At 38.4% G+C, this 72,089-nt stretch overlaps 2 protein-coding genes across 2 annotated transcripts in view; both read right to left on the minus strand.

The window, feature by feature from the left end:
- Nucleotides 1-18,612: 18,612 nt before the first annotated feature.
- GHRHR (growth hormone releasing hormone receptor) lies at nt 18,613-41,273 on the minus strand. The gene is made up of 13 exons (XM_010122242.2): nt 41,217-41,273; nt 34,811-34,916; nt 34,080-34,187; nt 32,762-32,862; nt 29,591-29,688; nt 27,710-27,842; nt 26,666-26,819; nt 25,441-25,501; nt 24,628-24,697; nt 22,886-22,977; nt 22,005-22,134; nt 20,377-20,418; nt 18,613-18,735 (listed from the first exon to the last, which is right to left on the minus strand). Exons 1-13 carry the CDS (start codon nt 41,271-41,273, stop codon nt 18,613-18,615), a joined length of 1,275 nt encoding a protein of 424 aa, XP_010120544.1.
- A 28,352-nt stretch (nt 41,274-69,625) lies between these two features.
- The window catches only part of AQP1 (aquaporin 1 (Colton blood group)), a 20,223-nt gene continuing 17,759 nt past the window's right edge, over nt 69,626-72,089 (minus strand). Inside the window, exon 4 of the mRNA XM_086741732.1 lies at nt 69,626-71,495. Coding sequence (XP_086597858.1) covers nt 71,316-71,495 — 180 coding nt within the window. The 3' untranslated portion in view covers nt 69,626-71,315. The remainder of the gene's footprint in view (nt 71,496-72,089) is intronic.

The raw sequence follows: 72,089 nt of genomic DNA on the forward strand, positions 1-72,089 counted from the left end.
GATTTATTTATGTAAGGTAGCCAGGTTACCTGTCAAAGTCTGAACTAGTCACCCTTATATTCACTGGAGAGAACTAAAAACTGCAATAAGACAATTTATTTAATTCTAAGATATCAGGTAAAAATACTTTATGTTGTTTAGTTAAGTGGCCTGAGTGGAGAGCTCTCATGATAAAATTAATTGTGATCAACCTAAATCAATTTGTAAAGCTTGAAGAAGGATAATAAATTGTGGTTTGTTTGCATTTAGCAGCAAAACAGAGAATTGGAAAAAAAGTACAAATGTGAAACTCCTAGTTTTTGTCAATTTTATTTCCCATCATTTATATGATCAATTAAAAAAGAACAGCCTAAAACATAAGTCCTTTTTTTTATGTCTCAGCTGTGTTTCTGTCTCTGGAATTTGGTATCGTAATCTATGGGATTTTCCGAATCTATTTGTTGCCTTCTGAGTAGGAAGCCAGTAAAAAGCAAAAGAAAGAATACTTACTCCCTTGTAATTACAATCCCAACATAACAGTTTTTTAAAGATGCAAAATGTATCTGTTAAAAGGAAAGTTGTACATTCATGTTTGCATGTACTACAGCTAAAACAAAATGAAAGAGACTTACATCTCAGCAAGAGGTGTTTCAGGTAATTATGAAGGTATTAGTTGTAAAGCATTCTAGCAAGAAGTATCTCCAGACAGATTGAAATATTTTCATTTCTGGATTTCATTAGAAGCAGATTGTATAAATATCTAAAATAATTCTTTAGGTAAGCAGGGCTTCCCTTGGAGAAGGACATAGGGTAGGCAACCTCTTGAGGCCTTTCCAGCTGTATTTTCAATGACCTTTTCGTTTTCTGCTTAGCTGCAATAAAAAAAATTGGAGGGCATGTTTATCAGGACATGGATTTCATTGAGAGAAAATTGAAGAAAATCAGGACACAGGCTGCAAAGAGAGCTTCAAAACAGAATCAGCTGAATTACTTCTTATTGGTACATGACTGAAAATGGACAATAATGATTTTGGAGGATCATTACAGCTTGAAATTTCATGCTTATCTGAGCTACCAAACTCATGTTATTGTTCATCTGTTAGGCTCTTCAATTACTCAACAGCACAGAAGAAATAAATTGGCTCTTTTTAGACTATTTGGAAGATGCTTGATGGAGAAATGCTTTACAGGAGCAATACATACTATAGATAAACACGTGTAAATGCTCCCTTTCTCTCTTGAATTAATAGCACAGGCAAAAGCTTTACTGGCATTCTAGAATGTGAACAATCATCGAGTTTTTCTCTCTGCTCTTTGGCCACCCTTACACTGAGAACTGTCTTATTCCACAAAAGTGGAATAAGAACAGCAGGTCTAACAGGAGAGGCAGAAGAAAGGTAGTAGGAAGGGTGCCTTCGAGGCGGAACTCCAGTTGATTAATGGGTAGAGAGGTGATTCATGCAACATATTAACAGGAACAGCTGTTGGCAATGATATTTAATAGTGACTGCATGTGTAACTAAGTTCTGAACGAAAAATAAAATGCTTATATTTAATACGTAAAATCTTCTGGAGATAGAGAGAGACCACCTCTCCTACACTGCATTTCTGTTGTGTTTCTTTAACTGTCCTTGATTCAGCTCATCTGAAGGCGAACTCATTTAGTTTTCATCCAACTTTCACTCTACAGAGAGGAAAGTATAGTGGGCTGATCCATTAGGGAGTGGAAACTGCTGATGCTCAACTGGTTTGAACAGCTCTACATTGCTACCAGCTGAGAATGTGTCTTACAAAATAATGGCTATTAGATAGATAGATAGATAGATATTGCTGTCTAGAAGATATGAATAGGTAGAAAAATAGACAGACGGGCAGGTAGATGAATAGATCTTCTGCTCCTTGATTGTTTCAGATGCCAAGATTGCAAGTCTGACTGACTGACTGATTGATTATCTTCTTCCTAGATACTTAATGGTTATAATAATAGCTGGGGTCAATCTGCCAGCAGTTGCTCATGAAAAGTAATTAATCTGGTTCATACTTTTACCCAGGGGAAAATAAATTATGTATATATCTTCCTTTGGTTGTCCTTTGCAGGCAGAATTTCCCAGCTTCTAAAGTACTCTCAATAAAGAGAAGGTTTTCTTTTTTAAGTGAAATAGAAATTTAAGGTCTGGGAAATCTCAGAAGCAAAATGTCAATCAGCTGAAGGTGAAAGCAATTTATAAACTTGAAGTCTTCTGTCCATCTCTGTGTTCATACTCTTTAGTAGCTAGAAGGAATCAGATTCTCTGTGTGTGCCACTCTCATGCTCTACAGACTGCACATATGGATGAACAATAATTTTTTGAAAAAAACACCTTCTTGTTTTGGACAGACAGATGAAGTTGGATTCATCTTATCTAAAAGCTAAATGTCTTTTGCCCTGAAGTAGTCAGGCAGTTGGACTAGATGATTGTTGTAGATCCCTTGTAGCTGAAAATATTCTATTCTATTCTATTCTATTCTATTCTATTCTATTCTATTCTATTCTATTCTATTCTATGCTATGCTATGCTATGCTATGCTATTCTATTTTTCAAGTTAAATTTGTAGGCAGTCAATGAAGACACATAAACACTTCCAAATGTGACTTCAGTCTCCCTTAAGCTGTGACTAACAGAGGTTATATGAACTAGAGATGGGAATTCTGGACTTCAATTCATTGGATTTCATTTTATTGACTGTAGAGATTGTCTGCACACACAAATCAGATTTGATTTCTAACTCGTGAATAGCTAATAGAAGGTAAAAGTACTTCACCTGCCCACTTGTTTTGTTTGGACTCATTTATTTTTGTCACTCACTAAGTCCTCTTTTATCTCTATAAAGGCTTCTGTACAGACTCCTCCTGCCCCCATTTCCCACAGCCTCCCCTGAGACAACATCTAAATTTTACAATGCAATATAAATTGAGGATTTTAAGTTTGCCCACAGCAATTATGCATGTAGTTTTAATTGCCATGTAGTCAGATTTTTGCATCAAAATCCGTTATGCACCTTCAAAAAACCTCTCCCTCTATCCATGCAGTAATACGTACAAAGACCATGTTCTGATTCCAGGCCTTCTATCATTTAAGAGGAATAAACACTGCTGTGATGCCCTATAGGGACATGAATTTTGATTAATTCTTCTGCAATTTGCATGTGTAATTAAAACAACTTGCCTTCATTGTCTGAGCACTGCCGTCAGTGGTTGGGATTATGTTCAGTTCCCTTTGTAAAGCTGCATTTTCTTTGCATAAATTTTAAAAGGAATATTTCATAAAAGATGTTGTTGCTTCTTCAACTTCTGCTGTTCTCATTCTTTCAGTCTTTATTTTTCCTGAGACCCTGAAATGCTTGAAGTCTTCACACTTTCATTTCCATTCTCTTGAGAAAACACTACATTGAGAGGCTAGAATGAAGTCTTGCCTATAGCTTCTAACCTCCAGATAAGTATTAAAAGCAAACTCTTTTTTCTCAGCTGCAACAACAAAAACCATGTTGTCATGGTAGCAACAAAGTCACTGGATAAATGCTGTGATCAGTCTTCACAGATCCCATTCAGCTTGGATGGGAGATCTCAGCCTTATCATATAGCATGGTTCGAGGTTAAAAACATCTACTTTCTCATACAGCAAGGGTCAGCAGTCCCAGTCAGTAATCTCAGTCTCTCTTAGGGTACTGTTTTCAAAAACAGCTGGGACACTAAGCAAAATATAATACCTAAATTAGTGAATAATAATGATAATTATACCTAAGCTTCAAGCTGAAGTCAGTATGATCCACATAGTATGTTACCACACAATTCAGCAGCTCAAGAAACTTGTGCGTTGGTCCTTCATCTTTCATCAAATTCTTACCCCACCAGGCTTCTAGCAGATGGTTTAGAAGGACACAGGTCTCCAGTAGAACCTCAGTCTTATCTAAGACCTTGAGTAATCCAAGACATCTTAAACAACACAAGAGTCCCGTATATGGATAATGGGATCAAGTGCTCAATATTAATATTCCTACTTCTAGTGGTAAGCTTTAGCTTTAAATATAGGCACTTAAAAATAAGTATCTATGGTATATGTTAGCTGTAATGTTTGAGTCAGCTGCCTGTACAAGTGAAGAATTTTTTAGACCTGTTTTAAGATGTCAATTTTCTGAACTGGATCCCATTTTTCAGTTCCACACAACTGTTCTGGAAACTTTAAACTAAATCATTGGAGGAGCATCTCACATGATGTTAATTGTAATAGAGAACCGTGACTGGGCAACTGAATAACACTGCCTAATTAGCTCCCCCTATGAGACTTGCCCTTCTTGTCTGAAGGCCATAGGTTTCATATAGCTCCTACATTATATTGTCAGCCTCACACAGGTGTATAAGATGTTTCAGGACGTTTCAAACAGCAGCAGGCATTTGTGAACAGTTGAATCTGTTTATGCATGATTTTTACAATGTTAAATTTAGCTGATACCAGTCCCATCTCTCTAAAATATCTAACACGTATACTCTTGTGAAGCTTAGATATAAGTGCTAATAACAACATGGTATTATTAATTAATTAGTAAGAAGAAAATTCTCTGCAGCTCTAGAATGTAGGCACCTTTAACATGATATTGAAAGGCTGCTGTCTCAGTTTGACATGGCTGTCCTCTTGACTGCCTTCATGGATTTAAAGAGAGAGAGGCACCACCAGAGAACAATTTATTTCACTTCAGCATACTGTGCCTAAGATCACAAGTAATGCTCTCTGAAGATCCCCACTTCTCTCCATCACATATCCAGGGAGCCTTGTTTGACCAGTGGAAATTTAGAATTCCAGTGTTGAGCTAAGTAAGTCCTACCTTAAGCATTTGAACTGCATATGGAAATTACTTGACTATGGGTAGATAAAGATTGAAGTTGAAATATAAAGGAAAGCTAGTATAAAAAAAAAGCTTGCCATGAGGTAAGTTCAGTGTAGAGAATAACAGAAGCTAGTGAGCTGCAAATCTGACACTTTTTCCTGTTTTATTTGAAACTGAACTCCTGAAGAAATAATAAAACAGATTATAAGATTTTGTTTGTTTGATTGTTCTTTTCTTTCTTATGTAAAACTTAGTTTCACGAACATTGACGAAGCACAGTTGTATAGAAAAGCAGACAGGAAAAATCAGGTTTAAGGACCATATTCCAGATCTGTTTAATATTTCTAGTTTGCTTTCTGGAAAAAAATCAGAACATGCAGCAGCAGGGTTCTCCTTTTCAAAGCCCTAACATCTGAGAAAAGAGAGGGATAAATTAAACATTTTACCTGTTGAAAGTGTCCAGGGATGTCTCCTGAGTCTCCTACAGAGGACTGTGAAGTAAACAGCATAGCAAACATGAGGAGCAGTTGAACAGGCTTTGACATTTTTCAGTGAGTTCATTTTGTTTCACTCGCTGCAGAGTGATTTCCCTGACTTTCTAATCGTGTAATATGTAGGATCTGTCCCTTTTGGTTTTCTTTGTGGGCAGGTCCATTTACCATCTTTCCAGTGGGTTTTGTCGTCTTCTGAACCTGCAATATCTCACAGAGCACCTCTGCTTTTCATTCTATTTCTTCTTTAATTCTCCTTCTCACTCTCAGAATCCTACATGCCCTATTTCTTTAGAAAGCAATGAGATATTGAAAAAGATTCAGCCTGCTTTCAGCTGAAATTCAGTTTAAAAAAAAAAGCATGCTTGCATGCAGTAGAGACACAATTCATCTTTGACTCTTGAAATGAGATTCACATGCTGTAATTTAGACACTTAAAGTTAGTTACCTAAAAATTAAACTTCTAAATTAGACACAGAACTCTTTAAAAGCAACTAGTGAATGATATCACATCTACAGTGCGTATCATCTCACTGTCTTACATGTTTTCCTTAGGAAAAAATAACCACTCCATGGTGGTGCCTGTATAGCCTGTTGTCTACATAGGAAGTCCGTGACCTACAGCTTGGTTTGGATCATAGAATCATAGAATCAGGTTGCTCAGAGCCCCGTCCAACCTGGCCTTGAATGTTTCCAGGGATGGGGCATCCACCACCTCTCTGGGCAACCTGTGCCAGTGTTCTACAACACTCAGTGTAGAAAATTTTTTCCTAATATCTAATCTGAATCTACCTCTCTGTGTTTTGAAACCATTACCCCTTATCCTGTCACAAGAGACCTTACTGAAGAGTCTCTCCCCATTTTTCCTGTAGACCCCCTTGAGGTACTGGAAGGCCACTATCAGGTCTTCCTGGAGCCTCCTTTTCTCCAGGCTGAACAGCCCCAACTCTCTCAGCCTGTCCTCATAGGAGAGGTGCTCCAGCCCTCTTATCATCTTTGTGGCCGCCTCTGGACCCTCTTCAACTGGTCCATGTCCTCCTTATGTTGGGGGCGCCGGAACTGGACACAGTACTGCGGATGGACAAAATCCAACGATATGGAACAGTGTTTCTGATCCAAGACAAGTTGTTTTTTTTTTAACAATTATTATTAAAGGATATCAAAGCTTAGGCGATTTAGTTTAGTTTTGCCAAAATACTGACAAGAGAATCAGAAAAGGGAACGCATGAGTCAGGAGGCCCTTACAAAAGGAAGAATAGCATGTCTTTTTCAGCTACCTTATCAGGCTAACTTTTGCCAGTAAGAGGTCAAGTTGCGCTCTGCTCCTTGGACTTGATCTCATTTTTATTTCATACATCATCTCAAAGCTCAAACCTGAACATTGGAGCTTAATTTGTGTGATTTCCAATGCACTTGTGTTGAAAACGTGAAGGCAGTTTTCTTCAGGCTTCTTTTTTTTATCTAGAGCCCTCGGTAACTTATATCTCAGGCAGAATTTAACCTCATATAAGCACCCCTTGCAGAAGGGAGCTCCTCAGCTGTCGTTTTTCCCTTGGGCTGAGTCTAGCCCATGTGCCTCCCCTGCCAAAAATCCCTCCTGCTCCCCTCCTTCAGGAGCTTGATACCTGCTTTCCAGCTGAGCATCTACAGCAAAGCGGTTCGTGACTACTTACTGTGTTTGGTTATTTGAGCTGCCCTGTTGCACATCCCCCTAGCAATAGGCTCTCACATTTTGTTTTTGCCTGGCACGTGTCAATTCCTGCAGCTCCTTCACTTACAGGGTAAACACAGACCAACCACAAAGGCCGTGTACTCCCCTGCTGCCTTTTCCTCTGCATGCGTTTACCCAATGTGAAATCAGCTACTTGGTGTTTGTCCAGTTTTGCTGATAAAAGCCCTGTTTTTCTCAACAAAAGAGCTTTTCAGCACTCCAAATTCCAAAAGCCTGTTAGAGGGGACATGTGTTTTATGAGAATCCTTTATCAGACTATATTCCATTCTGTATTGCAGTGTTGCCTGTATCCTCTCTTGCTGATGCCACACACTGGCACAGACTGTGGTTACAATCTCTCTATTGAGATATTTCCAGTGGTTGCACTTCCTGGAGCTATTTTGTAAGTGCTCAGGTAAACAGACATGGAGGGGAATGGTAATTTGGAAGAGGTAGAGCTGTGTGAATATACAGGAAAAATACCCATCTCTACACAGGGAAAAATAACACGGGTACTAAGCAAGGCAATTCTGGAAAAAAATATGTGTGTCTGTCTCTGCGTGTGTGTCTGTGTGCATGCCGGAATATTTTTACCTACTGCTGAAAAAAAAAAAAAAGCATAATTTTTCAATTGAGGAAAAGGAAATGAAGAGTTTAACATTTTTCCAAGAGTCTTATCCTTGAAATTAGCTGCAGATCAATGTTTTCAACTGTTTTGAATGGTTTAAGAACAGCCTCCCTTTGTGAGTTGTCATTATGTCATAAGCAAAAGAAATATTAAGCAAATCCTAATTCCGACAGTTTGTGGGAACCCTAAAGAGGATTCAAAAGCAAAATATACAAAATAATTTCATAAAATTAAATTGTACTGAAATGCTGGAAATGTTCAGGTCTGATATTTGGGTCTGCCTTTTACTTTTTCAGATAGATCAAATATTTCAGTATAAATTTGATCATCCTTCCTCAAAATTAATAATCTTTGCAAAACCTCTTGGTTTCATTGACAAATTATTTTTGGCATGCATACTGGCCTCCAAAACCATTAAAAGAATGTTCCAGCCAGCTGTAATGGAAACATTCTTCATTTTTCTTTCTGTAATTTTAATATTTCATTGCTCAGATATGTGGCTATAAAGAAAGACAAGTGCAGTACTAATAGAAATGTAGTGCATGACCAAATCCTGAGCAGTCACCTGTAAAGCAAGAGAGCAGAAAAAGTTAGAGGAATTTAGCTTCCCTTTCTCTCAATGTGTCATTATATGACTCACCAAATATTCCTCTCCATCACATATCAGAAGTCATGGTACCAATGTTCTGGCAGTTTTCTTGCTGGGTACAGAGGTAACGACTTCCTGCTAAAAGCATCTGAATTGTTTTCAAATAGCTGATGTATGCAAGTGGCAAAAGGAAAGCAAAGGAAAAAGGGAAAAAAAAAGAGAGATAGAGGAACAAAAAGAACCCAACATTTTAAATATGAGCTGTGAATTAATAAAATTAAATCATATTCTCCACTATATCTCTGAGAAGAAAGAAAATTACTGGTGTTCCAATAGTTGCTACATTATTAAAAGCTACTTTTTCTTTCCCCAAAACTTTTAAAGCGGAGGGAGACCAAAATTAAAATCCGAACGGTAGTTAAAAGCTGCTTTCATTTTGTTACTGAGCTTCTGAGAGGGCACTCAGGAAAATAGATGCATTAAAAGCTGAGGGGTGAGGATAGACAGGGCTTGCACTTGGTTGCTTCAGTCTATTTTGTCCCTTGTCCATGCAAATGCCAGAAACAGCAAAGTGAAGCAAATGCCATACGCCAGCAAAATAGGTAAGCACGTGCTTAACTTAAGTACTGAAAAAACTTTGGGATTTTCTGGGTAGTTGGCGAGAGAAATCAGCTTAGGGTGTATTTATGCTGCTAATAAGTCTGCGTTTGCACTGGGGGTCAAGATTGGGCTATTACTTCATTTTTAACATGGCCAGGAAACCTCCTCCGATACTGGGAACAGACTACAGAGAGAGATGGGCTATGGCTTTGAAAACTGGCTGCCACAAGAAGGAATTTCTGAGCAAAAATGGATCCAGCACAAGCAGGCACATTTGTTGGAAATGCTAGAGCGATTGTTAGATTAGCATATGTCCAGGGGTTTGCGTATCTGTGAAGGTCTCTGGGAGTCTCCTGGATGCAAGTCCCGACACATTCTGCAAGGTCCTGACATCCTAACGGATGGGAAATGGGTTTGTGAAGTCATGAGGTGCCCTGCGGCTGCTGAACAAGAGCTGACTGGTAAGACAACAGTAAAACTGGTCAGGCCTGATGAGAATCAGTTTTGAGGAATCTCCAGGGTGATCTTGAAATTCTGTAATGTTGTACAGTGTCTGCACAGTGAGGGCAAGCAATGCTCACAACTTTCTACCATTGTCTGTATGTAGAAGATCATTTTGAGTGGGATCATCTGGCTAGAAAGCAGTACAACTACAGCTGATCAAGGTGAGCTTCCTTTGTACACCATGGAGAGCCAGCAAGGGGAGTCTGCAGGGCATTCATCTAATCTTAAAACAGAGTATCTTAAATGGATCAGGTAAATCACATCTCAGAATTATCTATTCCTCTCATTCAACTATAAAGAAAGCCTGGGTTGCCTGGCCTGAGTTTAGGCACCTACCTCTTAGATGATAAAATAATGTCAGATGAAACCCACCTCTTTGCACCTGACCAGATGATCCCACTGGGGCTGCATCTCTAACATAAAAGCTTTCTTTCTTTGTAACGGTCTCCCATTGCAAAGACCATAAGACACGCAGTTCCTATGTCAGACAGATCTTCAGCAGGAAAAAAAAGAGATGACTAACAAAAGGGAAACCTGTGATACATGCTTATCAAACTAAGTAGACTATTTTGATTTTTAATGGTGGTAGACGTCTGCATTCCCAGCTTAAAAACACTAGAACAACTTTTACATTAACAAAGATACAACGCCCCACCATGTTTTGGATTAATATAGTAAGATTAATAAGGAAGTATTAATAAGAAATACAAGTAGATTAATAAGGAAGAGACTTAAGTAATGTGCAGCATTAACCATGTGAGTAGATCGAGTTGGTTTCCACAGCTGATGTGGACTATTTTCCAAGGATGCAACAACTCCTCAGAAATATTACAGAGACCCTAAAATTGGTAGAAAAAATGTTCATTTTTCAATAAACCATTAACATTTCTGAAATATTCCATCTAGTCCTTATGATGAAATGAATAGTAAATTAAGGCTTCCAATGCTTTCATTGTTGCAGGCATTTCTTGATCAGAAGGAAAATGAAAAAGCCATTTTCAGTCGGAACTGGAACGGTATTTTTTAATCCCCTGCGTAAAATATGACAGCTGTGTAATCTGTGATGGTGGTATGTGAAAAATAGTGCTGCTAATATTCATTTAGCCACAAAACTTACTTTTTGTTAATTCTTTCTCTTGTATGTACTCACAAACACTCAAAAACCATTTCTTTTTCTTTTTCTTTTTCTTTTTCTTTTTCTTTTTCTTTTTCTTTTTCTTTTTCTTTTTCTTTTTCTTTTTCTTTTTCTTTTTCTTTCTTTTTCCCCAATGAACTCTACAATTAAACAACTGACAACTCTTCATTTCAGGTCTAGCCATTTTACCAAAACTAAGCCTCACAGAGGTCACTACAAGCTTACAAAGTTTTTTCTCTAAATCCATTAAAATATATTAAAACACCATAAATGCAGTAGTAAAACAAAATAAAGACAGAGAACTACTGAGGTTTTGTAGCAACACTAGAAAAAGGGGGAATATGTGATTTTTAGAGCTGATTTTACAAATGCATCCACTACTGTCACAACCAAGTGACTAAGCCACCATGGGAACACTCATGAACAAATTTATTCTGACTGTGAACAGTCAGTCAGATGTGGCTCTAAGTCCAGGTCAACTGTTAATTCTTTTTTTTTTTTTTTTTCTTGGCATCTCAAGTGGACTTTAAAGCTTGAATTGAGTTCTTTACAACCACAGCAATGCTGCTGCCTGTGCCTGAGGTGCAAGCTTTTACACTGAATTCACACTTGCTGCTTGATGGGGTATAGCCTAAGAGAGTCCTGCTTCTGGCAGGAGTTGTTTTCACTCAAACACTAGCGCTGATGCACTGATTAATACATCCAAACGATTCTGCCTTTGCTTTGTCAACTTTGCCATCTGCCTGTTTCTCCATCATCTGTCCAAAGGGGAGAGGATAGCCCCACAGAAGTCCATCTCCTTCCAGATGCTCCCACCAGCAACGCAAGGAGCCTTGGCAGTTCCCAGAGGGACGGCAATCTGTTCCCTTCATGCTTGGACATGTCTATAGGCTGCCATGAAAAGTCATTATGACCCTGAGTGGTCTCCAGTGTGACTGTAAAAGTGAAGGAATATATATTCCACTTAGCTGTCAGTCAAGAGTGGCCTTGGAAACAGCTTGCAGGCTGCTCTCCAGTGGTGTTTGTTGGCCCTGGAGCCTGTAGACCATGCTCAGGGATGAGTATGAGTTTCAGCCATGCCTGAATCCACGCTTGCAGTCTCACAACCTGTACAAGGCTTGACAGGCTAGCCTCAAGGGCACCTTGTGCTTGGTCTACCGAGGGACATCAAGTGTAAACACATGGCACTACCCTGCAGAGAGGCCTCCAGCTGCCTTTGTGATCATCTCAGCAATCCCAGGCAAGTAGTAAGGAAAAAAAAAAAAAAAGTAATGTCCCTGCTGTAGGATGGATATTGAAGTCCATTGGTGCTGTACTGGATGGTGAGAGTCTCACTGGAAAGACAGTGAAATAATCCTTCCACTGAATAGAACATCTTAATTGGTACGTGTCAAGGGAATTCATCGAAAGTATCATCTGGTTTCAGGGGGATGAGATCTGCGAAGGAACCGGCTGCCATCTAGTGGAGTCCTAATGAACCTTTAGACTGAAATAAATATATAAATAGCGCATATGGGAATAACAGAGAGTTAACCTATATTCTGTAGGTTAAATAGCCCGCTGACTTGAGAAAAAGTAATTTTAAAAAAAATGGAATAGCATGGGCGCCAATAAAACTAAGGACAGAAGCACATGACAATCACAGAAAATAAAGGATAAAGGAAAGCTGAGATTGTGTAGCTCACTATTCCTGAAACTGTTTGTGTCCTCCCTCTCACCTCTATGGAAAAACACATAAGAGTTTTCATTCCCAGTTAAAGAAAAGTTGGACTGTTTTCAGAGCAATTATATGGTATTTTAATTCCCCTCACTCCAACTTGTTTTCTAGCATGTGCACTTTGCAACACATCTGTATCTTTTTGTTAAACGTGGTAGGTATTTTCATTGAAAGTTAGAACTTTCTGACCAGCACTGCTTGTTCTGGTCTCTGCAGATCAGAACATACACCAGGTCTGGCCTGTACCTCGTCACTGATGGAGGCCAAAGCTCACACCTACAGAAGAATGCAAGCGTAGGGCAGTTCCCTGGGAAGCTCCTAGACTCCAACCTGCTTGTGGCTCCGGTGTTTTCCAATTTTTCTATTCATTTCTCCAACCTTATCTTGAACCCATGTAAACTTTGCATACCTAGCAACACTTTCGGTGTTGCGTAGGGCATGAGGGAACTTCTCAAAAGAAAAACATCTCACCTCCATGCTGACACTGCTCATGTTCTTTTAACATACTTTTGTGTTCCCTTATGAAATTTTACCTTGTTTCTGTAGACCTCACTGGATACAAAAGCACAGTTAACACAATATAAATAGAGTATCGTGGTTTGTTTTACACATTATCTGTTCAGTAACGAGATGGAGAAAATTCTTAACCTGTGGATACTTCTCCAGCTTCTAAAATAACTCCAAATCATCACAAATGAGCGCTATTACCAAAAAAAGGTGTTTCTACAATTTCCTGTGTGCTGGTATCAGCCCTCTTGTAGGTAAAGTCCATAGGATCAAGGAACTTTATCTGTCTGGAAACCAAACTGAGTTATTAAAATAAAACTTGTGCTTGGGCAGAGCAGGGGAGGCACTACCTCACCCTGTCATAATTTCCTAACCTTGGCTTAACTACAACAGCTAGAGGTGATTCTCATTCCTAACTTATTGGTGAGGTTCTAGCCATTTGTCCTGATAATGGGGAATCCAGCTTAGTCACTTCTGCTTCATCCATTGTTATTGGAGAAAGGAAAAATGTTCATTTCAAGGTGCTTCTTCCCATCTCCCTAACACCTTTCTGTCAAATTTCAAGGTGAAATTTGGGTCAGTGAATATTTTCTATCTATGGCATAACATGTAGCTGTTATAAGAAATAAATAAGTTTTCTAATATTTTAAACATGCAAAAAGTGGTGAGAGATCAATCTGTCTTGAGTCAATTTGGGAAAGGGAAATGGATACCTACAGCCTTCCAATTTAGAAATGGATTGACCAGAAGAAAGGACTATACAAGCTAAGCTTGGAGCAAGGAATGTCATCATCGTCTAGACAGCGCTGTACGTGACTGACTATGGTACAGATAAAATGGTCTGTCAAGTGAAGTGATTTATTACAGACATCTATGTGTACACTGCAATATTAAGGATTTATAGTATGTGCTCCTGTTGCTTTAAGAAAAGTATTTATTGTCCGCTATGATAGAGTAGTTTTGTTCAATCATGTACAAAATGATAGGAAAATCTTATTGCTACATAAAATTACAAATAAGCTTTTCACTTTCTTTTATCATATTGTAAAATATTAATATATATCAAAAATTGATAGTGTTTGAAGCAAAATATAGTAGAAATAAACAGTATCAGTTATTTAATATTATGTCGTGAAATATGAACACGATGTATTTTTATTTGTAACTAAATAACATTGGTGCTCTGCAAGCAGAAAAATAATGAAATATTCATACAAACTGCAATTCTCTTTTTAAGCTCTTTAGTTACAAGATTCTCATGTTCTAAAATCATTTTCACTAACCAAAAACCTCACCATCATTCTGATATATTTCACAGTGGGTAAGATCTGATTAAAAGCTTTGTTTTTTATGGATAATTGCAAGACATTCACCTCAAGGAGATCATATTAATATCTTAATTTGACAGTATGAGAGCACAACTCAAACTAGACAGTGATCATGTAGATGTAATCGTCTCTCTTGCAATCAAAGCTGACGTGGATGACATGTGTCTGATCTTGGTTTCAACTTCCAGACCTCTTCCTGATCGTCACAGAACAGTACCATTATAATTAAAAGATGTTTCATGCTTGTTCCCAATCTGTTATGGATAGACAGGGACATCTCCCTTTTCCTACGGGTACGTAGAGGCAACAAAGAAAATCTGGGTTCTTAATATATGGAAAGATTTCAGGTACAAATCGGTTTAGATAACAAATTTTGCCAGTAGAGTTTTTATTAGAATAATCAATCTAAAGCTCACTAAACACTCTGGGCCACTTCTGATATTTTTATATTTTCTTTTTTCTATAGTGTCCTACAATAAGATCAATGTCATTATCACTGTAGGATATCCCTTGGTAGAGGTACCAAGTGTTTACTGTGTTGCATCTTGAATCATAACTCAAATAAAGTAAAATACTGAAAAGCCATCCTTGCTTCACCCAAATCAGAAAATATTTCATGATGAAAAAACAATAATATAACCTTGTCTTGATGTTAGATAAAGACAGAAGAACCACAAGTGTTCACTGTTAGTCGCTATGTGATGCACCATTTAATTTTCTTAATATATAACATAAAATACATACTGCTAGTAAGAGACACTTTGCCATTGCTATTGATTGCTGTTGAAGTGATCAACAGTTATAATTTTGGGGGAAACTAAGCAAGCCACTAAGCTAGACAGAAAACAAAACCGGTGTGAAAAAGTGATTGCCTAACTCAGAAAAGATAAAAAAACTGAGGACAAAGCCAATGGACAAGACCCTAACAGAAAATGCTACCTGAATGTATAATGTAGAAGAAACTACACTCGCAAAAGTAAATGGAAGACAGGGTCTTTAGTGATGCTATGCTGACAAAAATATTGCTTATTTTTAAGAAACTGGCAAGTGTCTCTGAGTGTAGAAGGAGGAAATTTAATCAATGTCGTACCCTTGGTTGTGATACAACATAAAAACCGAGTCCAAGTAACTTAAGTTGCACCTAAGCTGGCAGAAACCTGGCAGTTACATCTGAAAATGCTGATCTTTTTTTTTTTTTTTTTTCAGCCATTGTGCCTGGAAGGTCTGCTTTACGTCGCTCTTTACTCATTGCAGTGTAAAACCTGCAGCAGTTTCCACACCCTGGGAATGATTCTCTCTCTTCAGGTCAATTTTCCATTGCTCTGGCCCTTCTCCAAGAGAAAGTAAATCGTACTTAGCAAAATTTGTTCTTAAAAGGTTAAGGAGTTTCTGTTACTCACTCTTCTCATACTTGCTTTATCAAACTTTGCATGTGACAGACAAAAACTTGCCGAAACATAATCTTATGCTGTAAGTGCGTGCATGCTCCTGAGTGAGTGTTAAGCCAGGTAAAAGTTATCTAAATTTAGTGCAATTCCTGCCTGAAAAACTGAAAATTCCTAAGGGTTTAAATATCGGTTTAACACTTTATATTCAACATTGAATTTGCTAAAAATGCAATGTAACCTTAATATCAATGCCATGCCTAGTCATAACTGATATTAATATTCTAATTAAATAAAGTAATATCTTGTGGTTTTAGCCACTTCTGTTTCCAGTTTCAGCTATGACAGAATCATAGAATGGTTAGGGTTGAAAGGGACTTTTAAAAGCCATCCCGTCCAACCTCCTTGCAAGGAGCAGGGACATCTCCAACCAGATCATGTGGTTGCTCAGAGCCCCGTCCAACCTGGCCTTGAACGTTTCCAGGGATGGGACATCCACCATCTCTCTGGGCAACCTGTTCCAGTGTTTCACCACTTTCATTGTAAAACATTTCTTCCTTATACCTAGTCTACGTCCTTCTATTTTAAAACCTTTGTCCTGTCATAACAGACTCTGCTATAATTTTCTCCTATCTTTCTTATAAGCCCCCTTTAGGTACTGGAAGGCTGCTGTAAGGTCTTCCCAGAGCCTCCTCTTCTCCAGGCTGAACAGTCCCAACTCTCTCAGCCTGTCCTCACAGGAGCGGTGCTCTAGCCCTCTTGTCATCTTCATGGCCTCCTCTGGACTTGCCCTAACAGCTCCATGTCATTCTGATGTTGGGGGCTCCAGAGCTGGACACAGTGCTGCGGGTGGGGTCTCACCAGAGTGGAGTAGAGGGGCAGAATCACCTCCCTCAGCCTGCTGGCCACACTTCTTCTGATATAGCCCAGGGTGAGATTGGGTTTTTGGGCTAAAAGTGTGCATTGCCGGCTCAAGTTTAGCTTCTCATCCACCAGAACCCCCAAATTCTTCCCCTCAGGGCTGCTCTCAATCCGTTCTCTGCCCAGCCCGTATTTGTGCTTGGGATTGCCCCAATCCATGTGTAGGACCTTGCACTTGGCCTTGTTGAATTTCACGAGGTTTGCATGGGCCCACAACTCCAGCCTGTCAAGGTCCCTCTGGAAAGCACTCCCCCTATAGTGGCTATTTATTTTGGGAAGGAATTAAATGCTCTCTGAATATTCGTGCCTCTGTTCATGTCAGAAAAAGCTGAGACGACTGGAAAAGGACAAAGACTTAGTTTTTGATAGCCCTATTTAGATGAGAATACATGCCGCAGATACTTGAATGCAGACAAATTGTCCATATTATGTATGATACAAAGCCGATGGAAATTATTCAGGCAGACTGCTGGTATTCTTGATTCACAGGGGTTTGGGGCCAAGCCCTTAATGTAGGCTTCTATAAAAGCAGAGAACAAGAGTCCTGAGAGGTCCATGTATTCATGTGCCTTCGTATCTCTTACTAATGTGTCCAGTTAATGTCAAAGTCATCATGATAACACCATTTCAGTATTGTAGGACTTAATTACAAGCCAGAAAATCCAATTGATATAGTTGAGACTTACAAGTCTTAATATGACATGTTGTATCACCAGTTGAGACATGTTCTTTCAACAGATCACTAGCCATTCCATACATGCTTCCATCCAGCTCAATCTTGAATCCTTCTGGATAAAGAAAGGAAATCAGTATAAACAATATTTTGGGCCACACATTGTAATATGTGTTCCAAGGAGTCACTGTAGAAATGGAAATAAACAGCTTCTTCCCACTGCTCCCTCAGACTTTTCTCCCATTCTCAGATCTGAATTCAGCCATTGCTGTCTTTTTTACAGACAGAATTAAAAACAAGAAGAAAACCACCTTTTTTTTTTTTTTCTCCAAACAGAAGAGGAAGATACCTCCTTCGTAGTCAGCTTTTACATAAAACCTCGATGGTTTAACTTTCCATTTCAAGTTAGCTGTAACCACCTGAATACAGCAAAGGAAAAAAGAAAGCAAGTCCACTTGTCTCTACCATCATTTCTGTGGTTTAATTGGACTTGGCAGCTCAGTGGGATGTCCAGAAAAGCAGGGTGAAAATGTATTGGTCTGATAGTCCTCACTGTTCAGTACAGTTCAGCTTGTTTCACCCCTTCCAGGCCTTGATGTTCCCACCAAAGAGGTTAGTCAATCCATTCATCTACAGGTTACAACAGCCATTGGGGAAAAAAAAAACCAAAACCCACTAATCAAACAAACAAAACCTCTCAAGTAAAAACACTGAGAATGTAAGTTTATTTTCAAGCTTCTGAATATTTTACAACACTGGAGAGCAAAAATAGTCACACAAAAGAAAATACTCAGCAATGTTCCTAGCAGTCTCCTAGTCCATCTCCCATGGATCTCATTCTCTTTCTGTGAAAAAGTTTGCTTTTCTTTTTAATTTACTTGCAAACAGCCATAACCTTAATAGTTATCTTATGGAGCCTTGTCCTTCCCAACACCTCCGCTTTCTGCTACTTGGCCATTAGAAATTTTCTAACCTGTAGCTATTGCAATAGCATCAGAACATGAAAGTGTATTGGGTTTTATTCTGAACTTTGAATCATTTTGCTTCTAAAGAGACAATATGAGGTCTTTTTAGTTACTGTGTTGACAAGGCATTCAGCTTCTTATTTGCATGTCTACTAAATGAAAACAAGGAACAAAGTTTGGACAAGATGGTTAGACTCCATCTCCCATTGCATAAGGATTTAATTCCAGTTTCCAGAACTGGTCATCCATGGTGTCACTGAAGGGTACTCCAGATGTCCACTTCACAGGCACATTATGCTGTACGTTTCATAAGTGAAAGTGTACAGGAAGTGAACCAAGAAGTTATTTTTGTGTTTGCATAGGATATCGATGAAAGGGTTATTTTGTGTTTAGAAGGCCAGTCATTGTTTAACCTGCCACTGCAATGCTTTTCCTGCAAAAGATGTCCAATGGGCAGAACTGATGTAGAAGTGGATCCTCCTCCAATTTGCTCATTATAAATTGTAATCATTGAATTTGGTGGGGTTTTTTGTTTGTTTGTCATTTGTTTGTTTGGTTTTTTTTGTTTTTCTAATCAGTCTTTTATATGTGATTACTCCTCATCCAGAGGCCATCTTTAGCACACAGATGTAGTCATTTTTACTCCAGAACTAGACGGCACAGTCCATCTCGTCCTCCTCCACACTGGCATAATTCCATATGTCTTACCATACCACCTCCGGCCAATTTCCGTTTGTACCTCAAAAGGAAAGGAGAATGCTATTTTTTTTTAAATATTCATTTGAAAGTTTATTCCAGTAATTGTCTCACCAACATTGCCTACACAATTAAACACATTCTCTCCACATAACTTGCTCTTCCTCAGTTGCTAAGGGCTGCTGTCTTTTTTCCATCTGCAGCAAGTTTCTTAATCAACACTCAACAATTTGTAGCTGAGAAATAATACTACTTTACTATTTAAGACAGTGAGGGGAAAGCCATCAGCAATTAGGAGACATTTGTTTTCTTTTGCTGACAATTATGTACACCATGCATGTTCATGTACCGTGCACGGCATGTTAATAGAACGATAGAGTGGATCCAGACCAGTCACTAAAGACTACTTTCATATTTGATTCTTATTAGAAATGTGCCTTCATAAATGTCTAATAGGAAGAAAATTTCTAAATCGAAGTGCTATATATCTGGGACGTCAAGCTAAATGTAAAGTTGTGGCCTACTATCAGAAGAGATTAGGATTATTAATAGACTAGTGAACAGGAGTGTCAACTGAACACAAGCATCGTTAGAGCAGTCAAAAATTCATAGCCAATAGGCTAACAAGTGTTAATATATTTGAAGGTATTTGTTTTAATATTTCCAGATTTTCTGACAAAATTAAGTAAGTGTGGACTATGGCACACATAAACAATTAAATACTGTTTGAAGGCTTAATCAGCCGTAGACTTTAAACTCGGACATTTAGTCAGTACAGACCAGGGAGTCTAGAGTGGGTCAGCTATCTCTAGCACAGACAAATGTACTTGGTCGTTGGAATATTTCACTGACTGTGATGATTAGGGATAGGATTCACTCCCTAGACACACCTTTCACACTCTAGGGGATGCCCTATGTGGTGGTATACGTGAATCACAAGACTCTTCCTGCAAGTAGAAACCAGTAGATTGTTAGCATAGTCTGAAATCAAATCCCAGTCACACCGTAAAATAGCCATCTACCTTGTACTCAGAAAGAAGGGTGAAATTACAGGATTTCAACTCATTCTAAAATACAGAGGGTAAACTGTTATGTTGCCTATATCATTTTTCAAGATGCATTCTTATCACAACATCTAGACTATATAAATGGACCTGGATAACAAGCTAAATGGAACGATTCCTATCCCATCAATAGTAAAATTCTGACTTATATATTCTAAATGGAAATCAGATTTATCAACAGTAAGATATACCGGGAAGCTTCAGGAGCATATTAAAATACTAAAAATAATATTTCGTTGTTGGGAAATTAGCATAAATTTAATTTCTTTGCAATTTAATCATAGACCTTTAGTAAATGGAGATCTCTTTGCATCACTGCAGCAGCTTGTACCTTCAGGTCTGGACTTAGCATGGGTTTCCTGAGCCCCACTTTAGTACAAAAAAATGTGGAAAGGTTAAAAAATGCTTGATGGAATAGCAAAGCAGTAAAAGTACATTTCTCCACTAGATGGCTTCATTCCCATGAAGATAACTGAAATGAAATTCAACTTCATTGATTCCCACGTTAACAGGCAATCCTAAGAAACTAAAAGATTTGTTAATCTGCTTGTATGAAAGTGATTATTAACTCTATACATCTGCTAGTGAAAGCAACATTGTGAAGGATATAGTTTCCTTACCTCTTGGTTCAGGAAACAGTAGAGAACTGCTACAATAAACCCCTGAAAAAGTAAAATAAATAAATAAATAAATAGATAAATAAATAAATAAAGAGTTGAGTTTTAGCACAGTTTGAAAAAAATCACTTGCCCTATCTGACTTCATGATTGTACTGTGTATGTGAATTAATTACTATCACTGCAGGTTGGAGGATTTTTATAAATTGGAAAAATCTTTTTGTATCTCCAATAAAGATGATCAGTGAGATAATCAATTTGTTAGGGGCATTTCACCAAAGTCAGTAATGTGGTGTGAATTCACAAGAACAGATGAAATGGCAAGTTAAGTTCTCCCACGTTGTCCTTACAAAATTATGGTCTATTCTACAGCGAAACACACTGTGAACTAATTTTTTACACAGTCTAAATCAGTAAGGAAATATAGACTTCTTAAGGAGATCCATGCATAGAGCTCAAACAGCTTTCCAGCCAAGTTCTGTGCCCTGGCATTATATCAAATGAAATAAAATTCTGTCCAATTGAATACTTTTGTTAAGATTCTGAACTGAGATAAACTCAAGAAAATCCTAGGAAGTCAACAGACCTGCGTGACCAGATACCAGCTAAACACCTCACCCTTTTATTCAGTTTACTTATTACTCACATTGTTCATTAACTTGATGAAGGCCAGCTCTGAGCACAGAGGGTCAGGATTAAGGTGTGCAGGGTATGTTAGACAGGATTGACACAATGGATTAAGTCCTCAAGAGGACTAAACTAGGACAACTGCTAGATTTTTGGTGATGCTTACTGTCAAACAATGCCATGCAACCACTCAGAAGGAGATGTGCTGCTTTGTGAAGTTTGGTAGGATGGCCCACAGCTGCTGCTTGTAAATTCTGAGGTGCAGTGCTGGGAAAGGGAGGAAAGCATAGGGCAGCCGGGTGGTGTCTCACTCATAACTCAGGTAGCAAAGCCACCTGGAGGGTATGTTAGAGGAGCCCCAGTATCTGTTCTAGTTCACACGAAGCTCCTCAAGCTGTCCATATCCTGTGTGTCAATTTAGAGCAGTTTGGGGCATCCAAAGTACACCAAATATTTTGCCTACCCAGGAGGGAAATGTATGTAGTATTCCTCAGGTCAGCAGTCTGTATGTGACTGACAAATGCATCAGTCACAATTCTGTGTTTATATACTTGCCTATCAATTTATTCTTTGCCAAAGAATTTGAAAAGGGGATGGACCTACAGATTTGATTGCCCGTGGATAATTTGACATCAGCCCAAATCGGCTTGATCTTGCAGTGAAATGAGGGAAGGTATATGGATTACCACTGGCAGCAAAGAAGGTTTTCCATGCTTGACTTTGACCCACTATCCAACTTACACATGCATCTGAAAGATCTGGCCTTGCATTTGCAAAATCTGCAGATATATATTCTAGCCTGCAGCCAGGTAGGTCACATCTTCAGAGACCTAAACTCAGCAAAGAACCATGAACTCTGTGAGGAGACACTAGCTTCAGGATCCAATGATTTTTAGTGCAATACTATTTGTCATAAAATTAGTCATTAATTTCACCATTAAATAATTTGTCATTAAATTAGAAAATCTACTATGAAGGAACGGAAACCTCTGTGGTCGTTTTACCTGAAAAGATCCAATGCAGAGCTCTAAGTAAAACCGAACTCCCAGGCTGGTATATTCCGGAAGAAAGTTGAAGACAATATAATGGGTTCCAAACAATGGAATTAGAAGCAAAGTTGACCTTGAGAGACGTCTAGTACAGGACATGAGAAAAGGTAAGGTAATATTGTTTTCCTGAGTAAAGACTAACACATGAAATACGCAACAGTAATGAAGTTGAAAACTCTAAATACCTGCATGTGAAGATCATATCTCTTGGGACTACAGTGCTGGGCAGAAAGCATAATGAAAAACTAGCTGGAAATAGATTTCTGATGCTTATTGCCTCATTGGCAATACCATGTTCATGGCAATACCATGTTTGGTAAGCTTTTCTCATGGCATTTTGGTGCTTTGTCTTTCCGAATGAGATTGCAGTTCAGCAAAACACAAAGGAGCAGAATATATTTCGCCCCATCAGAGCCATTGAAAATTTGACATTTATTTGTAAGTAAATACAGAGGAAGTAGTATGCAGGCTCCCTTTATAGTTCACGTACAGGAAAAGGCATCTGGAGAGAGCAGTTTATCCTACCCTAAATCAGAAATCTAACGTGGATTCAATTAATGGTTTCTTAGTCTCTCGAATGGTTGTAATTGGAAGGTAGACATCTGAACTGGTCTGAATACATCCTGTTTAGATGGTCACTATTAGGTGAGATAAGCCTCATTCTTTGGCTAATTTCCTTGGGAATGGGATAAAGTTGGGAATTTCTAAAATTTAATGGCAGGCAAACTGAGTCTGTCTGTGTCACTGGATATAGGCTTCTCATTTTAGAAAAGATGACACAAGTTCTTATGATTAAAATAATTGTTTGTTTGGTTTTCTAAAATTTCATACACTACCTGTACTGAGAAGAGTTATTGAAGTTGATTTGTCGAGGGTCTAGTTTTTTCAGCAAAATTCTGATGATGTTGACAAATAGGACAAAATTGACCTGTTCATAATATTTTGGCGGAAAAAAAAAAAAAAAAAAAGGTTACTTTTGCATGTAAAACTTTGCAATGGAAATCTGTCTTTTTACTTTAGCTATTATATAATTTGTGCCTTTTCAATGAGACCACTGTAAGACTATTAACGTCATTCTTGTTGGCAACATTGAAGCATCTTAAGCATCTCAGCATTCAAGCATCTCAGGAGGTTGTATTCTTTCTTCAAGAAATAGCTGAAGATGAAAACCTGAGAATTTTACTTTGTTAAGTAAACAATTTTTTTTCAATAGCTTGTCTGATTCTTTTTATCTTTTGTAGCTCATATAATTTTGATTCTCTTTTGAGATGGCTATTGCACTACATTCTGGCTAATATCTTTAGATACTATTAGTAAAATTCATCTGACTGAATACACATATCTACAATGGCATGTCTGCATCTGAGCTGATCACCTTGTTCTCCCTTTGCAGTCAATGGAGAGCCAGACAGTGTAGTCAATAGAGCCTCAGGTGGTGTTGGGGACTAGTCATCTCCTCCAAGTGTAGGTCCCTTCCAACCCTAACCATTCTACGATTCTATGATATCTGTTATAAGTCAGATGAATCCTATAGTAAAAGTGCATATTTCTCTTTTTTGACTCTGAAGAGAACCGAAGAGTGTTAGTTCAGTTCCAAAGCTAGCTAGAGTCAATCCTAGCTTGCAAAGCAAATTTGCTACAACTGCAATTTGGCATAGCTTTACCAAAGTCTGTGAAGCTGCTCAGTTTTCCACAATAAGAGTTCCTCCCCATGCTTTTTGTGTGTGTCTGTACACACCAACTCTTCTTTGAGGCTGAATGTGAGGCTGAATGCTTAATTTTACCTAAGAATGTCCACATTTTAGCGGAAAGTCCAATCTTGTTTTATCCATCAGTGACACATTAAGTACATTCCATCAGAAAAATCACCACCGCAATCCCCCTCTTGACTTCAAATGTGGATTCCAGATAAGCACTAGTAGGTGGAAGAATAATGGAGGCAGAAGGAAATATTTAATTGAAATGTGGCAAACTATCACCAGATTTTAATTTGAGATTTTTCATTCACATCACTGGCCTACATATGCCTTATTTGCATGCATACGTCCTACAATTAAATTAAGCTTTTAATAAATGGATTTAAGGTCATCAGTTAGCTTCCTTCTCAAATATCACTTGAGTTTAATGATTTGTGGGAGTAATCGTACACAATAATCATTTGAAGCCCATCAGTTTATTCAATAAATGTAAAACTCAAAAGCTATCATCATTATAACCTACAAACAGAAACCTATTGCTCTTGAAAGTTTGTATTAAAATTTACGGATGATTCTGGAGTTTTAGGCTAAAACTTGTCTTTTCAAATGTTGTAAGGATGGCTTAACTTCTCACTTGCCACTAATTTCAACTAAACTGACGATTCTATAAAATTTTTCATTTCTTTGAAAGATGTTTTCTTAGCGGAGGGGACACTTCTCTGATTCTTTTTAGATTGCATTGAACACAGGCAAATTTACAGTAGAAGTTCTACCATTCCTCTTCCTTATTTCAAACATTTCAGCAAACAGTAACCAGATTTTAATTTAAAAGTCTTTTTTTTTTTTCTTGTAATTAATCTGGCAAACCTAGAAGTACCTACCCCAACAGAAATTATAATAGGTCCTTTGATTAACCACCAGTATGGAGAGCCTTGATTAATATCCCAGCATCTGAGGAAATAACAGTTAGTTTAGAAAAGTCGTGTATGTAATCACTACAGTCAAGACACCACCTAGCAATGTCAGTAAAAATTTGAAGAGAAATATTTCTGTGGAACTGCAGGTATAGTGCAAGTATCCCAATATTTAAATTCTGCTTTGAATAGAACATACTCTTTACTAATTATCATACTTTTTTTCAAAAAGAAATAGTGATCTTGATGTGTTAAGTGACAGCCATGGATGCAACAACTCTGACAAAAGACTTAAAACAGATGATGCCATGGCTGATAGAAAGACATAGCTTTCTTTTTTTCTTCAAAGGCACTTATTTAAGATATGAAACATTTTGTCTGTGTAAAATACTGAGCACTTCAATCTTCAGAAATATCAAAAGGTATTTTTTATAAGAAACTCCTAAAATTTTACTTCCTTACTTTCTTCATCTGATTAGAATCTTTTTTTTTCTTGCAACAAAATATTTCAGGTTCCTAGGAAGGATCTCCTGCACAATTGCAATGTCATTGCCATAATATGCTCTAACGGAGATTGTAATCCCCATTCACTCTGTCCATAGTGGAATGGAAACACAGAACTCCACCACAAGCACTAATCTACCTGGTGATGTAGAGAAAGCTGGGTAATGTACTGATGTTATTTTCCCATGTAATTTAAATTACATAAGCCTTCATCACCATCATTATTTTAAAAATATAACCCAGGAATCTAGAATAATGTAGGAAACAATGACTTACGCTGTATCTTCAAAGTAGAATTTTGCTAATATCCATATAAGAGTGAAAAGCGTTGGAAAACCTGTTAGATAGTTAAACAAAAAAAATTGTGATTGTCTAGTTTCATCAATTAATCTAAATCTTGTCCACCGAGACTCTGTTGTGATGATACAGATAACTAATTTTCAGAACACAAATTGCCCTCTGTGGCCTGTTCATGTCACAGGAATTGCTTTAGATTCACATTATAAACTTAGAACAAAATCTCCTAATACCCATGAAGGAATGAAACAAGTTATGGCATTGACTGTTTGGTGATCATGCATCATAAAGGGACACACTTTGCATATCATACTGTTCTGCCACAGAACCCTGAACTTGCAACCTCTTACCAACGTGAACACTGTTCACCTGTGTGTTCACACCTGAAGTTAGCACTTGCATGCAGATAGTACATTAAAACCCAGTTTTATGTAATTATTGCGCTTTCTGCATGACAAAATATTGGCGAATAGCATTTACAAAATCTTAAAATGACAGTAATAATAGCACTTTACAAACACAGGATATGATGCAGCCTATCTTACGCCTTCCTAAAAAGGCATTTGAAGTCTCCCTCAAACACAAAGATTGATCCAGTCTGCCTAGCTGTCAGGCTTACCTTAACCTTTGGTGCAACATGCATGGATTGTTTATCTGAACTGACCAAAAATTGCCCTGGGCAAGTGCATTCACCTGCCATATACCCTCAGGACGTAGTTCTCTGCTTTTTCCTTTACACAGAAGCTTTATGTGGGAAACCACTTAATTTCTAAGTCACCACAAAGGTCTGAAGAATTAGATGTATTGAAGATTATAAGAAAAATGAGTGGGAATGTTGCTGTCTCATGCCTGCACTGTTATTTAGTGGATAAAGCTCCTTTAATTAACACACTTGCCCAATGCAAAAGATGGGCTGCAGTAATTTTAGGACTACAAAAATCCAGATGAACGCATTCTCAGAAGAAGACTACCTAACTATATTCTTGCAAGAACTGAAGCGACTTAGGTCCCTAACTTAGGTGATTGGGATAGCTTCTTAGAGGAGTCTGTGGTTTTGATGGGAAGAAGGTGGTTAAGTTGGTGGGATCTCTCTCCATGGGTTCCCAAATACTTAATTTTCCACTTCTTTCATAAGGACTTTAAAGCCATATTTAAAAAAAACTTGGTTTCTTGTCACTGGTATGCATGTAAAAGCCTTACTTACCCCAGCCAAAGAGAACAAGCCACCAAAAATATCTTCTTCCATGAGAAAGAGATGAGAGTAGTAGACAGTTTAGGTAAAGAGCCTCTACTAGCAGCCACATGAAATTTGTCATCATGAAGTAGTGACAGAAAACAACTGAGATCTTGCATTCAGTCTAGGGAACAGGAAAGTCACAACTTTGGCATTACTTTTGCACCCATGTGTTTGATTTGCAGAGGGAGTAAGCATCTGTAACTCTGACTGAGATCTACAAACATCTCACAATTACGTGCATATTTAAAGGGAAAGCTTCAAATGCAATATAGCTATCTGAATAGTAAGGCTTTAAACATCATAATAGCTGGGAATCTCTACTGTGTTTTGGTTCATAAGTATATGCTAGAAATATAGCTTGGTCCCTAAGATTTCTCCTACAAATGCACTGCCTTGAGTGTAGCTTATACAAGTAGTCAAGTGCTCCATAGCCCTTGGACAAAAGTGTGTTCAAGCATCCATTATATTGCACTTTACCTACTTAGGCTTAATTTTAATTTTTTGTGTGGTCATGAGCAATGCAGAAGAGTCATCCTGTTTGAAATACATTGCCGTGTTGCCATATTTCTGGCTGGAACAAAGATAAATTAATTGCCTAGTACCTTGCGTATCCTGTGGTTTACAGTTCAGAGCTTCCAGTCAGGACATGAAATCCAACATTTCCAGAAGAAATATCTTTTAAAAGTTGTGTTATGAGATACTCAGAGATATTCAATTTTAGGCTTCAGATTATGGAAGTGTAAGTGTAATGGTACTAATTTTTTCTGTGGTAAAGTCCATATGCGATTTAGAGTACTGCAGGATCACAAACTGATGGATTCAGAGCATAGAAAGCATGAGGAACATGCTTACAGAGATAAAAGATACTGAATAAAACAATTACGTTCTTTTCATCATCAAGTTAGAAGAAAAAAAAAAGTAAGTAGTAAAAGAGTCATGAAAAGTGAAATCGTATATAGATGGTATGCAAAAATATCAAGTACCGCAGTACCCGACTTTTCCTGTGCTTACTGTAGAGAAGCTGCAATGATCAATGTCTTCCTCTTGGAAAAGGACAGCATCCTTAATGAAAACAGCAATAGCTTTTAAGATAAAAGTAAAAAAGAGCTGTACATGGATATAATTTCTGGGACAACGCAGCCTCCTGGAAGAAAAGAAGAAATGTTCTTCTGAGGTACAGACTTGTACTGGCAGTAATTCAAATATGCAATAAGTCTTTGTTTCATCCTAAGTACTTCCAGGTCTGTATAGAAAGAACACTTTGATCCACTCAGCTCTTTCTGCAGGCAGGCAGAGACAGAAACCTTCCTCGCGTAAAGCAATTCACCCACAGTCCACATCTTAATCTCCTTCCTTCTCAGGCAGTGCCCTGATGATGTTTCTGGTCTGCCAGATTCCAGCAATCTCAGTTTTAGTTTGTATTCAGTGCACCTCAGTCAGGCTTTTTATTGGCATTATTTCTAGGCCAAGAGAAACCTGCATTTGAGGACTGATCTTTCCTGGTACAGTTCTGACTATGGCTAAACCACTCCCAAGAACAAGCACGTGGAGATACCCTGGACTAACTAGACAGTTTTATCAGTGAACAGGATAACGATTAGTTAGCAAGAATTTCTATATCCTCTGCTGTGAGTGAGCTAAATTGCATTAAACCTCTATGCAGACAGCCTTATCCAGAATCAAATAATTCTTCCTTAGTTTATCAGAGTTACTCTTATGAATTAAATGAATGTAGATATTTGCATTAAAACAATTTAGCACATCTGCTGTAAATTCTCACATTCAGTTAATTCAGATTAACTTTTTTAAACTGTTATTAAATACAGACTTTTGGAGGAGTTATGCAGCTTCAACTTCATGTTTTCATTTGGAGCTGAAGACTTTAGCTAATTAGCAAAAAGCCCCATTAAATGCCAAATTCCATCCAGATTCAGCAATCTCAGGGTCACCTAATCGTAAAACTCACATAGCGTGTGCAGAATTTTATTACTGAACTCCAATGCCAACCCCATTGTTAGCTATAACACTTTCCTCCCTGTTGCTAAGTTTCTTTGTATCCTTTGTTTCTTTCTTTCCCCTTATTGGGGCCAGTTTGTTTTCCTGAGGTCAAAGTGGATGTCAATGAACATATCTGTTGACTTCCAGACATGAGCTAGGAACCAGCAGAGGTCAAGTAACTTTCCCCAGAGAAACCTGATTCTCACAGCATAGTAATAAAACTCTTTTTTTTTTTTTTTTTTTGTTCTTGCAGAACTACAAGAAACAAAGACTAATAAAATAAATCCTACATGGCTGAAAACATCAAGTCTACATTAAATAAGAAAATAAACAATCAAGTTTACTCCAGATACTCTAAATTATCCGTGAAAATGCCTAATAACTGGATAGTTCAGTAGGCAAGAAATCTTACCAAATGTAGTCAAACCCAGAGTCTAAGTTTCAAAACACATCTTTAGTTGTAAATGTTTCAATTGTGATATATACAGTGCCATAGGAACATTGAATCAGAACTGAGTTCTTTGTTTATATTCTTCTTATTAAAATTTACTGACCCCATACAAAGCAAGCACACATAGTTTATAAAAAAAAAAATCTTAATTCCAGCTGAAGCAAGCAAATATCTCTATTAGTTATTCAAAGTGAATTTGTGACTTCTGCAGAAGATAGACAGGGTTTATTGCCAAGTTCTGATTCTTCTTATTTCTGGCTTTCTCTGATCACTTTTAATTTCTAGCCTCAATTTTATATTGTTAAACCACTATGACTTGATATTTTTATTTTATTCTTCTGGATTTCTCTCTCTATTACTTCGTTATGTCTAATGTTGTCTCCTACAGTTTAAGATACTGAGAGCTATTAAAAGCATCAAGGTGAGAGGGTCACTTTACATACCTGAATGCAATAAGGACTGTCACAGCAATGATGAGTGAGGTGATCGATACACTGTATCCTATGGTGTAGATAATCTTTATAGTAGAAAAGTAGGATTGCTATAAAAGAAGAGGATTATTTGTCACATAAATTGCAACTGAATGATAGCTGTTTTACCGATTCTGGTAGGTTTTTTTTTCCTTCAGTTCTTCCAGTCTGTTGACATCCCTGACTGCCTTTTCTTCCCTCTTTTAATCCCACAGCAAAATTCAACTGAAATAAATCATTATGTTTCTTTTGTGAAGACCCATTCCATAGCTACATGGATACAGCCCAATCTGTAAACACGTATTGGTCAGGATTGTTTCAAGCCCATTCATAAAACCTTAATAAACCAAGCCGGTCTTCCATGAAAACATTATAAAAACTCTTATGTATTTTTACAAGCATTACTTTTTACACTATGTTTTCTCCACAGCAATAGTAGGACAATCCTGATGGAAGCTGGCTGCATGATCAATACAGAATCTTGTCAATTTTTCATTATGTTTTTCCGCTTTCCTTTGCTCTACTTCCTTACAATTTTGCCATCTATTCTCCCTTTCCATTTTTACTGCATTGTGTGGGGTTTTTGCTGGGGTTGTTTTTTTCTTCTTTTTCCTTCCTGCCAAAATCAATCGTTTAGTCAGAACGTCAATCAAAATCCATTTCAGTTTAAATGGCACCTGTCAGACACAAACTCTGAGTGAGGATAAGCTGACTTCAATAATCACACGTGGAAGCAGAAAATAGAATGAATAAGCTCTAGGCTGCAAATCTTTCCCTTCAATCTGACGTGGTCTGTCTCTTGAGTTCAATTTCAGTGTTTTTATATCCTAAAATCTATTCAGCTATGCAGTGCATTGCTACAGTTCACTGAGGGGAAGGGCAGGTACTTGTTTCGAGCCTTAACTACAACTTAAGGCATTATAAGGCTGACATTGGGTAGGTCATATTTAGTTTATTTTAGGTGTTTAAAAATAAGCTGCCTAAGTATGAGTAGTTGAGTCTATGACAAATTGAGTGGTGTGAGAGCATGGCCACAGGACTGTACTGTTGAATTTTTAACATAGTCCTGTTATTATTGTTTCTTTTCTAGATAACAAAGGGAACAAGCACCTCCAGAATGGAAGTCAACTCATTTTAGGGTGAGATCTTATCACTTTCTGTCAGCAAGAAAAAGAATCTATCACTACATCTGCCTTAAAAATTGTAAATTAATAGGTCTGATTTAGTAGAGGGACATTTTTTGTTCTGAGGACCCTATATCCTTGTTGTGTGCATTTCTGACTAGCCACAGTCTAATCCCATGGGATGAGCTTTTGTTACTGGTGAGCACACTAGGTGCAACCTGCATTTGTCTTCCAGGATAGTTTCATCCATAGGATGCCAGATCATCCTTTCTGAGAGCACCTCTCAGTGTAAATGCAGTAACCGGAGATAACCAAGAGATTTTCTTGAAAAGCTCACACCTGACCCTGACCAAAGCACTAGTACAGTTCCACCACGTAGTGATTAGCTCAGACTTACACAATAAATTTTGAGATTGAGGAAGTTAAGTGATGCGGAAACATGCGTAGTGACCTTTTCTGTCGTGGATGAACTGTGAATTGTGTATGATTACCCATGTACCTGACTATGCATGATTCCAGCCAGTGCTTAGAGAAGTCCCTCAGAGCTACAAAGCCAGCCAGTAAGTCTGGAAGGCACCGCTCCATAAGAAACATACCAAAGCTGAGCCAGGCTGACCTTAGTTGGCAGCCTCCACTTACAAATCAGAGATTAAAACCACAGAAACTAGTCAAATCCTTAAGCGGATAAATCTACCACTGAGGAGTTTACCTTCAGGTAGACATTCTACCTCATACTTAGGGTTACTACCAAAAAAATCCATAGACTCATTTAAGGTTGCTTTTACACCAGTAAGGAAGTAATAAAAGAAGGGAAGAAAGAGAAGAGTTGAATTTCAATATGTTTATTTATGGAGAGCACCAGGTATCATGGTTTAGAGGCTGGAAAGGAAGTTCGAGTTAAACAGCATGATAGTAGCCAGTAAAAAAAGTAGTGGGGAGCCAAGAGAAATCTCCCCATGATGATATAAACTAAATTATCTCCAGCAAGCTGAAAGGAGTTCATCAGCTACAGTATAAATGTTATTTTCATTCTTTCTATAGTGGACAAAAAAAGGACAGTATTCATCTAACTTGTACAAATAAAGGCAAAATTGCAGTGTTCAGCCTATATAGAGGAAGGGTAGTAATCTAGAGTTAGACTAGACAAAAAATTTTTAATCACTCAGTTTTAATTTAATGGAGATTTCTTCAGATTCTTTCCACAGAGTTACTCCTCGTTTTCTCCACAGTAGCTAATAAGACAGCAAAACCTGATCACAAAAGAGGCTTTGTGTAACCATAATAATTTGCAGGATTGTAATATTTTTCATTCAAATATGATATAATATTTTGGCTAGCTTCTTTTCTCTGAAAGAGGAGTCACAGGAAGCTAAATGCATCTATGCAATATGTTTGTATCCTTATTAGTTAGAAGTAAAGCAATATTTTTCCCTGTACAGAAAAACTTTAAATATCAGCAATTGTACAAATCTAACTGAAGCAATATGTCAAATTCTGATCTACATCACAAAGATGTAGATTTTGAAACATTTTTTATTTTTATTTTCTTGTTGAATTAGACATTTTATTCTAGGCAGAATGAGAAACCAGAAAGCTCTCTTGTCCTTAGATATTGTCGAGTTTGGAACAGTGGTGTTATGACAGTGCATTTGCTGTACTGATGCTGTGATGTCACAAAAACAACTTGCTGACTGAAATTATTGAAATGTCTTAATTTGTATTTTATGAACATCTTGTCATATATCTCTAGCTGTTATATCTGCGAGCAAGTTCAACGGAACTGTATGATTTTATGGAATTTGCAGCTGGCTTTATTTTTGTTACACTCTTATACATGAACAATAAAACATCCTTAACAATTCTCCAAAATAAGTGATTAGAGTAAAATTTGAATTGCATTCCATACTTGGTAAGAAATTTCAGCTTCAGCTGAGTTTCCCTGCCCAGTGGTCTTCAGGAATAGAAAGGAATTCTATAATATCAGCACAGCATTCACATATATTTGTTGAATTAAACTTACTTCTTCAAGTGGAATCTCATCTTCTACTGGACAAGCAATATGGTAAGGAGGGAATGGGTCAGACCAGCCTTTCTTTGTGCAATTCCTTTTTACTATCCCAGCTGAAACAGAAATGTTTATTTTTTACCGATGAAGAGCCACATAACACAGAAAATAAAACCCAGAAGATCTCTTGCTGTTGCAAAGGTTATACCCAGAGAAGAGGATCCATCTCTATTAGCATCTCACAGAGTTAATAGGACAGTTTGCTTGTATACATTCAGGTAGTCAGACACAAAACTTTGTATTTAATCTGGAGACAAACAGTGAGAACTGAGAGAACTGAGAGAGACAGAGGTGACAGAGATAGAGGTAGGAGGGAAGAAGGAAGGAACCGTATCAGGGACCAGGAAGTCCATTGGAGAAGACCGGGAAGCACTACTCCATCAGCATTCTGCCTCCTTCAGCACTCACCCTTCTAATGTACCTTTTCACACTCCCACCTTCCTTGGGGCTTACTCTCTTTCTTTGCAGATCAGAGGCTGAAATAAGGAGTTTGTTCTATGAGGATGCCACGTTTACATAAAAAGAATTATGAGGTAGATGAAGGATAAGTAAGAGAATCCCAGGGCAGGAAATGAATCTGTACAGATGAAAGGGATTTTCCTTATCCCTCATTTATAACTAGCATGTGTTGGGTGAGGCAGTTGGAGTTTCTTTTTCTTGTGGAACTGCCAAACCTAGGTCTTTCCTGGAAGATCGTTCCCTCCTTATGGGTTTGCAGTTTGTTCCTAGCCATATTCACGCAGAGAGTAAGCGGTCACAAAGGCATGAGTTTGCGCAGTCCTGCATTTGACCCAACACATATGCTACTTCAATGACAAAATTCTGCTTTGTATCTCCAACCTTGGTCTTAAAGAGCAATCACATTATTCATTCCTCTGCCTTTCATTTCATCTCACACTAATCAGAGCATAAGTCTCACAAAGTCCCATGCTTAAGTTCTGACCTAGAGAACCTCCATATGAGCTTTAGAAAACTCACGCAACAAGCTGATCCAAAAGCCTATGGCAACCAATGGAAATCACTCTCTTGATTTCAGTGTTCTTTGGCTCAGGGCCTCATCAGAGACTGTGGGATTATATCCAGTTATGGATAATGCTTAAAACACGAGAAGAACTGCTAAGTTCCTCAGATCCTACTGAAATCTTTGCAGTAATGCTCTGATTCAACTAGAGAGTAAGAACTTGTAATGTTCAGTCTTTGCCGCCCATTTTTAGAAATGCTTTTGCCAGGCATGCAACACAACAATAGGAAGACAATGATGATAGTGGATCACCTGGCTCCTTCATGAAGTGAAAGAGGATGTTCGGGCATGGTAAGGCAAGAGTCTCTCCAGCATCTGCCTCTGGCCAGCACAGTAATTTGTCCCAAGTTCTCTTGCAACCTTAGACAGAAAGTGAAATACATTTTTAAGCATAATTATATTTGAGCAACATAAAAAATAATTAAAATACTTTTATAAACTTTGACCCTCCACTCTTTGCCTATCTTTTAAAAACAGCTTAGTACAAATTTTATTTAATAGTGAGAAATAAGTACTTCCAGAGGACTATTTAATCTGCTTTAGTTAGACCCCCTGTGTTAGACTGAGGTGGGTTTTCAGACATAATGCAGTAAACTAAAATGCATTATGGAAATGGAAGGGAGAATGATGCTGGAAGAAAGACCAGATTACACTACTTGTTAAGGGGTTACCCTGTTTTTAAAGATCAATACACCCTCACACAGCAAGCTTGATGCCATGATAGCATCCAGCTGGGGAAGGAGTAGGACAAGGACATACGGATTCACTCAAATAGATTGACTATCCATATTTGAATGTGAAAAAAATGTTGAAAAAAAAAAGAATTGAAAGGAATGGGAGTAGATGAAAGAAGAGCTGACCAAAGAATGAGGATGTGGGACAACAAGTAAAACACTCAAACATGCCCATTGGCAGCATGGCTGTGTCCTGACTCCAGTAGGGTGTTGCTTCTCTGTCACTCTTCATCCCTCACACATGGATACCTGGTGGTGTTGCATTTCCACGCTTTTCTGAGTCCTCCAGACATTCAGCCTCCTTTTTCTTTAGCTCTGTCATAAAATCGCATTCTGGGTGGACATTCCCAGCAACCTACAGAGAGAAGAGTTTCCGCTAATTAGTAAGATGGGATTGGGTGAGATCTCATGAGCCATTAAGTCCAGACCCACTTTTGCAACTAACAAGGCCGTGTTAAGGACATGAAGCACTAGCTTAGAGTTTAGTAGTCAAAGTGCACCACTGTCTGCACAAACTGCAGTGGTTTTGGCAGATGAACCCAGCTGAGCTCTGTCAAAGGCAGTTGAGCTGTGCTACTTTATATTAGAGTAAATTCTTTGGCTGTTGGAGGATGGTAGCTACAGTTCTGTGCTGGAAAGTTTGCAGGATTTCTCTGGCTATATTCATAATGAAGGACTTCTTTGCTAGGCCCCAAGTTTGAGTGCAGGACTTGTTTGCACCCTTCTAAATCTGGGCCCAGGGAGGCAGAGTGCACTTGGACGGGCTCCTTTTCTTAACAGCGAAGGGCCCAGCACTGCAAGGCAAGCTGCAGAGCCCACCCGCTCCTCAGCATAGACATACCCCGGCCAACTTCTGAAGAAACAACATCTTTAAACCACATACAATTGATGCAGAATTGCCTTCTGAATGAGCTCTTCACTCCAAAAAGAATGAATCTGTCCCCTCCCTTCTGCCATTTGCCTTTCTTTACATGGCATAGGAGGCAAAACTCCTTTCCTTGGAAAAAAACCTCTGCACCAAAGCATCTGTTGGTTTGGTATGCTGGTGTAAAGGGAAAAAAAAAATTGCACATAGTGTTTTAACAGCAGGAACCTTTTGGTTGCATTAGTCCTTATTTAGACTTGTGCTTACATGCACATCCCAAGAGAACTAGAAGGGATCCAGAGTACCTTGGCCACCAAAGGACACAGTCTGCAGCAGGCTGTTACACACCACGAATGCCATGGTACAGTACCCGCTGTGCAGTACACAAATCTGTTTTTCATGAAGAAAACAATATGTGCCTTGTCCAACCATAGCCATTGTCCCCAGTCCCAGAAGGCCAGTTGTCATCAGAGATGCTCTCGTTTTAGCTCTACGCCCTGGCCACCAGTGCCAGTGTGCTCCGTATGTGTGAATATAGATGTAAAGACACAGATACACACAACAGAAAATAAACTCAGGATGAGACTTGCATGGTGAACAGGTGGCTGGCATATGGCTCAGTTTTGTTCCTCCTGGGGAAGATTAATATTCAGGGAATTTGGAAAATAAATCGCTGGCTTTCAGTTCATTCAGAGGGCAGATTGTATCCGTTCCAATAAGCTGGTGTTTCCCCTTCATGTTAATGTCCATGTCTTGTTTTCATCTGCAGAACATTTTAACTCCATACTGGCTAACAGCTTGAGGCTCTCAGGCTGCTGGAAAATACCAGATTACTTGCACAGCCTTTGCTCTTTTGGGGTTTGGACCCTGCTAGTTGAAAACGGCAAGTGTTCATATGTATGCCCTTCAAGAAGAGAGTCTGCTTCCCATTCACTGCACTTCTAGGAGGCTGTGGTTTTCCTGCCAAACTGACAGACAGCAGTGCCATGGATCACATGGTGGTAGTGAAAAGGAGAGCCTCATACTCAAGGTTGAACAAAGTTTGTTGTATGTGAGAGGAAGATAACTACGAATGGATGGAGCAGAGGCCAGCCATTGCCTTAGCCCCCAGGAGGCGGAAATCTCACGTGTAGGATACTTCAGTGACGTCAGTCCCAATCACTAAAAACAAATGGTCTAGGGAGCCCCTCAACTCCACTTCACTAAGACAGGCAATGGTAGGCAGGATGACAGAAAACTGGCATCTGTCTTGAACATCTTTGCTCACTTGATACCTCTTCTCTTGCCAACATATATTCTTCTCCCCTTATACTCACCCTGGACAATGAAAATCATCTATGTTGAAGGGCTCACTACCCATCATGTACAGCAGATATTGCAAAAAGTAACTTTATTAAATTTATTAGAAAAAACAATCATCCCATTTACTGAAAAACTGTTTTACAACATTCTCTTGGTTTGGTGAACTGTGCCCAGAAAAACTTTAGTAGGCAGGAAATGTACCCATTTGCACAGCCCTAAATTATTTCTCCTGGTTAAAAAAATGACTAGATTTTGCCTGTGAAAACTGTCTTTGCTCACTGAAGTGTTCATGGCAAGAACAAAGTTTGTTTAGCTTGTTCACCAGTCCAGGGAATCTTTTTTTTTCTTTTTCTTTCTAAGTCTCCAGACTCATGAGAACACTTTACCACATGCATCTTAAATAAAACCGTGAGGCTGATTAAGTGCCAGGTATTTAAATTATAATCTCTTCCTTCAAGAAGACCCGATCTTAAGAGATGCTCTCACGGTTTATATTCAAGTCAGCACTAACCACTGCTTGAATAAACACTGAGTGTAAGGTCTGCTATGACAGAAACTCAGGCAAAGTAAACTAAAAAGACATATTTTACTCCTATGCTGTCTTCTAGATATATTTACCCCCTAGAGCATTTAACTACCTTTAGCAAACACTTACACTTTCCAAATAGCTCTGAATACTATTCCCAAACAAAGGGTAGAATCAGGTTCCAAACTACGCTGAAAATATCTGTAGACTTACTTGTTTAATCTCATTGTCTATCTCCTTCCCTTCTGCCCACTTCTGGGCGTAGAGGTATGAGTCACTCTTTAAGACAAGAACAAATGGCTGTACGCGGTTCAGCTCCATTTGGTGTCTACATTTACAGAGACATCACTATCTGATCTGGTCAGCTTCCTTTCATGAGGATAACAGAGAGAAGCTAAAATTATTGTGCATAGATAAGTTGAAATATTTTATACATTTACTTTTGGATGGCATGAAGTATGGTTTAGACTCAATTCACTAGGATTCCTCTGACTGTTAAATCCACGGTTGCTGTCTAAATTTGGGCTGCAGCACTGGGTTAGATGAATGCCACTGGCTACAGCTACTGCTGTTATGCAGGATTGTGCACGGATCATTACAGCAGAGCTATCTTGCCTGGTAGCTCAGCTGTTAAGAAGACAAGTGTTTCTGGTTTGTAGGATCCCTAAAGAAGTGAAGCTCCATAAAATCTTTTAGCTTGTCACTTTGGTAATTCATTTGTCTTAGCATCCTCCTTACAGAAGTTCCTTCTGTCAGATAACAAAATCACAGAAAGATTGAGTCTGGCAGGAACCTCTGAGGATCATCTAATGTAACTTCCCTGCTCAACGTAGGGTCAAGTAGAGCAGGTCCCATCGAGTTTTGAATATCAACAAGGATGAGGATTCCACAGCCTCTCTGAGCAGCTTCTTCTGGTGTTGGGCTATCCTCACAGTAAAAACTGGTTTCTTGTGTTTAAATGGAATTTTCTGTATTTCAGTTTGTACCTGTTGTCTCTCGTTTGTTCATTGCATAGCACTCACAGAGGGCCATTCAGGTTACCTATGAGCTGAGTTGTCCCCAGGAGAGATGCCTCTCTCAGTGAACCTAGATTCAATTCCCTGGCAAACTGGAACAGTTTCAATATTTTGTTTCCCATTTTTTTTGAGAGAACCAGTATCCCAATAAGGCTTGTTTAGGGAGAAGGTTCCTAATTGTGCAGCGTGAAATGATTCTGCATCTGCACACACAACTTTCAAGTGAAAAATGGGACATTCCTGATGAATTTTGGTAACTGTTAGCAGAACTTAGAAGAGGAGGAAATAGAAAGAGAAAAGAACAGATGGACAGCAATTTTGGAATGCATCTCCCCAAGTCCATGTCAATCTTAAGATCCCAATTTTGGATCACTCTTATAATTGATTTTGTGATAACTATTTGGTGTTGATAATGAGCAAACACAGGGCCTCTCAGTGGCCCTGATTTTCCAACAGCTTTGCATTCCCAGCACATCCATAACAATTCACTAAGGCAGAGAATATCAGACAGCAAACTTACTGGGCACTAGATACCTTTAAGGGACTTTAACACTACACCTTTGTGATGCTGGATTACAATGAGACAAAGTAAATGAATAATGGCTTACCTCCAAATGGAGTTGCTGTCAGGGTTCTGAGGGGCCTTAGTGGCCTTGCTCAGCCTGTCCTAGGGCCTTCCTCTACTCTGCTCATGGATCCAGGACTCCTTTTCATTTCAGTCTCTACCCCAACAATGCTGTAGGGTGGTGGTTGCAAGCTTCACCGCAGCCCTGCCCTGCCCTGCCATGGGCCCTGCTGATGTCTCAACCTGGCCTCAGCCCATCCTTTTCCCCATGGCCCTATCTGATCAACCTGGGCTATGTCTGATCCTGAATTCCCTCACTGGGCCTGATCCTGACCTTGATCCTGACAGGCTGATATACCTCTCAGTCTGTACTATCTCTTACACTGGAGGTGGTGGGATGGGCTCTGGTTGGCAAGGTCCTGCCCCGCCCATCAGGTTATCACTTATGTGATAAATATAGCTTAGAAAAAGGGTAAGTGTTTTTCTTGTGGTCATATTTGCACCCCATTTGGAGTTAAGATAAGGAAATAGTTATTTCCCCAATATTCTTTTCAGAAGGGTAAAAATAATAAGAATTCTGCAACAGGAGCCAAAATAGAAAATCATTTTGAGACAACCATAGCTAATATTTCAGGTTGTCCTTCTAAATAACTTTATTAAAAAAAAAAATCATTTTTTACAGATGAAGAAATCTAAACTACAAATTAAATAAACATTGATATGTTCCAAACAGAATATGAATTTGCAGTTGCTATATCAATCATTAATATATTAAATGGAGCTGTGGGTTAGCACGACCACAAAAATTCAAGCGAATTTTTGCCCTTGTCAGAGGGCGCCTGCTGAAAGTCTTGTTAATGTGATTAAAAAAAAAAAAAAAAAAAACCAAACAAAAGAAAACCCTCTTCCAGATCAGGCTTTAAAGAGAGACATGAAATGCAAGTAAACTTATATTTTTTAAATTATTCTTAGTGTTTTCATAACATCATGTAAAATTTACTATTGAATGATACTCTTCCTCTATTTTCTCTCGTGTACATCAGAATGGATGAACATTTGCATTCTTTTCGCATTACAGTAGGCACCGTACAAGCAATGACAGCAAAAAAATATCTGTTTATGGAAGTTGAGAGTCAGCCTCTTAAGCATTTAAAACCTTGCCAAATGTTGAGTTAAGATCTTCCAGGGAAAGTATACTATCGAGTTACACCAACAATGAAAACAGATGACTGATTTTCCAACATTTCCTGCTCAAATAAGTGTTATTTATTTGTCTTCTATTATTAATAAAATATGCAACACACTCTAGAAAATTTTTGTTATACATTTACACATAAACTTGGTTTTGATCAATGCATAACTGTGTTATAACTAATCAAACTTTACAAAGGAAGAGCTATTTCTCTTGGATAAATGAAATAGGTTCTTACAGAGACCTTCAGTGATATTTTTAACTTGTAGCACTAGATCCTGACTATTCTGCCTATGAGCAATCATACTTATCTCTTCCACTACAGGGAAGCAGATTTTGTCACACAGATGATACAAAGGAAACTATAGCTTCACATCAGTAAAAAGTCTTTTCAGTCATTTCATAGTGTTTTATTTCTCAAAAACCAAGCTGCTGTGCCACTCTTCATGAAATGCTCATTAGGAGAAGAGATTCCCTGGGACGAGGAAAGAATATAGCAAAAAGATCACAGAAGGAAGATGCTGAAAATGTAATTACTCTCAAAAGCAAAGAAAATATCCTTCCCTCACTTCTCACAGACCTTTCCCGATATCCATGTGATCCTGAATGCTGGTTTATTAATCATTATCCAAAGGAAAATATCAGCAAGACCTCTACACTTTTTAACATATTTGGATATTTCTAATTCTCCCATAAGCATCCCTGCTGATCCATTTGTCACCTGTAGCATCTCAGCTGCTCACATATTAAATAGCGTTAGTGCTACCAACAAAGTAGATTAAATTTTAACTAAGATGACTGAATAATCTGAAATTTAAGAAAACTATCAAAACTCAGCTGCTCTGATGTAACAACTCTCCTCCAGTTTCTTCTTCTTTGTCACCGTCTTTTATAGCCTACACACACAAAAAAATGGGGGTTCTACCAATTATGTTTTTTCTCCTTAGTGAGTGTGTGGTAAGAAAGCAGCGAGACGTGTTGATATACAGATCTTACAACGTGTGCCCCTTCTGCTGCTGTTCACACTTTTCATTGTGTCTTGCCTTGTTTAACAGGAATCCAAAGCAAATAAAGAGAAAAGAGACTCGGGCAAAAAGTAAAGCTGTGTCTGACCATCTGCTCCAAGAAGAAAATGAACAATTATTGAAAAACAATGAAGTAAAAGTTTTTTTTTCATGCAATTACTTACAAGCACTGCCAGACTCAGGGTGTACAGAGCACAGTGATATAAAGCACTAGAGTTCATGTTCCAAAGCAAAAGTCAGACTTCACTTCTTTAGCCTTTCTCAGCATCTTTCACCTGCTTTTGGACTTCCCTTTCTCCTATCAGTTGCCAATTTGAAGCATTTATCTTTTTTGCATAGAAGTGACGTGACAGTACAGTGAAGCGGGAAATGAATATTAACAACTGTCTAAGCTGTATTTAACCTGCTTTCTACCTTTTGTCTTTGCTGCATGTGCAAAGACTGGACTGGATAAATGGAGTGATTGTTTCCAAAATTATGAGAATACTGTACCTCCTGAAAAGACCTCTGTTTCTTTCTTTGTAATACAGAGTTATTTTAGGAGGGGTGAACACCTCTAAATGTTGCTAATCCTGTATTAAAACAACATGACTGGCATAAGAGAAACCCTCTCCTAACAGCTAATGTTAATGTCAATTTATTCCAGTAAAACACACTTCATAATGTGGCTTCAGTGTATCTGTGTGTGAGTGTATTTGTATGGCATATGATGACCATGGTATTGTATTTTGAAATACAGAATCAAAAACCATTGACAGGCATGTGAACATAAATTCTGCTGGGTACCTGTTGGACATTAACTTGAAGGCAAAATTCACAAGGGATTCTTCTCACTTTGCTTCAAACTTCCGAAAGTTTGGTGTCTAAATCTGAACTTGTCAACTTCTCTGTTCAAAGTATAGAAATATGTACACTCAACTCATTCATCTCTGCATAAGCTTTAAGATAGACCAGATGAATCCCACTCTGGAAACACTCAGTCACACTCAGAACTAGTTTTTTAATGTCTAGACATCATAAGGTCAACCATACTCCAGTCGTGCTGTGTATAAATGAAAGATTGTCTATCAATTTTTGCTATCTTGAAGGATTTCAAATTCCATATCAACATTAAAAGAATGTCAACATTGCAAAATCAGAGACACAATATTTTTTAAATATTGTTCTCCACTTTCGTATTCTCATATCATGCCATTCCTCAAAATCATTTCTTAACCTCAGCTCCCATCTTCCCACAACGGTCCGTCCTGCAAACCTGTTTCCACCTCTGATGCTGCTTTTCGACCATCTTCCCTGCTCATCTTTCTGCAGTTATATCAAATGACATCTTACTGCTTATCTACAAAGACTGGGCAGGGGAATTCTGAGATGTTAGAAAGGAGCTCCCCAGCTCTTAGAGTCGCCACAGCTATGAGGAACTAAAGTTGTACTTAAGCAGGGATCAAGTACATTTGGAAACATCTGTGGGGATGAAGCCTGGGTCTGCGAGGGAACTGAGTATGCACAATGTAAGAACGTGTCTTTGGAGAGCTGAAGATGGCTAACTTTCATTTCCGTGTGTGCGTAGGACTTATTTCACTTTTCCGCAAAGCACTTATACCTTGCCTAAATTAGGCAAGCTTTCACAGAGCTGTCTAAAACAAAATTAGAGTTGTGTTCCTTCCATTTTTCATCATCTAGTTCCAGAGGATGAAGCTCTAGGTCTTTTAAAAGAGCATTTATAAGTGTATTTATCATGGGCAAATTCTCATATTTTTCCTAACTTCATTTCAAAAGCTACAGAATCTCAAGAACTGGAAGATTTCCCTGCAGAAGTATAGCATGGAAAAATTTCTGCCCATAGTGTTAAATTTAATTTTTCAGCTGGTAAAGTTATGAAAAAAAAAAGCTGGTAAGAGAACTTAAACCTACAGAGTCTTAATTCACCATGCCACATGCCTTCAAAATAATGTCCAGCAACATGATTCAATTCTTACCTCATATTACCATTTGAGGAGGTAGACAGCCTGAATATTTACAGTACTCAAAGTGCTCTCAGTAGTAAGATTACAACAGGGAGTTTAGCTATCTTACAAATACTTAATATTGTTATATTCCTTGAAAAACCTATAAAACTGTAGTGACCAGTGTTGTCATCACAAATGCATGCAGTAGAGGTCGTATTACATCACTCAGTCACATTCCCTTTCTTTTTCTTCTCAAAGAGATTCCAGATTAAAGAAAAATCTTTGTCTGAGCATCCATCAGGTTTCCTTTAATGTATCAGTGCTGTTGAGGTTAATAGTCTTCACATTATCCCACAAATGGTCTACAAATCATGCACCCTACAGCCATTTCAACTAGCGTTTGAAAAAGAGTAATAAAAAGTCCTGTTTCAAATTAATAACACCTCACATTTCATGCGGATGCACTTTTTTGGTTCATATACTAGAAAAATATGGTTTCTATGAGTAAGCTTTCAGTGTACATATTAGAATTTTCCATTTCAGCCACCGCATCTGAACCATTGTATGTGCTTATTCAGTGCTGTTGAAGTCATGCCTACAAAAATCACAGAAGACATTGCTTACCACTTTTCAACGTACCAGAGCACATAGAGAGCCCTATTTAAGACATCTGAAAAGCCTTTCATTATTCAAGGAGAACACTGGTATAGAAGTGTCTCATGCTGAAATCCATCACATAGGAACACTGATGACCACGGGTCATTTTGAAAAACCTGGCTTTTCTGTATTTTCAGCCTTATTCTGCCAGCCTGCAGCACAGACATTCCATTAAATTGAGTTCCTTCCTACTGTCGCTGTTCTGTGCAAATTTCCAGCTGTTTGTGGTTAAGGAGAAGGACTTGTCTAAAAGAAAGTAATGGGCTTATGGGTCTTTTATTTTCCTTTAAAATGACTATTTTTTTTCATTTAAACAAAAAAGTTTCCTCAATAACTTACAGAATTTTGAGCTTCTTAGTTTCACCGTAAAAGCACATCTGAAGGACCAGTATTCCACAGGCACAGACAAAGTTATCACTTCCTACCAGTTCTACCCAAATTTCTTCAATCTTGAATATCACCACCCCTGCAAATCCACTCCCACGCTGCTCCTGAGCAGAGGCGAGCATTTGATAGATCGGTAATTACTACATCTCTCCACTCATCACCTCCGTCATCAACGCACTCCCTATTGCATGCAGCTCCTCTACCAAGCTGTTTCTGGTGGTGGCAGCTCGTCTTTGGGAAAGCAGAGCTGCAGAGGAGAGATTGCATACGCAGCGGAGGAAATGTGCTTCCACCCATGGTCTTTCCAAAGGTCTGGTATTTTCAGAGCTCTCTCAAGGATTTTCTTGCTGCTCCTTGCAGAACAGTTTTAGCTTGTGCTATCAACTGGTGTAGTTTGTAAGAAACTGGCTGATTTTACCACAGCTTGTTGCCTCCTCCCAGTCTTGCCACCCCTGTTTCTGCACTCTTCTCGCTACACATAGAACAGCATCCCAAAACTTTTCTAAAACTCTTGCGGTTTTTTTTTTGACACTTTTTCTCCTTCTGCAAGATCCCCTCCATTGTTATGACTACAAGGACACTTACACAGAGATTCATCTTATACAGTTGAATTGTGGCTATTTATTTTACTGCAATTATTTTTGAAAATCTGCGTTGTTTGGACCCAAATAATCTGATTTGGTTGCTGGAGGTTATGATAGAGTGAATAAACACAAGAAGAATAAACTACCAAAGCTAGACAGCCTCACTCAACAGAAAAGTTTGATTTCCTCAGGCAAGAAGAGCAAGGATGTAATTATTTTAGTCTACCTTTGACCTCTCTTCATAGCCTTGAGAGCTCAGTGCTCATATACACCTTAAGCAAGACTCAGGTTCGTATCTCCTTTTACCTTCACCACCACACTACTGCAGTTGCAAGTAAACAGATGAGAGTAAATTGCCTCTTCTGTCAACCTGCATGGCTGGACACTGCCTGACTCCTAGAGCACAAGACGCTGGGTAGTCGTGGTAGGGCTGAATTTCACCCATGGTATGAAGCATCAACCAGCACAATATAGTCCAAAATTTATGAAGAACATTTCCACAGCAATTAAGAGTATCTACTTGTCTTATGATGATGGAAAGCTGGAGGAAACCTTAATACTATAAACAAATATTTCAAAATCTTACCATTTACGTAAAAAAAAAAGACAGGAATAAAAACTTATTTTATTGAAATAGAAAAGAAAATGAGGAGCTTCCAAAGTATAAAGTAAGCAATTTGAGTTAAATAGTTAAGGCTTCTGAGATGACATTTCTATAGTTTCGTATTTCCCAAGGATCATGCCCAGAAAAAGGTATTAGAATTTAGCATTGAGAAAAGGGCTACAGTTAGCATTATTTCCTGAAATTGTTAATACAATCAGTGAGGTGAAAAGTGAGAATGGAGTCAGGACTTTTCTGTGGCCTACCAAAGTCAGACCCATGGGCACATGTTGTTATGATGAAGTTTGTAACACTGAAGACTGTGGAATAAAGGGAAATTTCAGTCTCTACTGTTGACTCCCAGAGCCTCTTATTGCCATGACAATTCTTTAAAACTATCAAAATTTACAGGAAAAGTGTGGGAGGGGAGGGGGCGTGGAAGGCTAGGTCTAAGTCGTTTAACCACAGCTCCAAGAATAGGCAATTTTGTTGTGTAGACGTGACAGATGTTTAGTTTCAGAGGAAAAAAAGAAATGTTTGAAACAGGGCAACTTTAGAAGCTTTGGATTAAGCTTCAAGAAGTTTTATAAATGGGGCCTTGAATTAGCATTTAAATACTGAATATCAAAAATATGCAGAGTCATAATTATGCAGTGAAATTAATTTTTCTTTACAACTTAGTGTGAAAGGGTGACAATTTTCCTCTCACCATGTATGAAATGAACAGATGGGTTTTTAATTAAAGCTATTTAAACACAGCGCAAAATATAGGGCCTTCACTCCTGATCACGTTAAATTAATTTAAATCTTTGTAAGCACTTGTATACTAGGGGTTTGCACCAATGTGCTTGATTGATTTTGTTTCCACTGGGATAAATTTTCTAGCTTGGCAGTAAGGCTATGGCACAGTTACTTGACCACAGTGCTCACTTCAGCACTTCTTTCCTTTCCCCTTTCAACTTTCTTTGGGCCGCTTACTCCCTGCCACAGCTATTTGTGGGCATAGAGTGGAACTGGAGCAGGGAGCTGATCCAGACTGGAGATAAACATTTCTTCCCCAGAGAGAATCCCCAGTTCACCTCACCATGCCTTGTAAATGCTGTCAGCGTAACGGAGAAGGCAGCCCTTGGTAGAGGAGCCAGGGCCAGTTTTAGGAGCGGGCAGGCGCCACTGAAACAAACCTTGAAACCATGTCTTGCGGCTACCTAGGGAACATCAGGTGACGTTTTCAGACACGCATCTTGTCATTTGAGTGCTGTATTTAAAACTTCTCTTAAGGGGGAAAAAACCAAAAGTTTTTGCATGCAGAAATAGGAAAACATAAACTCATGCACATGATTAGTATAAATGTAGCTTTTTTTAATGGCAGCCTTTTACTGAAGGACTATAGATTGAAGTGGATTCTCATGCAGAATTATTGCCTTCATCTTTGATATGGTCAAAGGTTTAATCAGTGATATTTGACTTGATTTCCTTATTTACAGGTGAAGAATATACCCTTCCACCTGCTTGTTATGAAAAGTTGAAGCTGCAATTCAATGGTAGGGTTGTTAGTATACATTTTTTTAAAAAATAAAAATATCTCTAAACATAAAGATGAAATAAAATTTGAGGTTTTCTTGTCATGATAAGTAAGAAAAATTAACACATTCTTCAGCTTGAATAGGCTTATTTTAGATTTTGAAGTGGGAACATCATTCTCCTCTGAAACAGTTTTGAATGATCATTTAATTGACTTGTCCATTGATTACCTATTGTCTAATGTGTACTGTTAGTTGTCCATCATACCACAAAAATCACCAAAAAGCTTAATTTTAATAAAAACTATTTTTTAATCAAAAAGATCCATAAAAATGTTCTTTGAATCATGTCCATGTAACTTATGACTTCTACAGAAGACAATTTTTTAATTTCTGGTATAATCCGTGAGAGATCTTCTGTCTTGAACTGTTTACTGGTTTCTCTTGATTTCTATTATTTGAGCTTGACATCAATAAATGAATGCAATAAACACTCATTTCCAAAGCTAGTTGTCATCTGGAATAGGTGTAAAAGGCTCTGAAATTTTTCAGTTGAGGAAATTTTTTTTTTCCTTTTTAAGTGAAATGTTGTCTCAGCCAAACAGAACATTCATTTCTAACAAAATATGTTGATTACTTTTCCCAGCTGTACAGAAACATGAGTACTATGTTGTCCAAAACAGTGCTCTCTTTCAGTTCTCATTTAATTAGTTGTTCTGTAAGACCTTACAAGATCTAGAAATGGTCCTTATATTCATCACCTGTCGTTATCTGTTGGTAATACTCCACCAGTGCCTTACATCAGACAAGGAAAGTAATCCACTTTCTACATTAATAATTTCAGGATATAGTATAACAGAATCAGCTGCAAAAAGCAATACTGGGCTGGAAAGAATCAAACACATAGACACAATATATGAAGATGCTGTTTACAGTGCAGACCTCCAGGAAAGCATCTGAGGTTCAAGGTGGCCAACAAGGTGAGCAAACGATGCTAGTGATGTTATAGCCCTGGAGAAAGGGAGGATTATTGGGTGTGGAAATGAGGGTGTATAAATTGGGTGTATAAATTACTTGTTTCCTACATGAAACAATTCGACCGGTCTATGATAAGGACTATATTTTGAAGTGCTTTTCAAGAAAGCTTTGCATCTGCTGGAAATAATCTAGAGGCAAGCAGAGTGTTTGAGGAGACGCCAGGAAACTGCACCTTAAGGGGAAAGGTCAGAAGGAAAGCAATAGTTTTGCCAGAAGAGAAGATGAAGGGGATACATGACACATCAGTATTATAAAAAGACCTTTGGAATGGAGACAGGAATAATTTTGCCCATGTCAAATAGGACAAAAAGACATTAGCTAAAGCTGCTAGAGGAAAATCATGAATAGTGTCAGGAAAAATCTTTCTGGCAGTAAAATTGGTAAAGCCTTTGATAAATCAAATGAAGAAAATATGGAGGCTCCATCTTTGGAGAGTTTTTGAAAAAGATCAGACAAACATCCATGGGAGCGATGACTGACACTGCCTTGGGGATGGACAGTGGATTGGTTGATGTCTTGAAGTCTCTTCAAGCCCTGTTGCCCTGTACTTTGATGGACTTCCAGCAGTTACAGAAGATGGATCCTCCAAGTGCACTGCCAACAGAGTTGTCTTCAGGGGTGGGCAAAGTAAACGGCTTTTGAAACAAATAAGAATTTGAGGGGAGAAAACAGACAGTTTATAAAGTGTATTATTTTATGTTCCATGCCAGTAAGTCATTTCCTGGTCAAGCTGGTAAAGAACAATGGATTTAATTCTTCTATTTTTCTAAAGAAGTTCAGAAGCTAATGAGAGAAAAGACCAAACTTATTTAACATTTTTTCTAAAAAACAGATTAAATGCTGCCACTACCTCCCATGCCTTTGAGATTAACTTCAGTATGAACTTCATTGTGCAAATGTTACAAAACTTGTAAAATCACAAAATGTCTTCACTGAAGAGAGGTATAAGAATAAGGTATAAAAATGATACTACTCTTCTGAATCAATGGAATAGTTCCTGGCAAAAAAAAATGTGCTAGTCAGGGGGAAGAAGAATGTCAGTAATGCTCTTCGTAAGGAGCAAACCCATAGGTACTTGATACACAGGAAGCTGAAGAGCAGCATCCTGTCCTTGGCTGTTCTCTCTACAACAGAGACCTTGGCTGGAAAGATTCAATGGGACAATGTTGCTAATGGACACAGAAGACAGTGCTGTTCTTGGGGGAATTTTGCTTTTTGGCCATGATAACATGACTTTTCTGCATTCTAAGAGATCTTGTGGAAGCTCAGTTTGACATGTTGACTGAGCTTGCTCCTAAACCCTTACACAGTGGACTCAGGCAGCTGTCACAAATATCTGTGCCTCTGTTCTCCCTTTTAATGGTGAGAATAACAATCAACATGAAAAGTGTAGAGGAGACACAATGTCACATTATGATGAAGAAATTTCGTTGTTAATGTAAGTAGCTTATTGATTCTTTACTTATATTATTAATAGAAAATATGGAAAATAATAAGAAAATGTTCCATAGATTTAAGATAACTTTAGGAAAAATGTAATTACATTAGGCTTTTTGGACTGATGTTGATACTGAATAACGGCAGAAGAGCGTGCAACAAAAGATGTCCTAGGCATTGAATGCTAAAGCCTAATAAAGAAAAGGATAATTATTAATACAGTCATATACAATACAGAGAATCATGTATAGCAGCAGGATGTTAATAATAAACTAAAAAGCCACAGAGAAACAGTAATTAGTTGCCTTTATATTTTCATTGAATAGGCTAGTAGTGAGGTGTTATTTTCCTGAGTATACTCTAATAAATTGCTATTGTCCTAACCAGGCACTTAACAAAAATCACTGATAATGAATTTAATTAAGCAAGTGTGGATAGTTATTTCATTACCAGCCTCTAATAACTATTAAAGATTGTTATTACTCTTGTCCAGGAAGAAGTTTTGGCAATTGAAGCTTCACTGAATGGTATAACATAAAATATAACCCATTCTTCTACAAAATTACATTTATTTCTTTCAAGCCACTGCACAGCCTGGTTTTGCCTTGGGAAGGTTCTTGAGATCGTATTGTTGGCCAGAGGTTAAGATAATAGGTAAATCCCTGATCATCTTGATTATGGGAGAAGTTGAGAAAAAGTAGACCAGTGACCAACACCTGTAAGGCTCTTTCTCTTTGGCTCTTTCCCCCCGACCCTGACAAATGGCAGAACCTGAGTACTACTCATACAAAAGGGATTTAGGTAACCATGGATGCTGGGTAAAGAAGGACTCTGTGTTTTTTCTTTACTCTCTCTGCTATCCATTAACAAACCTTATTATTTTTATTGTGAGCACACAGAGTACTGCTGTCTCATGATCTGGAACGAACAACAGTGTGATTGGACCCTTGCCTACTAGGGACAGCTGAATATATCTCTTTTGGCAGTGATTTTTTTTTTCCTTCCTAATGGAAAATTGCCTCCTGATACATTGAAAACGTCTCCATGGACTTTAATGTGAGTTCAGACATCTGGGACAGGATTCAGTTACCTGAACAAATGTGGCTATTGATATCTGAGATGCTCTCGTTCATTCTACTTCCAGCTGGTCAGGAATAGTACAGGTGTTCCCTAGATCAAACAATGTGGGTGTCTTCAGTACCCTGGGGTTTCTCAACAATCAGTAGACATCATGTTAGGACAATTAAGCACCTAGGCCAGGAATTTCTTCCCCTGTATACACCTGTTTAGATGCTGAAAATAAGGTGTCCAAATCTCAGTCTGAATCTTGTCCCTAACTTAAAAGTGTATTTATGATATGCTGCTTCTAGAATAAAAGGAAAGCTATTCACCTCCAGAAGAAGGGCCAATTCTTGCATAAGTTCAATTACCTTTTTTTTTGCTTGCTCTGAGACCTTAATCTTTAGAGATTTAAAAAATAGTAGTCATGTTTGTACAGTACTTAACAGAATGGGAGCTCAGACTGGAAGAAGAGTTGGCCCTGAGTACAGTCAAATAGTTAAGTCAGTGATACCCAAATGGTTGTTATGGTGTTGACTATGCAATGTTAGCAGCAGCACAAGACGAGTTAAGTCAAGTGTTCACTCTTGGTGGCCCATGGACCACAGATAAGCCTGTGCCTGTAGGGGTTCTGGTTGCATTGGTTACAGTAGTAGTGAGAAAAGTAAGAAACATATTATTATTTTGATTACACAGTAGTAACTGAGTAATTACACAACGTGGTAATTCAGGAATGACTAAAGAGAAAAGGGAACCATAATTAACTACTCTATCTTGCAACACAGACCCTTATTTGAGGAAATGACATAATAACATGCAAGTAATCTCTCCTTACAAACCTAAGTATTATAGAAATAGTTCTCAGCTCAGACAATTTGTTCACCTTAGCAAAGTACTGGTGTAGTAACTTCTGAAGGAAAACAACAAGAAGTATATACACATGAAGGTATACATGAGTGTGTAAATGGGCTAAACTATGATAATTATGGGGTTTTTTTTAAGAATAAATTCTGACTGACTGTTTTCCAACTAGCCATCAGATCCAGTGTCTTTTTCTGTACGGGTTTGAACTGCCCTTCTAGAAAGCCCAAGGTTTTATTTTGATTTTGAAAACCACCTATTTGGAATCCTGAAACCATCTTCAGGGCTCGGTAGAAAGCTCAAAGATGAGATTGACCCAATAAACAAAACCTCTGCTTTAGCCATTCCAATCTCTTCAGAGAGTTCAAGATATCCACAATCTAATTGTTATACTGAGTCTGACCCCTGACTAGCAGCATCATTTAACCAGGACTTCACACAGACTCAAGGGAAGTTGTCCCACATCTGATGAATCTCTTTGAAGTATTTCTTTAGTGCATTACTGTATCAGCCCTACAGATCCTCAGTTCTTATCATCTCACACATACATCTCCTCTCTTAAGGTGGTGCCAAACAGTGACCATTTGGACAGTGTTGAATAGTAACCACTGATAAACAGAGAAGGGACACCTCACCATGACATTTCTTTCCACTGTCATTTAGACTAACAAGACGTATCTGCACCTCTTTTCCTTACAAGGGAGTATTGGCTTGCTGGAGTAGAAATAGACTTTGGAGATTTACAAAAATTACTAGAAGATATATTCTCCATCTACCCCACTCTTTTTGCTGTATTTTCATGGCTTTCAATGATGCATGAATAGGAGGAAAACAAAAAAAAAAAAAAAAAACCAAACACTGTTTTATTATATAGTCTCTCATAGATACAGTCCCCTCATAGGAAAAAAAAATAAAAATCAAATCCCCAAACAAACAAGAAAATCCTGTTTCTCTTGATCATCCATAACTATGAATACCAGTTATGTAAGACTCACTCTAGTTACAATAACTGAGATAACTAAGTATTTTAACCCTAAGGATTTGTTTCTATGACAGATGGCTGTTTAGCTACAAAGATCTGCACTGATAGTGATTCACATTCTCCCTTGGCAACCAACTCCACAGACTAGTTTTTCTCATAGTTATGAAGTTTTTCCTGATATTTAATCTAATTCCTCCCTGCTGTCTTGTAAACCCGTTTCTTCTGCCCATAATGATGACAAGGAATAACTCATGCTTGTCTCTTATGTAACATCTTTGTTAGCCATCCTTAGCTAATCGCCACCCTCCCTTTCTGTCTGGAATCACACGCTCGGTTCTTTAAGGTTTCTCTCTGAAACTTTGCTTGCCCAGCTTCTTCATTTTTAGCAGCTTTCTCTGAGCTCTCTCTGGTCTCTCTTATTAAAAGCAAGCTTTTAATAAGTGTTTATAAACACATTGTGACAAAAAGAAAATAAAACAGAGTTTTAACATTTTTTTTAATGCTCTGTAAAAGCCAATGCTATGTCAAAGGCTTCTCTTCCATTAAGACCTAAATGTGACCAAAAGGGCCGTGACCCTTAGTCCAAAGATGAGCTAAAGAGAGTAAGAAACAACTTGGAGAATGATACACACTATTTCAGAATGTAAAGTGCCCCTGCAGCTCTGCCTGACAGACACAGAGCAGCTCATGCAAGGGCTCAAGCTGTGCTGCCCATCAGTGCCTCCATTCATGCAGTCACAGAACTGGAACCTGCAGTAGCTGAGGCGTCTCAAAAACTGACAGAGAAACATATGCTTGAAAAAGAGGAAGTGAGATACAGCCTCAGGGTTTTTTAAATTTATTTTAATTTTTTAACTTTTATTTAATTTATTTATTTAATCTATTATTTATTTATTTATTTTCTCCACAGTAGCTGTGCCCACAGGGACTTGGGATATAGTTCAATTCTTCCAGACAAGGCATGGATGAAGAGACCCTGCCTGGGAAGACTCATTCAGCTTCTATCTTCCACCTACAAGAATTTCTCTTATTTCATCCCCTAACATATCCGGAGTTCGTGGCCAACAGATCTTCAGATCAGCTGGCCATACCTGTAGCATCATGGCCGTTAGCTGACTTGAGCCTGCTGCTTTTCTGCAGCTCCCTAGTCCCTCTTGCTCACTGAAATGATCAGTTTTTGTAGAACTACAGGATTTCCAGATCAGTCTAGAAAGATTTCACATTTCTGTTGTAAAGAATGTGAGTCTACCATTATTTTCTCCTATCTGATCAAATGTCTGCAGGAAGTTAAACTGAGGGCATTATCTCGATTTTGTGGTTTTCCGAGCTTTGTTCCTTATAAAGACAAAAGGAGAGGGTAGAGAATGACTGAACCATAGTACTAGAAATGGACAGTATGACCAGTTGACCTCTGAAATAGCAAAAGTCATCAAACTTCCCGTTTGTTCTCTCATCAGAAAGGGGGAAGTGTAGTAATTTCCCACTCTCATTCCCCTCTCTCTGTGTCAGGATACCCACATGCTAGCAAAACACCACTTCCATAGCAGGGTGGAGGCAGAGACTTGTACAGGAAGAAATAAACTGCAAACAAAGCAGAGTTGTAAACTTATCGAAGAAGTCCTGTCAGAAGCAGGAAATCATTTATAACTCTAGTTCACTTCTGGGAAGATGGTAATGTAGGACAAGGGCATGGCAGAACTTGTGGTAACAGCGATTCTCTTCCGGCTTGTTCTTGGATGATAAGCAAGGAGGCTCAAAGATTTCCTTATTTATCCTAGTCTTGCATGACACATAGCAACGAGGTACAGCATTCAGCATGAATACATGGTAATTTAAGATTCAGTATTCACTGTATAATAATAAACAGCATTTTGAATGGCTGGTGCTTATAGTGAGATGTATTACTTTGCCCTGATAAATGCAAAGAAACACACATTCCCCCCTTATGTGAACAGCTGGGAAAAAAACAGAAATCTCTCTTCCAGACTGATTCACCATTTCTGTTAGTGACATCATGCGTATCTCACTTCCTAGGAAGTTCCAAGTAGTGAAATCATTCTTGACACCTTCTCCCTGCACAAGAACTATGCGTAATTTTCACAGCAAAGTGACTACATGACCTGATCTTTGGATGAGGGTAAGAGGGCAAAGCATCAGAAGCAGTTTGATTTGTGTGACATAGGATGCCTGAATGTCTCAACTGGAAAGAGCGCCTCCAGAACTGAGACTTTGATGTTGAAAATAGGCATCTCACCATGGTTATTAGATCACTACTTGCCTCTGATCGCACACATTCACATGGTGTTACTGAGATTTTGAGTATCAACAGAGAAAGAAGTTGTCTCCACATGGTAATCATATAATCACATGGTAAGATGCGCAATATAAATTTTGTAAATCTTCTAGATGAAGCATTTAGTTTGTCATTTTGGTGTTGGATTGCTTCCCCCCAGCAATACATATATAATCGTAAGTTTTAACTTGGGAGATGGGGTTGTTTGTTTTGGTTTTTATTTTTAAGGCAATTATAACTTTTTTTCCTTGGGTGTTACCATAGTATGGATTGGCCATACTCCTTTATATACTTTTTTCCAAAAATTGTGTGACTACTGTTGATATGTTTTCCAAGCCTATTTTCCACTTGCTATAGAATAAACAGCTTTTAAATTTTTTTCTTTTTTCTCTTTCAGAATCTCATTTGCCCAAAAAGAAAGCAAGGGTCAACCTTTCAGTTGCTAACCTGATAAACTACACCTCTTACTTTCACATTATGTCATTGATAGAAAAGGGTAGAAATATATTCTTAGGCCAAACCACTGACCCTCAGTTCTATCATAAGGCATTTCTTACTCTTTCAGTGAGAATATTTTAGAATACCCCAGTCATAGTGTTTTGTGAGTTCTCACTAATCAACTGGAATCCAATGGTTTTGTCATAATTTAGCCCCTCTTGGGACCAAGCTACACAGTTTCTCACTCGCTCCTTCCCAGCCTCTAGAGGGACAGGGAGGAGAACAGGTAAAGAAAAGAAAGCAAAACTTGTAGGTTGAGATTAAGAAAAAGAGTTTAAGAGAACAATAGAAGAAAACAAAGCAGAGAAAGAAAACAAACAACCAATAACAGAAAATACTTAAGCACATAATTTACAGTACAATAGCTCACAGTGGATCCTGATACCCAGCTCACTCCCAAGTAGCAGCAATCTCACCTGAGCACCCTCCTCACTTATATACTGAGCAGATGTCACATGGGATGGAATAGCTAATTTGGGTAAACTATCCCAGCTGTTGGCTAATTAGTAAACTATCCCAACTGTGTTCCCCAGCCACAGGTGCCACCAGCTCCAGTTCCTCTCCCAGCTCAGGTGAAGGTTAACTCTGTCCTAGCCAGAACCAGGACAGGTTTTCAAGCAGGAAATGTTCTCAAACTTCAGTTATCACAACAAGCTCTGCCCATGGGGTAAAAAGTTCATGTACTTATTGACTCCTGTGCGAGATTCAATCTGGTAGATGTCTTCTCACCAGCTATGGATGCAAGGTAACTCACTCCTCAATGTGTTCATCTTATTCACACTAACAGTACATTACTACTTGTTGGGTGACAAATGTGCAGTCTTGCCAATTTCACAAGAACGTGTCTGTTTGTGCGTAAGTCCCTTACTACTGAATCTATCTTCTAGGCATTTGAAAAGGTCAGAAGTTCATTCCACTTGACTCAGGCAAAAAGGCAGATTTGTGACCAAAGCTGAGAGTCTGAGCAATAATTCTCTACAGGGTGAAGAGGAACAACTGTGAAGGAAGAGAGCAAGCTGTTTATACAACATGGCTTATTGTAAACCATCAATGAAATCAGGGCAGCAGCAGCATAGTTGTAAAAGGGCACAAATGATTTGGAAACAGTATTTCGAAAGAACAAAACTATGTAATTAGTATCTTCATCTGCTCTGAAGTGCTTGTAACATTATGAAAGCGAGAGAATTATTTAAAAAATCTTCAAGAGGCTCAAAGAGGGCAGAAGTACTTGATCACAGCACTATTAGAGAAAGTCAGGCATTTTAAATACTCAAATATATCCTATTTATTGGTGTTTATTTCTTTTCTATCCTTCCAGCTTGGACAAGGAAATTAGAGTAACTCAGCTACATACTTCTTCAAAGCAACATTTTGTTGCTTCTACTTTTTTTCTTCCTACATAATAGCTCTCAAGAGAAGAGTTGATACAGCATTCAGCAAGTAACATGTTCTGGTCTTTTGTCCACAGCCACTACATAGAACACTTTTTGAGTAATGAAATATAAAAGTTATAGTTCGGATGTCTGAAGTAAAAAAAAAAAAAAATTAGTTCTGCACAGTGTGGAGAGGAATTAAAAAATCTCAGATCAAGTGGGAAGCTAGAGTATCCTTTTAATGAGTTATAAGTTACACTGTATGATGTACATCTTGCTAAGGCATTGCCCTCATCTTTGTCATACTTTTTCGTAATATCAAAAACATCGTACAGTGCAACAAGGACTGTGTTTAAACTCTCAAAACCAAAGACAGTGACTGTAAGCTAGAAATACTGGCTATAACTTCATTCTGTGTAATTGTGTCAATAAAATAATGGCAATAAACACGATCTGAATACAGAGTATTTTCGATTAAACTTCACATCAACTTTGTGGGTAATATAAACTTACTTTTGCAATCTTAATATTAAAATACACAGAGAGAACTTGCTGCTAGTGTCATAATTGCTGTATAAATACACGCAAATAATTTCCACACATATTCTTCTGTTGCGACACAGAAGCTCTGTCCAAATCAGAGGGAGGGAAACTGAGGCAATAACATAGTACAGGCAAGACTTTCAGAAATATGAGTGAATTAGGAGCAGAAGTCCCCAGAAAATAATGTTGAGATATGAGTTCCTAATTCAGTTCAATGTCTTTGAAAAATCGCACCTCAAGGAAAGAAAAATCAGTTACTCAAACTTGGTCTTCTACATCCATATTTTGGTGCATGTTATGATTGACACTAGAGTACTCTTAAGTTCTGCAAGCATCCTTTGGGGTTTTTTTACCAGCTCTTACTTGGACGTTGGTTTCTTTTTTCTTCAGGATAGCAAGTATTGCCTAACATGATTTGTCCAAGACCAGAAATGGAATTGGTGGCTGGGCCAGAAGCAAAATCCAGGGCCCTCCCTCCACTCTCATTTTCTAGACATTAGCTCATGTTCTTTGAAAACTACATGCTGCAACTTCATTGCTATCACAGTCTGCATTAAGCTTTAATGTGTGATGACTTGGCTTCTGTTGTGATTAAATTGGACTCTTATCGTAACCCAAATACAAGTTCTTGTTGCGTGTTTTCCCAGAACACAACAATATTGGCTTGACACCAAACTGGCACTCTGCACCCTAGACCTTGGCTAGGAAATTACGACTGTAGATACGTACACAAGGAAACACTCCTATATACATACACACACACTCCCTCACATCCGCACACTATTTCAAGCGCTGAGATATAACAGTGGCAGTGGACACCAGAAAATCTCCAGAAGACATATAGAATCTTTAGGGTTGGAAGGGACCTTCAAAGGCCATCCAGTCCAACCCCCCTGCAAGGAGCAGGGACGTCTCCAACCAGATCAGGTTGCTCAGAGCCCCGTCCAACCTGGCCTTGAATGTTTCCAGGGATGGGGCATCCACCACCTCTCTGGGCAACTTATGCCAGTGTTTTACAACCCTCATTGTAAAAAAAATTTTCCTAATATCCAATCTAAATCTACCTCCCTCTATTTTGAAACCATTACCCCTTGTTTTATTACAACAAGCCCTACTGAAGAGTTTTTTCCCATCCATCTTTTTTTTTTTTTTTCTGTATGGAAGCTGCAAATTTATTTGAGATGTAAAAAACTCTTTGATCCAGTTTGAAATACCAGTCTCCATTCTTGGTGGCCATGAGGCAACTGAAGCCTTTCAGAGACCAGCATTAAGTGAGTCCATATAAGAGAGTTGCTAGAAATCTTTAAATAAAATTTTTTTTTAAACGTTATTTTTTCTTCTATTCGACTACATCCGTGGTGATATGCCTTCCTTCCTCAGCTCTGTACTTTGTTGGCAGTATTTATTAAAGGCAAGCAGCCCCACTTTTCAACTCTTTGCAAGTAGGGGTGGAGAAAAAACATTGGGCATCCCACCCACCTGAATATCCTGGCAAGTCACTTGGGTCTCCCTGTCTCCTTATTCTGCTTGTTTGCAGGACATTTTTTTTTTTTTTTTAAAAAGAACAGAGCCCTTCAAGCTAGTTAGTAACAAGTTGTGTCTCTGGATGCCAAAGGGACAACACAGAGCCACTTTGTAAAAAGAAGATTGGCTGTCCTCCCTGCTCAGAGGGAGAAGGGCTTAACTGAGAAATGCACTTGGATGGCACTGAAAGCTGTTTGTCAAGTTGTTAAAGGGTCTCTGTACCTCATTGGAGCCGGCCTGGGGAGAGAAAGGAGGGAAAGCTCCATCCCAAGACTGTCTCTGTCACACTGGGAGATTAAGAATGAACCTTGGTAAAAGCCAGGGAGGGGAGGGATGACTCCTGGGAGAAACCTCACTGTATCCAACGTGCTTAGGTCAACATCGTGGCACTTTACCTCAGCAAACCCTGCTGATATTATCCCCTCTCAGTATCTTCAGGCTGCTCTTTGATTGTTTTCAAAGGGCTTTTCTCCCTTGCTGAATCACAGTAAGTTTTGTCCATCCTTCTTTCCCAGACAATAAAAAGGATGCTTTGCAAGAAGCACCGAAAGGAACTAAATGTAATTAATCCCCATGATGCAGGAGAGCATCAGGGCTCTGACACACAGCAGCTGTAAAGTCTGAATACAATGCACTTTGCACCACAGTAAGCTTTTGCTTGGCAAAGCTTTTCCACCAAATGACATATCTGCGTGGGCAGCAATACTTCCCTGTTGGGCTCATTCTTCCAGCCTCCCTCGCCCACCTCAATAATTGTCAACCTTTCAGTCACAACAGTAACGTAGTCTAGTAGTCGTCATCACTTTTGGCTCCATTTCAGAAAAACTGTGTTTTTAAGCTATCTGACAAAGCTGTACCAGGTTCACAAGGCTTTGAAATGACTTAATCCAAGGAGAAAATACTTGCAGATTGCATTTACTGGAGTAAATACTGGGCTTAGATTTCCTGCAACTCTTTTAGCTCAGATGAGGAGGTGTGTTCCCCAGTGCCATAATGCAAGAAAGCAACAGACTGAGTAACATATCCACCATACGGTGTGCCTTTCTACTGCTCACAGATTGCACCGGTAACCACCTGAAAAAGGGCTCACAGGCTTCAAGTCCTGCCCCAACAGATTGGCTCTTTGTCCGTGTTCAACACAAGTGTTCTGCAGACTTCCATAGTCGAATCACTTGCATGTCCTTCACCACTGCAATTTCGTTGAATATTTGTCACTCACTGGAAAAAAACATGAGCTTTGCCCTCAGGTGGTTAAGCATGTGCTGTGTCTCCATTTGTTCACCAGCCTGATTTTCATACATACTTCAATTTCTAGTGGCATGAGTGGGTAACAGCATGAAATGAAGAAAGATATCCAGATATTTTCAGCCAATAAGGCAGCTAATAACTGCTACAGTGTGTTATAGAAATGCCCCAGACAAAAAAAAAATAAGAAGGAAAACCAGGTATGTAAAATGCTTTAGGGCACTTTTCTCAAAACCTGATATATTTAAGGAAAATTGCTTTCTTCTGTGACAAAATAAAATAAAAAGAAAATAAAGATGAACAACATAATAGAAACAAAAGAAAGGCTCCATCACTTATGGTCCCAGTCAAAGCTGCACATCTGGGACTGTTCCTGGGCTTCTTAGCAGAGAAAATGAGAGGAAAGGCTGATCCAGTATAAATAAATTCATAGCAACATCAAAAAAATGTCTACAGCAAAGCAGAACCCAGACAGCAAACACATCTATTCACATATATTGTGTGTCCTCTGAAACACATTAAGAACCAACAGATGAACTTCATAAATTTAAACTTTGGTTTATTGCCTCCTGCCTCCAAAGTGGATTTTCTGTCCATGTTCATCCTCTTACTCATCTCTTCCCACTCTTTTCCTTGCATATTGTACTTTTAGTTATTAGAGAGCGTTAGTAAGACTTTTTTTTTTTCCCCAGGAGGGAGGGATCATGGGGGAATTTTTATTACTGAAGTATCCATGTTATAGCACATGTTTACATTGTGGTTCCAAGAAAGCAGCAAGGGAAAATATAAAGTGAAGGCAACTTCCATTTTTATGGTGATAACTGGTGTTCCTCAAAGGACAGCATACATTATTTATATCAAAGCATAAATCAGCCTAATAGGGCCAGATTGTATTCAAGACTATTTGCACTGCCTCATACCCTTGTTAGTCCCAGACACTGCTCTTTCACAGCTCAACAGAACCCAAATTTAGACTCTGCCTTTTCCATCTACTATTTGTCTTGTCTGTTGAGACCAACCTTTCAATCCCCATGACCCCTCAGGCCCTGGTACTATTTTTGAATTATTTGTGGAGGCAATAGTGAAAAGTCAGGAACCTGGAGGTGTGTTATATCCAGCAAATCAAGAAACATTAGAAGAAAGAGCCTGGGAAGGGGTGGGGGGGGAAGTATATGTCTCTCAAGTTGGTTGTTCACGAACTGCCTAGAAATGATAGTGTTAACCAGGCTGCTCCATGGAGGCTGTCTCTATTTCAGGCCAAGTCTCTTGAAGTACTGATCATCCTTATACTTCCTTTCAATTTTTGCCCTGATGTCGACTCCTAATTTTTCCCTAATCCTAAATGTCTTCTTTTGACAGTCCAGGTTTAAATTCAACTCTGTGCTCAAGTTCTCTACCAAGTACAGATATGCTGGAATTACTAGTCTCAGTGATGATCTGAGATTTGACTTTTTATTTTAATTGGGGTCAAAAAGGAGGAAAAAGAGGGAGAAGAGAGTTCAATTTCAGAAAGGTGTTTGATGCAGGATGGATTAAGTCCAGAACAGGGTCCCAGAGTTCCAGGGAGATACTATGTCCTGAAATACAGGAGGTGGCAGAAGCCCTGCAAGAAGGGTGGGAGCAAGGCTGCCCAATTCCTATTTTTATGCTGTGCTGATGGATGAAGAACATCTGCTCTGAAAGTCAGTGAGGAAAGATGCAGAGCAGGTGCCAGCTGAGAGGACAAATTCTTATCAAGGCAGGGAAAAAGGTCTGAAATACATCATCAACACGACCAAGGACTAAGCAAAAATATAGTGGTCCAATGACATATTCCAGTAAGAAGCAGAGCAGAAGCAAATCATATTGGGTTAAATGTAAATGAAGAGGATCTGAAATAAAAAATGTTGGATATATTATGGAATCTGGGAAAAAGAGATGCAAAAGGGATGCAGTATTTTGACAAGGGATATTTTTTGCAGTGCAGCAAACTCAGTCCCATTTCTGTCTATTTGGCTGAAGGCAACAAAGCAGAACAACCTTTCTAAAAGTGTCTGAAAAGAATCAGAGAACAGTTCCCGCTGTGGCTCATTTTTCAGGCTCCAGTTCAAACACACCATGGTCTGTTTGTTCCCACAGTGCAGGGCTGACCTTAAAATCTTTCATGAGCTTTTGCTAACTGCAGCCCAGCTGGTTGCAGTGTTCCAGCCATCTGCTTCTATTTTTAAAACCCCAGGTTGTAGTCAGTTTTCTTTAGCTACCACTCCTCTGAAGATTGCCTTAAACAGAATTTCACAAAGCGGTAAGGCCCCCTGTTAACATCCCTGGGACCCTGAGGAACTGAAGCGCAGCAGAGAGTGAGGCAGGACTGATCTTGTGCAAATGAGGATGTTTAGTGGAAGATCTATTCCTGTGAAATCTTAACTCTGGAGGGGCTGGAAGCTTTCATGCTTCAATATGTAGCCACCAGGTAACAATTTGGCCAATTGAGTGAAGTATCGGCTCAATTTGGGTAAGGAATATGTGGAAAAAATAGAACTTTTGTGTCATCTTCAGAGAAAGATTTATTGGCGTTGACCACCATAGACACTGAGAAACTTGTCTATTCAGAAAGTTCACTTGCCCTTCTGTTTGAAATATTACTTTATATACCCAAGTTCAATGTTTCTCCTGTAGACCAGCGGCACATATGTGGCCTCTCCTACTCACATCTCCATTACAGCAGGTTTTGGCTCCAAGCATTCCCAGGGAATGCCTCAAGTCTTTCTTGGCTGTCTTGTCCCATGTCTCACAAAAGACTGAGGTCTTGAAAATATTTACAGAACAGTCAAACTGCTTCTATGAGCCTAAGGGACATATTAATTGGATGTCTATGTACTAGAATGTCAGTGTTCTTCTGGATTTCTACTGCTGCATAGGTAAATAATTTCTGTATAAATCTAGATGTTATTAGGATGCAGTTGACTTATTTGAATAGAAAATTATTCTTTCTGACTAGGCAGTCTTTCTTGGAAAGACTGCACTGAATGTCTTCTCTGGTTCTTGACATTCATGGTGGCAAGGAATTATATTTTATTTTTAATAATTTATATATTTGCCATTTAGATGCTAAACTGAGCTATAAGGGTAAAAATCAATGTGAAGTATTGCAAATGTTTTTTTTTATTGAAAATTTTATGATTTTTTATATTTATTTAAAAATACAGGTCCTGTCTTGGTATCTGTTTGCATAAGTATGTATAGGTATGTAAAAGGGAGAAAGGTCTCTTAGAGTTGATTAAAGTCTCATCAATATTGTCAGGGAATTTTGCAGTTATTCAGCTAACTAATTTTGTCATCTGAATAGCTCTTCATGTTTCATGAACTGAACTCAGTAGAACTTCAGTGACTTTAATAAGAGCTTAGAAAGTTACCTCACGTGTGGAGTCCTACCTTGCCAGCTCCTAAATTTAGATGGTTTGCCTTGCAAGTCAAAGCACATCTTCTCTGGAATAAAAGAATTACACTGAATCTCAATATTATTAAAAATAATAACCTGATTCAAAACATTTGCAGAATACAGTATGAAAAGATAATGTTTCCTTCCCCCACAAAAGCATAGGACTTAAAAAAAAAAAAAATCTCACACAAAAATTAAGCAGTAATAGAGATCTAGCCAAATCATGCCTATGTATGTAATATCAACTGCAATATGAGTCTTCATCAAAACTCACTCAAGAATTGTGTTACATCTTTCCTAGGATAAAATGAGTTGGAAAAGTGTGTTCCACATAGACTCATTAATAAGTTTATATAACTCTGTCCCACATATATGCTTTTCCATATGTAAAACCACATGCATAAACTTTTATACACCTACACATACACATTTTTTACTGAGTCACATGGAAGTCATATTCTACTCTGAGAATCTAGCTTAGCACAGTGTGCCTACCACAACAGTGCATGATCCCACCGTGTTTTCCATACCTCAGCTATCATTAAAATCCATACATTGCCAATTAACTAAATCTGCAGGCCTTGCAGCTCTTCCATTTCTATTTCATTTTCTTTATGCATGCAAAACACTCAAATTAATTTATTAAGCTAAGCCCATAGAACTAGGCACCATTTAAACCATTTACCCTGACTTATATTTGGAATAAATGTGCACTGGTGAAACCCTACAGTATTTCTGAGGCCATTATTAAAATTTAACAATGATTTCAATGTTTGAATGGGTTCAGGAAACAGCTATTATTTATCAAGAAGCCAGAGTCAAGGCTTCTTAACAATATTGGGCAAAACTGACTAATTGGACAAACAATCCTTTAAGGAAAGAAAGACATTATTGTTCATACAGTGAAAACCTTAGCATAATAATTAACCACTCTGAATGTTTTGACAAAAGGTCAGATGCAATGGAAGCACAAAGTACTTGAAAAGTCATGTGAAAAGTCCTCACGTGATAAGCCAAAGTACTTGAGAAGAGGACATAAACATAATTTGAACAGGCAAATCTGAAGTGCCTAAATCACTTAAGTGTCTATACAGAACCTAGGTTGTGTTTAAGGTCCCTCAAAGCCTAAAGTTCAAGTTACAAAGAGATCCACAGCTCCACTCCTGCCAAAGCTCAGCCAGGAGTCAGAAATCAGCCATTTCTCTAAGTTCTCAGACAACAGGCATTGCCAGATTGCACTCGAGCCCTGTGAAGAAGACCAAGGCTCTTACCAAAGGTGTCATTCACCTTGTTTGATTTTAGTTTTCTAAAATCTCATTTCCATGTACCCGCTGGACAGAGAAAGATGACAACTGAGAGTGAGTAATTCCATCCTAAAAATATCCCCAAGAAATATTCAGTTACTTCAGGGTATGTTTGTATTAGTAAATAAAATTGTTCGGTGCCTTTCTGCTAGGCCCAAGGGCAAGTAGTATGGTATGATTTACAACAACACAGCTAAACTCTTCTCCTCTCAGTCCAAGACGGCTTCATCCAAACTGCATGTTTGGGACAACCTAGGCACGTCCTACCTTCTGACCTGCATTACGTGGAACGGAGTCAAGTTGTGCCTACCAGCAATTAAAAGAGTCTGGGCAGTAGCAGGACAGTGCTAGACAGCACGTGTTAGTCTTTGTTAGTTAGAGTAGATTTACTCTAAAAGAACAGATGTAGACCTCTAGGAGAAAAAGAACATCTGGGGCAGGCCTGAGGTGGGAAACAATGCATTGGTGAGGGACAGTGTTTCAGGGGCTGCCTGGGGTGTAGAAAGCTGCTTGTGACGCAGGTGATTCCAGCCTGAGTTCTGACACATCCTATCTGGTGAAGGAGATGAGAAGGACCTAATTCAGCGCTTGGAGTGACACATTTGGAGCAGTGTGTTTTGGAGTGGTTTTTGTTTTGTTTTAGTTTTTTTTTGTTTTGTTTTAAGGAACAGCTTAGATAATAAGTTTTTCTTCCAAATACAATGCACAGGGTCATCTTTGGCTAACACCCCCAACAGCATATGGCAAGAATTTTCTTGACAATCACAAAAGCAGGTGTTTTCTTAGTATTTTTTCAGTGGTGAAGTACAACTTTCACATTCCTTCCAGTCTTTTACCTAAAAGTCATGATTAATAAAGCATTTTCTCTCCATTCAGTAGACAAAGCCCAATGCAAAGAGGTGTACATCAGTCTCAGCAATTACAAGAATGAAAACCAAACTTACCATAGAACCAAAATACATACCTCTGGTAAAGAAATCTCAGTCAGTGAGTTCATGTCTCCTTCATCAACAACCTGTACTAAGACAGACTCATTGAAGTAGACTTTGAAGATTGACAGAAATGGGTTAACATGTAATAAGTAATAAGACCTACAAAAACCAGTCTCACTGCATAACGCACATTTCTGGTAGGACTTTCCAGGCTTCTCCACCAGCAGTGTACAGGTTAGTGCTGCTTGGAGACAAAGGTAATGTGTTAAGTTGGCACATCATAGATCTTTCTTTCCATCTCTCACAGATTGGAATAATTGTTTGAGATCCACTGTCATGCCTGGCTAATGAGCAGCCGCAGCTGAGATCAGATCTCTTATAGCAGACATCAAAGTGCTAGTGTCCACTCCCTAGTATCACAAAAACCGCTACACTACCATGACAATGCAAACCACGGTAAAGCCAGGAATATAACTTAGCCCTTCTTTCACTCCTTGAACAGTGCTAAAATATTTTTGAGTAAATCAGATCTGGGTTCAAGACAGAAAACACGGTCTCAGTACAAGTGACCTCTCTACCCGCTCAGCAACGACAGAGTGTAAAATTGGGTAGGCTCATAAATTCCCCCACTCCCCTTTAGTTCACACCAGGTTCTTCTTGATTAAGTAATAACGTGAAATGGTGAAACAAGAAAAAATTTGAGATCCCCAAGGGAAAGCAAGTGTGTGCTGCAGCTGGTAGTTTTTTAGTCATATCCGTCTTTTGGACAGATTGCTACTTGCAAGTGCTCCTTCTACTTTTCAGGAAAAAAAAAAAAAAAAAAGGAAAAAATGTAACTGTTTCCAGCAATTGCACTTAGCAGCCACTTTTTGCCAAGAATTTCTATTTGACTCCCATGCTTCCAAGGAACATTGTTTTGTTTGTTTTCAATGTCAAAAAAAAAAAAAAGAAAAAGAATTAATAGAGGTGCCTCGACGTTTTTGTCTAGGAGTAAGGATACACCCTTTAAAAAGGGAAACTGACCACAGGCTAAAGGGAGAAGAAATTAACTACCTTTAACTGTTAGTAGTCCTTCTCAGGACCTAGAAAATTTAGTGTAAAGGAAAAGAAGAGAAAGGGAAAGAAGTTTCTAGAAATGCTACAAAAATGGGCAAATAGTATCACCACATTTTCCACAAGTTTCTTAATTCCTGCCCTAAGACAAGAATAGAAACAAAACAGAGGAAATGGCACAATGAGGGCAATTCATGGCAAATTTTAGAGCATTACAGGTCAGGAAGTTCAGGAGATCATGAAAAGGGGAGTGTATTGAGTTTCTGGGGTTCTTTTTTATCGACATCTATAAATGTCATACCAATGACTGAAAAAGTTGAAGATCTTTCATTTAAACAGGCATGGCTCAAGGGCAGTAGGGTAGGTAGTTCAACCAAGGTGAAAGGAGAATGAATCCTTTTGAGTGCTGATAAAATCCACAAATCGGTTGCCTTTCATGTCCTCTGTCACTTCCCCCCATCCTTTCCTCATTCCTGTGTTTACTTTGTGCTCAACTTCTTTACCAAATTCTGAAGTGTAGAGTAATTTATCGCAGTATTACAGGCAATAGGGCTGATGTCCACATCAGAAGACGATGACAGCTGAGGTAGCTAACTGGTTCTGCCAATCGCTGTCACCTGCCCATCTCTCCCTGCAGGATTAGACAGGGTGTAGAAGAACACAAATGGCCATAAGCAGACATCCATGGTTACATGGAAGTGGTCAGGAGCACAGGTCCCTAGAAAGTTTTACTCAGAAGCAAAGACACGCAGAAATAAATAACTGATATGGTGGTAAGTTAGGGTTTTATCTAGTAATAAATTGTTGGCGTCAAATTCTACTTTCCCAAAATAAATAATAATGACTGTGGCTTCAGTGAGAATAAGAATTAAGCAAAGTTCTGTTGTGGTCAAATCAGAATTCAGTGTTAACTTCCTTTGTATTTCTGATCATATTAGATTTGTCCAACAACACAAGGGAATCTTGAAGTCAACTGTGCCTTCCCAGCTCCCTGCAAGGGGATTGGACTAGATGACATTAAAAGGTTTTTTCCAACCCAAACCATTCTATGATTCTTCTATGATTTTATGATTCTATGATGTGTATTATTCACAACCCTACATGGCATATTATTTCAAGAACATAAAGCAATGTGATCTCATAGATAACTAATGTCTAACTATTAATGAATCTATTTAAAGAGAGACTTAATTTTACAATTCACCTTTGAAAAGTTTATAAAAAGACACATTTGCCCCCAGAAGAAATTATGGACTAAGTGATTTCTGTAATATTAGACAACTTATATAGAAAAAATATGATCCTTTCAAGGACATCAGGCTTGACTAAAATGAAACCCAGAACCATTCTTGACACAGATGTTTACCAGAGCCCGGTGTTCAACAGAATCATAACAGCCATATTCTTAATATAATTTTATTGTGTGACTCTTGGCACGTCCAAAGTTCAGCTGGGTAAAAGGAGGGAAAACATTGAAATACTATGAGAAACTCTTTATTAGTATTATTGTGTTATTTTAATTTTTAAAAACATTAAGCTGTGAATTGTGACTGGTGCAGCTGGTGGATATGGAAAGACAATGGAAGCTTCCTGGCTTATTGGCTGTCATTATGTTATGTTTCAATCACCTTTCTTTCCTTGCCTGTGTTAAAAGTCTATGTAGAGTCGAGCAAGATGAAATCTAAAATTAAATTACCACATTACAATGGGGAGGCAGAGCACGTATTTACTTCTAAAGATAGATGACTGTAGCTAGGACCCATATCTCCTTAGATTGTCCATAGAACCAATGGAGCGTCAGGGGTTCCTCTGAGGTCTAATTCAAAACACCATGTTCAAGCTTCTTCTAAATTGTCTTGCACTGGTGCATGCAAAAACCAGATGCTACTTCAGCAGCTGTCTAAACCACAGAGTGAGTACATCTGCACTGCTGATGCTGTCTATCCCTGGGATGACAAAAGAGAGTGGATCGTTTTTGCATTGCTCAGCTTTGCCCAGGAAATCTTTAGGAGAATGCTAGTTGGGATGACCGACAAAGGCACTGAGAAGTTTGGTCCTGTACTTGAGAACATTCCCCTGTGCTTTTTCATTTATTATCATCATGCCACTCTCTGTGGGCATTTGTTATGCTGTGGGCTACCCAACACAGTAGCTACTGTGGCAGGTGGTCCCTAGATAATCTATGAAAGCATCTACCCTTTATCACCTTTTCTTGTTAGAACGTGTGATAAATACAGAGGTTTCTCCCTGGAAATCACCAGGGCATGGACACAGTCTATTTGTCCATCGGTGAGGAACTCTTGCTGCATATATCATGGGAGCTGTTTTAAATAACTGTGTTCCAGGCTTCCTCTTGATGTCAGGGAGATTTTGGTGAGTTTCTGGGTGATCACATGTAAATACATTCGCCCACTTGGCTCTCACTAGCGGGTTTTAATATCTGCTGCTTTATACTTTTGATTCCTTTGCTTGGTATCTTCCAAACATTTTAATGAGATGCTGATAACTTTTAAGTGTGCTTGTCTAGGACAAAGAAAAACCTTTCATCCAGGAATGGCGAGACCATTATCATCTGTGGCCTTGCATTGTTTAGAAATGCTCAGGATCTAAGCACTACACAAGCACTTTAAATGTACTACTAAGCTTTTCCTTCTTTAAGAAGAAGGGAGGGGTTTAAGCCTGGAATTCTGTTAAAATATGCTTGCACTAAATTTCCAGGAGCTTTACTGTAAATTGTTTAAACATTATCACTGTGAATAGATACACCAACAAATCACACTTCATTTACTTTGACCTGATTTTGTTTCTTCACTAGTGAAATGGCTATTGTACGTCTTTCACCTATTCTGTTTACTACTGTGGTGACCATAAGCAGCAGCGAGAGCACCTATCATGATGTAATCCTACTACACACCAAACGGAAAGGCAGTATTGCTTGTCCTCAAAGTTTCGGACTTCAAAGAGTAGAAAATAGGCCAAGATACTGCTCTTTGCAGGAGGTCAATGGATGCACTAGGATACTAGCAAATAAAGTTGAAGAAAGGTTCTGGGAAGTGGGCACAAGGTCGTGGTATCCTGCTTCATTTCTAAGTATAATTTAGATAGAGTTTTCTTCCAGGTGAGGGCCTGCTTTGCCTGTCATACAAAGAAAGAAGGTTCCTTTCCCCAAAGGCTAGCATCAAATCAAAGGAGTAGTCAATAATTGAAAAGTAGAAATTGTCTGTGTCTTATAGGTTGGCACCCGAAAAACGGTATAAAACATGAATTTCTGTTGTGTTGCAATGCAAATTAAAAATCAAGAATCATGGACTTTTCCTGTATTAGCACAACAGATTTTGTTTATTTTTAAACCACCCCAAAATCCAATCATGCTGTATGTACATAGACAATACACGAGATAGTACACCAAATGTAGACAAGAAAGACAAAATATATTCTGTTTCAATCTGCTGGCATTTTTTTTTCCATTGTACATCTGCTTAACTTGATGAAACGATGCAAGTTATATGGATTCCCATGTCAAATCTCTCTCAATTCCCATGTCCACACTGCCTCTCTAAGAGGAGACATTCATTATATTACCTCTGGGGTGTTTGTCTGAATGGCAAAGTGTGCAGCTTTTTATGTAGGTTCCTCTGGGCCTCTTTTCTGATGTAAACCTGTTCAGTGCAGAACAAGTATATCAGCATGTATCTGCTTTAACTATATTCTGTAGTTAGTAGGTAAGACCAGCTAATGTCTTGGGTTACTCGGGAAATTGTAAGTAGCACACAAACAAAAATGAAAACAGAAAATAGTCTTCCATGTTGTTTAGAGTGTTAATTTTCTTTACATTTCCAGTGTAATTTATTTTGCTAAGCACTGCTGCAATTTTTTCCACTTGTCTTATGCTCTTATTTTCTTACAAAACAGTATACTAGGCTTTCTGTATAAAACATATATATAAACATTATATATATATATATATATATAAAAAAAAAAACACAAAGCAATGACCCCCAAAATTTACTTACACACAGGTATGTATTTGTCCCTCATTAGAAAATATACTGTGTGTATATCTATTCATTGTCCCTGAATGTCACAACACTGGCTATTAAAATGGGGTCAGGAAGAAAGGGGCCTTTTTTTTTTTCCCAGTTTGTTTTAAAACATACAGTTAATTTACCTAAGATGAATGAAAGCAGAGTAGTCAGGTATAATCAGATCCTGTTTATATATTGGCACCGTGTTGTTCTTGTTGCCGTTGTTATTACTACTCTCCAATTTGACTTCTAGTTCTTACTTCCCCAGAATTAATATATATATATACACATTTTTGTTATATATTCTCTCTCCTCATAATAAGCTGGGTGCAGGTCCAGGGAAAACTAAACACTAGAAAACCTAAATGGATCCTGGGAGTCTGGAGATTCTTGCCCTGCGTAACTTTTCTGGTCCTTTTTCTCAGAGATTATAAATCATTTAGAAAATTATGGTTAATTCTACATAACAAGTAATTTTTAGTGGCCTTTCCTTCCAAAAGATGCTTTTGGGAAATAGTTTGAGATAGTCTTTCACATGCTCTGCTGGCATTAGATACCAGCCTTGCATATTTGTATAAATACTTTTTCCGGTATAAGGCTCCCATTATTGGTACAGATGGTTCTCTGTCCTCAAAATCCATTCTTTCAGCAAACAGATTGCTCATTTGAACTACTTATCATTACTGAGTGATGTGCTAGGAGAACCACCCACACTAAATGCACCAGAAAATTTGGTGTTGGTGAGGGAAGGGTTAAATTTCAGCTCAATGTATTTAGCTCACATAAAAGTGTCTTCAGTGGCCTGAAGACTTTGTAATTGAAAAACTCCAGATATAAAAATGCTATTAAGATTGTGGGAAAAAAATGGAAAACTATATTGAATTAAAAACCAAAGTACTGCTTGCTGGTTTACAAAGAGTCTATAACACTGATAAAATCTTCGGAAACCAATGTGCTTTTTTTTTTTTTTTTCTTGTCCTTCTTTATTTTGGCTTCATTTCAACCCGGGAGTTCATATCATCTCCTTCCAGATCATACTCTTCCACTTGGCCACTGGTCCACACCTTCACGCGGTCAGTCAGGTCGCTGCTTCTGGGAGCCAGGACGAAGTCGTAAATCAGGGCAGCACTTGCTCCTCCAATGACTGGGCCAACCCAGAAGATCTGAAACACAGTTCCATGCCCAGTTAATGCATCAGGTATTACTACATTTGAAGCCGTTTTGAAGGATTTTCACCACAAAGTTTACAGTGAAAACATTAAAATTACAGTCTATCATGTGAATATTTACTTAACCACATGTCAAGAAACCAGGAATTTCTCATCATGAATTGACAATATACCCAGAGTTTAACAATTGTGACTATGTTGTTAAGTTCTGATATTTAAAATCAGGTATCTACCAGTAAAACATCTCTGTTACTCCAGATAGATTTGGCAGGGAGGCACAATTTCTAAAAGCAGTAAGGGCATTAGATCCCATTCTCCCACTAGCTTTCAGCGATAGGTGAATTAGAAAGTAATACTTAGCAAGGACCTAATTAGTGACTTAATTTGCTACTAATTGCTATTTAGTTAGTGATATTGTTGTATTTGTACTGGTCTAGTCACTTAATGTAAGGAAAGTTTGGAGGGAGAAGTAATAGAAGTATTTAGTAGGCAGGTAGGTTTTATTAGAAATAAAAGATGATTTTGAGGGATTTGGATGGCCAAGGAATTCCTGAGTGTGAAAATATGTTTTCTTTTATTCAGCAATAT

This window comes from Chlamydotis macqueenii, chromosome 2, assembly GCF_036417535.1.
Source record: "Chlamydotis macqueenii isolate bChlMac1 chromosome 2, bChlMac1.mat, whole genome shotgun sequence".
Classification (NCBI taxonomy): Eukaryota; Metazoa; Chordata; class Aves; order Otidiformes; family Otididae; genus Chlamydotis; species Chlamydotis macqueenii.

Bases quoted from the DNA above. Each gene is read 5' to 3' on its own strand.
- GHRHR (XM_010122242.2), bottom strand. From the start codon at position 41,273: ATGAACTCTAGTGCTTTATATCACTGTGCTCTGTACACCCTGAGTCTG. The intron at 34,917-41,216 runs GTAAGTAATTGC...TTCTCTCTGTAG, and splicing joins CCCTGAGTCTGGCAGTGCTT to GTTGCTGGGAATGTCCACCC. The intron at 22,978-24,627 runs GTAGGTACTTCT...TATTATGAACAG, and splicing joins CTATTATAATTTCTGTTGGG to GTCAATTTTGTCCTATTTGT.